This window comes from Vombatus ursinus, unplaced genomic scaffold (assembly GCF_900497805.2).
Source record: "Vombatus ursinus unplaced genomic scaffold, bare-nosed wombat genome assembly UNPS02010219.1, whole genome shotgun sequence".
Lineage (NCBI taxonomy): Eukaryota > Metazoa > Chordata > Mammalia > Diprotodontia > Vombatidae > Vombatus > Vombatus ursinus.
In genome coordinates this window covers 1,361,592-1,433,101 of record NW_020949997.1, presented here as the reverse complement: position 1 = coordinate 1,433,101, position 71,510 = coordinate 1,361,592, and the positions used below count along the sequence as shown (strand labels likewise).

The 71,510-nt window shown below is 37.6% G+C and overlaps 1 protein-coding gene across 1 annotated transcript; it reads left to right on the top strand.

Annotated features, from left to right (window-relative positions):
- The first annotated feature begins 21,250 nt into the window (after positions 1 to 21,250).
- Positions 21,251 to 67,035, top strand: MTMR9 (myotubularin related protein 9). Its single transcript, XM_027853870.1, has 10 exons — positions 21,251 to 21,501; positions 27,018 to 27,126; positions 38,074 to 38,199; positions 40,465 to 40,638; positions 42,061 to 42,278; positions 44,498 to 44,659; positions 52,920 to 53,061; positions 55,611 to 55,831; positions 61,012 to 61,163; positions 62,028 to 67,035. Exons 1-10 carry the CDS (start codon positions 21,320 to 21,322, stop codon positions 62,189 to 62,191), a joined length of 1,650 nt encoding a protein of 549 aa, XP_027709671.1. The 5' UTR covers positions 21,251 to 21,319; the 3' UTR covers positions 62,192 to 67,035.
- The last annotated feature ends 4,475 nt before the right edge of the window (positions 67,036 to 71,510 follow it).

Sequence of the window (71,510 nt, the reverse complement as noted above, 5' to 3'; positions counted from 1 at the left end):
TCTGACTCCAAGACTGGGTCTCTATCCTCCATACTATACCATTTGGCTTGCTTCTTACAAGAAAGGTAGGGAAGATAGGAAAGATACCTGAAGGTCCCTAGACCCTTTGGGCCTCAAATTATAACATGTAGCAAAATCACTACTCAGACAGCTTTGGCTTCTTTCTTCTCTCTCTCACTCTCCCTATCTCTGTATGTGTGTGTGTGTGTGTGTGTGTGTGTGTGTGTACATACACATACATATATATTAGTAATTTTTATATAATATGCATATATAGTATATATTCATATATATATACTATAATATATATTAGTGTATATACATATATAGTATATATTAATAATTTATTTACAAAGGTTTCTCAAAACACCTAATAACTGTGTGACCCTGGACAAATTACTTAACTTCTTTTGCTTCAGTGTAATCATCTGTAAAATGGAGGTCATAATAGCTCCTACCTCTCAGGGTTGCTGTGAGGATAAAATTAGACATTTATAAAGCACTTTGCAAACCTTAAAATGATATATAAATGCTAGCTATTTTTATTCTTATTACCTCCTTCCTTCCTTATCCCTCTCCATATTTGTCCATTCATTCAACAAATACCTAGTGCATCCTATATGTATATATGCTTATATCTGTATATATGTGTGTGTTGTTATTATTCAGTTGTTTCAGTCACATCCAACTCTTCATGACCCCATTTGGGGTTTTCTTGGCAAAGATACTGGAGTGGCTTGCTATTTCCTTCTCTAGCTCATTTTACAGATGAGTAAACTGAGGCAAACAGGGTTAAGTGACTTGCCCAGAGTCATACAGCTAGCAGGTGTCTGAGGCCAGATTTGAACTCAGAAAGATGAGTCCTCCTGACTTCAGACCAACCACTCTATCCACTGTACCACCTAGCTGCCCTATATGTGTGTATATTATGGTATATTATGTGTGTATATTTAGTACTACACTTTGCATTTGCTGCTCTGCCTGGTTTCAACTCCTTGGAAAAAAATGCTTCTTCCAGGATAAGCTCATCACTTCTAATCTCATTGCCATGCTGCTAAGCATTCATTGTCACCACCTCCCTCAGCATTCTCTCTCCTCTGAGTGGAGGTCTGGAGGACAGAGTACCAAACTTCTCCCAAAGTCTTCCTTTACAGATGGCAGAAACTATACTCTTAGAATGTTCTATTTTGCATCTACTGTTCTTCCTGGTTCCAACTCCTGGGAACAAGATGTCCCCATTCCACCCCACTTTCCTGCCTTCTTTTTTGTGTTGTCTCCTACCATTAGTAAGTTCCTTGAGGGCAGGGACTAGCTCTCATTTTTATTAATCAAATGTCCAGCCCTTAGCACAGCACCTGGCACACAGTGGGCACTCTATCTGCCTATCTATCAATCTATCTATTTATCTATCCTCAATAAATGTTTATTGGATTAGATTGGATATATATATATATAATAAATGTTATGTTTATAAATTTTATCTTATAAACACTTACTGTTTATAAGATAAAATTTATAAACAACAGTTATTATATATATATATATAATATATAGAGAGGGGGGAGAGAGAGAGAGGTATTAGGCAATTTTGTAGGGTTTACAAAGATACATAAAGCATGCTTCTCCTTCCCTTCTCCTCCCTACCTTATGACCTAGTAGGAGAGATGACATACATCACACACAAACTTACTTAATACACCTCTTTTCTCTTTACTATCTTAGTTATACCTACTACCTTTCTCTAGCCCTTCCTCTGTCCTTTGCTTTTTTTTTCTTCTTGTTTTTGGCAACCTCCACTTAATAGTATGTACTAAAAATGATGGAAATATAAACACAAAAAAAATGTCATAATGGGGGCAATTTTGTAACCTTTTAAATCTGATAAGAGATCAAATTTTATATATCTTTATCAGTTAAGTTTGTCACAGGCTATTTGTCTTCAGTTCCTCCAGTGTCCAAATGAACATTAAATATACTATATCTGGATTTCAGTAAGTCATTTGGCAAAATCTCTCCTTATATCTTTGTGGAAAAGATGGAGAGATTGTGGATGGATTATAGTACAAGTTTATGGTTTCATAGTTAGTTGAACAACTAACTGATCAGTGTCAACCTAGAAGGAGATCTTTAATGGCATGAGGAGATGATTTAGTTTAATCCAAAATCCCTTTTGGCTTAATGTTTTTATCTGTGACTTAAATGGCATCGATGGCATATTTAGCAAATTTGGATCTACATCTGTAACCTAAAACTTGAAGGGATGGCTAACATAAAATTAGGAGGGATAGCTTCCACTGTACTACAGAGAGTAGGTCAAACTATACAAAAAGAAATATGATAAACATAAATGTTCATGTTGAACATAAAAGTTCAACATCTGGGTTGAAGTTATTAGCTGTGCTAGTCAAGGTAAAGCTAAACAACAGCTCAAGTGAAAAAGACCTGACGGTTCTAGTAAGCTTCGCATTCAATGAGTAAATGTGATAAGTCAAAAATACTAATCAGATACTAAGCACTATTAATAGAAGCAGATTAGTGTAGTGGATAAAGGGCCAACCTTGGAGTCAGGATGACCTAAGTTCACATTCTAGGTCTGGCACATAAAGGGTAAGTCACTTAATGTCTCAGGACCCCAAGCAATTCTCTAATATCATAAGTTGCAGAACAACTGCCAATCAATCAGCAAGCATTTATGAAGCACCTACTGTGTACTAGATGCTGGGGATACAAACACAAAGGATAAAACAATTCCTTTTTGAAGGAGCTCACATTCTAAAAGGGGAGAATATAAGTAACTATATACATATATACACAGTAAAAGAAAATAAATACAAAGTAGTTAAAATGCAATGTAGTTGGAGGAGCATTAACAGTTGGGTGGGGGTTGGGGGAAGAGACCAGAAAAAGTTTTCTAAAGAAAGTGATATTTCAGCTGCATTTTAATAAAGAGAGGGATACTATGAGACATGGGTTAGGAGGGAGTGCATTGGACACATAGGGAGGGACAATGAGTACAAAGGCATGGACACTGGAGATAGAATGTCCAATATGAAGAAGAAAGAAAAAGCCAGTTTGGTAGGATCATAGAATGTGGAAGGAAAAGTAATGAATTCGGAAAAAATGGGTTAGAGTCAAGTGGTGAAGGGTTTTAAATGCTAAACAAAGGAGTTTATAATTTATCCTAGGGGCTGAGTTGATTGAATAAGAGAGTGACATGGCATGATTATGATCTAAGAAAAATGACTTTCATAGCATTGCAGAAGATGAACCTTGAGAAAACTGTTGCAATAATCTAGGCAAGAGGTGTTGAAATCCTGAACTAAAGTGATAGGTATCTGGGTGAGAAGAGAGAAGGGGTCAGATGCAAAAGATACTGTGAAGGTCGAAATGGTAAGTGTTGACAATTGATTGGATCTATGGGATGAGGAAGAGTGAGGCATTAAAGAGAATGTTGAGATTTTGAACCAGGGACAAGGGAAGAATGGTACTATCTTTGGCATAAATAGGGATGTTTAGAAGGAAGAGAGCTGGTCAACTTTGCAGCAGATAAGCTCAAAAAGGATAAGGATAGAGCAAAGACCAATCTTTGGAGAAGGGAGCTATCTCATCTGTGAGTTCCTTAAACCAATGAAATTGTAAGTCTGAATAACAATATTAAATGTCCAATGTGGATATTTGAAGAAGGTAGATGGTACAGTGAATGGAGTGCTGAATCTAACATCAGAAAGACTTGAGTTCAAATCTTGCCTCTGATACTTATTAGCTCTGTATCATTGGGCAAGTCACTTAACCTCTCTCTCAGTTTCTTCAATCTGTAAAGTAGGGATAATGATAGTATCTACCTATCAAGGCTGTTGTGTGGATTAAATGAGATAATATTATAAAATACTTTGCAAATCTTAAAGAGCTATATAAATACTAGCTATTATAATTATATAGATGTATATAATTATTATTATCATTATTATTAGAATGAGGGAGGTCTGAGTCCTTAATATTGCATTGACTTGTCGGTGCCACATTGTAGGAGAAAAAGTCAGAAAATGTAACTTAACCAGGATGGTGAAAGGAACAAGACCATAGACTACAAGGATCAACTCAATTTAATTCAATAAAAAAAAAATTAAATGTCTACTATGTGCAAGATATACTGTGCTAAATTAGGAGAGCAAGGAATAGTTTACCTGTCAGATCTATGGAGAAGGGAAGAATTTATGGCCAAACAGGAGATAGAAAACATTATGAAATGCAATATGGACAATTTTGATGATGTTAAATTAAAAAGGTTTTGCACAAACAAAGCCAATGCAACCAAGATTAGAAGGGAAGCAGAAAGCTGGGAAACAATCTTTACAGCAAGTATCTCTGATAAAGGCCTCATTTCTAAGATATATAAAGAACTAAGTCAAATTTATAAGAATATAAGTCATTGCCCAATTGACAAATGGTAAAAGGATATGAACAGGCAGTTTTCAGATGAAGAAACTAAAGCCATCTATGTTCATATGAAAAAATGCTCTAAATCACTATTGATTAGACAAATGCAAATTAAAACAACTCTGAGGTACCACCTCACACTTATCAGCTTGGCTAATATGACAAAAAAAGATAAATGTTGGACGTGGGAAAATTAGAACACTAATGCATTGTTGGTGGAGTTGTGAACTGATCCAATTATTCTGGAGAGCAATTTGGAACTATACCCAAAGGGCTATACAACTGTGCATACCGTTTGATCCAGCAAAATCACTACTAGGTCTGTTTCCCAAAGACATCACAAAAAAAGGGGGAAAAGAAACACATGTACAAAAATATTTATAGCAGTTCTTTTTGTGGTAGCAAAGAATTGGAAATTGAGGGGATGCCCATCCATTGGGGAATGGCTGAACAAGTTGTAGCACATGAATATAATGAAATACTATTATCTTATAAGAAATGTTGAGCAGGCGAATTTCAGAAAAACCTAGAAAGACTTAACATGAACTGATGCTGAGTGAAGTGAGCAGAACCAGGAGAACATTGTACACAGCAAGAGCAACATGTGCGATGACCAACTGATAGACTTAGCTCTTCTCAGCAATACAATGATCCAAGACAATTCCAAAAGACTCAAGATGAAATATGCTATCCATATCCAGAGAAAGAACTATGGAGTCTGAATGTAAATCGAAGCACACTATTTTCTCTTTTTTTTTCTTTCTTATGATTTTTCCCTTTTGTTCTGATTCTTTTTTCACAACATGACTAATATGGAAATATGTTTAATATGATTGTACATGTATAGCCTATATCAGATTGCACACCATCTTGGGGAGGGGGAAGGAGAGGGAGGAATAAAAAATCTTATAAAAGTGAATGTTGAAAACTATCTTTACATGTAGTTGGAAAAAATAAAATACTAATAAGGGAAAAAAGACATACTGTGCTGGATCCTGTGGATACAAAGACAAAAATGAAGCAATTCTTGCTCTCAAAGATCTCATATTCTACTTAGTGGATACACTCATAAATTATGCAAGATAATTTTATAAGTTTAACTAACAACTGAAGGGACCAAGTTGGGCCATTGCCAGTCATCCTGACTTTTGTCTTGCTGCTGGACTTCAATGATCTGGAGAAGAGAGTGAGGCTGAACTCTTTGTGCAACTCTGCCTCACTTAAATCCAGGGGCAAGTTAAGACATCATACTCGTGATGTCATTGGTTCTCTTCCAAAACGAAGGAAGAACCACAAACAACAAAGGAGGGGCCAAGGAAACTTTCATGGAAGAGGAAAAACTTCAGCAAAGGGTAGAAGCAAACTAAGGATCCTGACAGATCGGGAGGGAGAGGGTGGGTGTTCAAAGAAGGAGACGGGGAAGGGCAGTAGCTTGCACAAATGTACAGAAGCAGCAGATGGAATGTCAACTTAGGAGAAAGGTTAATCCATTTTGACTGGAACATAGAATAAACAAATGGAGAGGCTAGAAAGGAGTAGAATTGCAGATGGCCTTCAATGCCAGGTAGAAGAAAAGTGATAGGGTTTTAAACAGGTAAATGACAATCAGACATCTGTGCCTCAAGAAAATTATTGGAGAGGAGAGACTGGAAGCAAAGAAAGCAATCAGAAGACAATTACAATAGAAGCAATACAAGCAAAAGATGAAGATGGAGTGGATGTGGACAGAAGGGGACAGATTTAAGACGTGGCTTCTGGAGATGAAGCAAAGGGAGGAGTCAAAGATGACTCTGAGGTTATGAACCTGGGTAATTGAGAAGAAGATAGTTTCCTCAAAAGAAATATGGAAGTTAGAGGGAAGAGCAGGTTAAGTGGGGAAAATAACCAATTCTATTTTGATGAGTTGGAGGTGCAAATAGTACCCAGCAGGCAGTTGGTAAAGAGGACTAGAATTCAGGAGAGATATTAGGCCTGGTTGTATACTTGTAAATCAGTGGCATGGAGATGATAATTAAGTCCTTGGGAGCATCTGAATAACTAAGAGAGAGAATATAGAAAGAGAACACAGCCCAAGAGAGGGGTCATCCAAGGTTTAGGGGCCATGCAAGCTTAGAGGGTGAGAGATGGGTTATGACTTAACAAAGGAGTTGTGTAGTTTATTAGGAGGAGAAGGGAAGAGAGAGTGAGAGAAAGTATCTAGGTCCTAAGGGGATTTGTTCTGTAAAGTTTAGACTAGTCAAAGGACTACACTTGAGGACCTAGAGGGCCATATGTGGCCTCAAGGCTGCAGGTTACCCACCCCTGGTAGGAAGTCAAAATGGTGAATAATCACAAAAACTAGAGAAAAATCTAGAAAGATGAGAACTGGAAATGGGCCATCAAATTTAACATATAAAATATTATTGGTAAACCTGGAGAGATCAGTTTCAATTAAGTTGGGGATACAGGTGGAGGTCAAAAGGCCAAGAAAGGAATTAAAAAGTGGCTGGGTGCTGAAAAAGTAGAGAGAGGGGGTATAGATGACAATTTCTAGAAGCTTGGCAGTGAAAGTAAGGAGAGATATCAGATTATTGTTGGCCTAATAGACGAACTATAAATAGTAGAAGGAAGTGGGATGTTTAGCCTGGAGAAGAGAAGACTTCAGGAGACAAAATAATTGTCTTCAAATATTTTACAAGCCTTCAGGTGGAATGGGGAATAGACTTGGTTTGCTTAGCCACAAAGGGCAGAACTTAAAGAGATAGGTGGAGGTTGCAGAGATTTTGACTCTATACAGAATGAAAAGGTTTGCAGCAAGTAGAAAAGTACGAAAGTTGAGTGGGTTCCCTTTAGAGGCTTTGTATTTCCCACCCTTGGAGGACTTCCAGAAAAGGTTAAATGGCAATATGTGGGCAATTTTGAGGGGATTCTTATTCATTTATGGGTTGAACTATGTTAACCTCTGAGGTTTTTTCTAACTGAGAATTTATGATATTGCGATATTCTAGTTCTGCCCTTGGCTACACAATCAACTATGTTATCTTGACAAGCCCTCTCCTTTATTCTCTGGGTTTCAGTTTTCTCATTTGTAAAATAAGAGTATTGGATTCAATAATCTCTAAGATCCCTTCTACTTCTAAATTTCTATGAGAATAAAACAGAATAACAGAAATAAGAGGAGCAAAAAGGGAGCTATGGCGCCAAGTTTTTCCTATATTCAGCTACAGTCAAGCCAGGGACCTTCTCATACCCTTGCAATAGTATGTTTGCCCAGACCCTTAAAGATGAGATAGTAGGAACAAAGAGACAAAGAGGAGAAGAGAAAGATAAAGAGAATAACTCAGGTGAAAGTGAGAGTGAAAGATGGAAAAGAGAGATAATGGAAATAAAAGGAAATAGGGCTCTCAGAAAGAGAAGGTAGGAACAGAAAGTCAACTACTGGAGATAATGCCAAAGGGAGAATATATGCAAGAAAGGATGGATATAAATGGCATTGATTCTATTTGTTAAATTTAAGACGCAGAAAATAAAACCAGGGATTCAGAAGATCATAGAATTGTAGATCTAGATGGAACCTTAAAGAGAATCTGGTCCAAATCCTGGTTTTACAAATAAGAAACCTGAGGTTCAGTAAGTTTTGGTTATGTGCCCAAAGACACATGGCAAAGTAATGGCAAACATGAAAACTGTGTCTGTGTATGTGTGTAGGTGTAAGAGAGAGACAAAGAGTGAAATACATACACTACATATAATGTATATATAGAGAAAGCATGGGTATGTATTTATACATACATATGTGTATATATGTGTGTGTGTATATATATATATACATACACATACATATATGTACATATACTCCCTAGATACTGCTCTCTCTTGGTTCTCCTCCTAATACATCCACAGAACTCTTTTGTTAGATCATGACCCATCTCTCACCCACTAAATTTGGATGACCTCTAAAGCTGTGACCTGGGCTCTGTTCTCATTCTATACCCTCACCTTTAGTTATTCAGATGCTCCCAAGGGCTTAATTATCATCTCCACTCCACATCATAGATATATGTGTGTGTATATATGCACACACATACACATATACAGAGACATATTTAGATACAGTTATTCCTTCCATGTTGTGACTTTCCCCATCACGGTTTTGATATATCATAGGTTATTTGTTATAAGAAATTAAATGGGAATTTTGGGGGAGTTTTGTGGAAGCTGCAGATGACATGCAAACCTCAGCAGAATGACACAAAAAAAGTTTAGAAACTCAGAAATGCATAAAATATATGTATAGCATTGTATAATATCAACATATTTTATCTTTTAATACCATAAATATATTCAAATTTTAGAATAAGGTATTGTAAATACCCTATAAGAGAAAAAAATTCAGACTTCTTCTCTGGTACAAGGGGAGGGCCAAAAAATTTTACGCAGATTTTCCAGACCACTAACCCCTGCAATGTGGAAGGGATAACTGTGTGTGTGTTTATGTGTATATATCTATATATCTATATGCATATATATAAAATACACTCACTATACATGTACATACATGTCTCCATATATGTATATACATATACATACGTATCTACACACACATACATACATACACAATTTTCATGAAACACAAAGTTTCCTATAATATAAGGATGGTAAGAGAAGAAGGGTAAGATCAGGGAGGTATGATAAGAGAGTGAGCAAAATGAATAGCCTACTACATTTCATTGACATCTGACCCTATTTTAGTGCAAGGGGACTTATCCTGCCATGCCCAAATTCCTAACCTGAAGCACCCAGCCTCCCTACCACATGGATGGGAATAGCCTAAAACTGGCCAGATTGAGACAGTTGCTCTCTTTCTTGCCACTCCTAAACTCATAATATTTCATTTGTCCTTCTCGGTTTTCAGTGCTTTTGGTGATCCCCAATAGACTGAGATTTAGAGCCATGGCAACCTTGCAACCAGGATTACAGGCAGGATGCTACAGTCAGTTGGTCTGCCAGAGAAGCCCTGAAAAGCCAGGGGTCTGGTACTCAAGCTCAAAGAAATTTTTAGACTTAGAACTGGTACCATATTCTATAGGAACTGAGTGAAGAGGTTTGCATATTTGTTATTATACTTTCAAAGTAAATATTTCTCTGTAAAAACTAATCTGTTAGTGGTTAAATAAAACTGAAGTGCAGGTGATCTTCCCCAACACTTGAGGGAATAGCATTGGTAGAGGCTGGAGTCATTGGCAGAGATCCTAGACACCCCAAAACTCCCTTAAGGATACTGAAGAATTCTGGGAAAGGGATAAAATGTAACATATGTCACTTATACGTGGGGGCTGGGGGTGGGGTGGGGAAGCAGGATGGTCAGTATTACATTAAATATACTAACCGACGTTGGTTGGTTGTTGTCCTTCATTCTCGAAGAGGACCAAAGTGACATCACTATGTTAGAGTCAAGTTACCGTGCATCCAACCAATATGAGCCTGGAATGCTCTACTACAGGTTGGGCGCAAATAGTCCATATGAACATTTGGAGTGGATTCTCTAAATCTGCGCATCTTGCATTTCTGTTGAACTGTTTCAATTCTACTTTGTTCATAGAGCATACCACCTTCTCTGATGAGGGTATACCATGCGGGGCAGTCCTGTGTCAATGTCTCCTGTGTCACACAATCAATTCTAAAGCTCTTAAGAGAGACCCAGAGAGTGTCCTTGTATTGCTTCTTCTGACCACCATGCAAGCACTTACTCTATCGGAGTTCTCCATAAAATAGTCTTTTTGGCAAGTGTACATTTGGCATTCAAACAACGTGGCCAGCACATCGGAGTTGTGCTCTCTGCAGTAGAGTTTGAGTGCTTGGCAGTTTACTTCAACAAAGGACCTCAATATCTGGTACCTTATCCTGCCAAGTAATCTTCAGAATCTTCCTAAGACAATTCAAAAGGAAGCGATTCAGTTTCCTAGCATGGCACTGATATGCTGTCCAGGTTTCACAGGCATACAACAATGAGGTCAGCACAATGGCTCTGTAGACCCTTTAGTTTGGTAGTTAGCCTAATATCTCTTCTTTTTCACACTTTCCCTCAGAGACTCCCAAACACTGAGCTAGCTCTGGCAATGTGTGCATCAACCTCATTATCAATGAGTACATCCCTGGAAAGTATGCTGCCAAGGTAAGTGAACTTACTACCCACAGTATTCAAAACTTCTCCATTTGCTATAACTGATGGTTCCACATTTGGTGTGGTGCTGGCTGATGGAGAATTTGTGTTTTCTTGGTATTAATTGTTAGGCTAAAATTAGCACAAGCAGCAGAGAATTTATCCATACTCTGTTGCATCTCAGTCTCAGAGGCTGCACTGAGTGCACAATCATCTGCAAACAAAAAATCATGTACCGACACTCCCTCCACTTTAGTCTTGTCTTGTAGCCTTTTCAAGTTGAAGAATTTACTATCAGTGTGGTAGTTGACCTTGATACTGTGTTTGTCCTCGTTAAAGGCATTTGATAATGTGGCTGAAAACATCATGCTAAAAAGCACGGGAGCAAGCACACAGTCTAGTTTCACTCCATTGGTGACTGGGAAAGCACAAGAGCATCATCCATTATTCAGAACCCAGGCAAGCATGCAGTCATGAAATTGACGTACGATCCTGATGAACTTCTCCAGGCAACCAAGTTTTGACATAGTTTTCCATAAGCCCTTGTGACTGATAGAATCAAAGGCCTTGGTCAGATCTACAAACACTGCGTACAGACCTCTGCTCTGCTCCCGGCATTTCTCCTGGAGTTGTCAGGCAGCAAACACCATATCGAGCATTCCTCAGCCCTTTCTGAAGCCACACAGATCAAGGGCAGAGTTGGCAAGAGCATGAGATATAGAGAAGATAAATCTACTCTAAGTTTTCAACAAGTCTTTTTCAACTTCTCTTAAAGCTTTGAGTCACTTCGGTGTTTTTTGCTTTCAGCTCTGAGAGAGAAGATGGAAGAGGCCAACCCTATTTCAGGTTACTGAAGTAATACACTCCGAGATGACATGAGAGGAGCTGGCAGTCTCCATCATGTCCTTGTCCCCAGCTCACTCACTAGTAACTTCCCCTTGGGTGAAATCTAAGTCTTTCTTTCTGTCTCTCTTTCTGTCTCTGTCTCTCTGTCTCACTCTCTCTCTCTGTTCAGCTAAGTTATCTTGCTTCCAAGGGGGGAACTCCTTCACTCTCTGTAGTCTGGTACATTCTCATAGGTGTATTTTCTCTGATTTTTTTCTTGCTTTCAAATTAGATAAAAAGGGTTTCTTTGATAATTCCTATATATGCTCATTGTGGAACTTGTATTTGGTGGGAAGGGAGTCAAGACTTGGATATAAAGCTCTCCTTCCTCTAATAATGAAATCACGATCAGAAGTTAGTTTAAACTTGGAAACCTCATCCCTTAGACTAACAATATTCAAGGGAGAAGATAGATATAATTCTAGCCAGGAACTCTCATTCTTTGAGGAGAGCAGAGTGGTCTCCCATCTCAACCTTCTGCTTCCAGCAAAAATTAAAGTCTTGCTTAGAGAAGGGTAGGAAGAGATGAGGCTAGAGACGTCTATTCTGCCTCCCTTTGAGCACAAAATGAAAGCCCCACATGACAGGCAGGAGACAGCCCCTCACAATACATGAATCCCTCACAACATGTATTACCACTTTTCTAGACTCTGTGAGCTCCATGAGGACAGAGGCCATATTTTAGCATCTCAGTGAAGACACAATATGTTTGTTGACTGAAAGAGGAAAAAATTGGGTTATTCATACTATATCATCTTATTTTTCTCAAAACACTAATATAAAGATTATGATATAATATTGAAAATGCTTTCACATATGTGAAGAGAATGTGATAAATAAATACAAAGTATGATTATTCACTGACATTTTCTATTTGTTGTTGTTTGTCCTTCATTTTCAAAGAGGACCAATGACATCACAGGGTGATGTGTCAACTTGCGCATGAATTGGATTTAAGTGAAGCAGAGTTCATCAGCCTCACTCTTTCTTCCTAAATCATCAAAGTCCAGTGGCAGGACAAAGGTCAAGATGACTGATGATGATGCACTGGAGGCCTGTGGTATCATCAATGTCTGAATCTAAGCGCTCCAAAGCACCTGCTTCAGTTGCCCTCATGACCATTGGAACAAATTGTTCTCATTTCCCTATTCCATTGGGGGAAGACTTCACATGCTTGGGGTAGACACCCCACCCAACTCACCAATGCGTTTGAGGCCTGTAGGTTACCCTCAACCTACTTTAGTCCATCTGCCAAGACAATTTTACCAGGGTATGGCTTCTGTGCATGCTACAGCTTCTTGGAGTCACAGGTGAGAGTTGGGTGGATCAGATGGACACCAAAGGAAGATCAGCTCTGAAAATAGCTTGGCAAGCCTTTACAACAGAGGTGCTAGTCCTTCCTGAACACTCCATTACTACTTTGGACAGTAATTATATGTAAATGCAAAACAATAAGAGAGGAACTGTTCAGTTAATGATCCCTTACATTTTTATGGTGCTTTGTAATTTTACAAAGTGCTAAATGGCATAGCAGGTAAAACACCAGACTTGGAGTCATGAAGATATGAGTTTAAATCCTATCTTAGACACTTACGAAGGGCAGCAGATGGTACAGTGGATAGAGCACTGGCCCTGGAGTCAAGAGGACCTGAGTTCAAATCTGGCCTCAGACACACGATACTCACTAGCTGTGTGACCCTGGGCAAGTCACTTAACCCTAATTGCCTTGCAAAAAAAAAAAACAAAACCAACAAAAAACAAAAAAAAAGACACTTATAAAATATATAACTCTGAATATGTCACTTAACCTTTGAATGCCTCAGTTTCCTTACTTTGAAAGTGAGAGGGATTAGACTCTAGCTTTAAATCTATGATCCCTTGACATCTCAATTAATCATGAACACCTCTGTGAGGTTGGACGGGTAGCTATTATTCACATTTTTGTGGGGAAGAAATTAAGTGTTAGAAAGGTCAAGTGATCTGCCCGTGATCAAACTAAGCGGTGGTGCAATGCCTACATCTTCTGGCTCTATGTCCAGCATTTTTTCCATTAGGCAGGTGATACTGTAGATTGGGCCTGGAGTCAGGAAGACCTGAGTTCAAATCTTATTTCAAATATTTATTAGCTTTGTGACCCTGGGCAAGCCCCTTAACCTTTGACTGCTTCAATTCCCTCAACTGTAAAATGGGGGTAATAATAGCACCTATCTCCCAAGACTGTTGTAAGGACCAAATGGAATAATATTTGTAAAGTGCTTAGTACAATATTGGCACATAGTAGGTACTTAATAAACACTTGGTCCCTTGTTTCCCGCTATACTGTCTTATATCTAACTACTCTGGCTACTTTTGCAATTGTCTTTAAGGGACTGAATCAAGGCATCTGTCATGTAGAATTTAACCCTTAATTATATATCTAGTACTGTCTAATGCTGTGTACTAATTCATATTAGTGATAGAGGGCACTTAAAATGTCATGGTAGGCACTTTAAAATGTAGTCATAGTAGGCACTGAAAAATGTTTGTTGACCAACTGACATGATCTGCAGCTGGAAGGAAAGAGAATACTGAAAGCTGAGGTCATTAATTTTCAAATATCCACAGAGTTATCAACTCTTCCTGACCATAGCCAGACTATGCTGGGTCATGAGTTTCCAGCCTCAACCCTCTCTCACTGAAACTACCTAGACTCTACCTTTGGGTCCCAGGCTCTCAAAGGTAAGCTTTCACCTTATATGGCCAGAATTCCATATCACTTCCTGGCTATTTCCAAACCGCGCTGCCTAGTAGCAGCCTTCTTCTTGATCCACCTCCCTTCTAAGCCATGTGTGGTCTTTCCTGTTACAAGGCAAGCTCTGTGAGGACAGGGGGCCATCTTACTTCTTTTCATTTTCCATCCTCTGTGCTTAACACAATGTCTGGCATATCTGTAAACATTTAATAAATGCTTTATCATTCATTCATTCAGTCGGTCAGTCAGTCATTCCTGTCTCCCCAATAAGACTACAAGACCTTTGAAGACAGATGCCTGCATTATACAGCCCTACAATGTGCTTGGCTTGGTTTCAACTCCATCACCATCTTTATCATGCCCCACCCACAGTAAACTCATCATCAGGAAACTGATCATTGTGGAGATTGCCTCAGCTTTGCTACCCAGACCTCATCAGTGCCCTTGGTTGCTTCTCTCTCTCTAACTAGAGAGCTGGAGGGCAGAACAAAAAACTCTTCTCATAGCTTCCCTTTTAGGGAACTCAAAATGCCAGCAATCTTTCCATTTGCTACTAGCTACACCAGTTTCAACTCCATTATCATCTTCATCATGCCCCTGCTCTGACACTCTACCCACTCCCTTTCAGCTTCCTTTTGAATAATCTTCCTCCATTAGATTGCAAGCTCCTTGAGGGCAGGGACTGTCTTTCTTTTTCTTATTTGTAACTCCAGTGCTTAGCCATAGTGCTTGGCACATGACAGGTGTTTAATAAATGTTTATTATATTCCATCTCTGCACTACACCTCCCCCGTGTCCCCAATGGGGTCTGATCTTCCATTGCACAAATAATGAAATAATGCCTTGACCCACAGACCTTGGATGAGATTTCTCTTCATCATAACCCTCTGAATCACTTTGCCTTGTGCAGTTTGCCAAGTTGCACCTGTGGTTTCAGAGCAAGGATGGCCACCAGAAAGGGAAGACTGCCCGGCTAACCTTTGGACTGAGCTGCCACCTACTGTCCATTTAGTATATGAATGTGAAATTTTATTAATACTTCCCATAGCACTAGACCCCAAGTTTTCATTTGCTTGGCCTCAGTCTATAGTAGATATAATTCTCTAGAATTAAATATTGCAACATCTTGGCAAGCTAGATGGAAAGCATAATCTTATTCATTCTAGGATAACAATGACCAGATTGTAAGCTACATGACAACAGAACAGAATAGCACTCACATTTGTTGCTTAATAAATGTTTGTAGACTTGAATTCAATTCTTCTTTGCATGTTATCATCATCATTGTCATCATCATCATCATCATCATCATCCTGCACTTTGGGTAAGCTTTCAGTTTAAAAAAAATCATGAAATTAAAATGTACTACAGAAAGTGTCTCTGATCTGAATATAATAATGATGATGCTAGCCTATTACGTATGTGTGACACTTTATTGTTATAAAGCACATTGCAGATGTCATCGGATTTAATCCTCAACACCATTAGGTAGGGAAGATATATTGTGACCACTCAGAGAGAGATCAAGTGATTTGTCAAATGTAGCATAGCTAAGCCAGGTCTTCTTACTCCTTTCAAGTTGAATGTTCTTCCCATTATACTATGGTGCTTCCTTCTCAGAATAGGGCATCTATCTACCTATTGTATTTACTCATCTATTTTCCTTTCTCAAAGTCCCTTCTCCCAAATACCCCTTATTTTGAAAACAAGTAAAAAATTATCCATTGTTTCATCCCTCCCTTTCTGTTTTCTTCTTCTTTGAAACAGCAAGCTAGGGGGGGCAGCTAGGTGGTACAGTGGATAGAGTACTGACCCTGAAGTCAGGAGGACCTGAGTTCAAATCCGGCCTCAGACCAAACACTTGACACTAACTGTGTGACCCTGGGTAATTCACTTAACCCTAATTGCCCAAAAACAAAAAAAAAAGAAAAAAGAAACAGCAAGCTAGGGTGCTGATTATTTGAGGCCTCTAAGAATCAATTCACAGATAGAGATAAAATGCTCTATAAAAATAAAACCTAAAAAGTGATTTTAAAATTAATTACTTAATCTACCTGTTTATTTTTACATAATGAATGTGCCTTGCCCTGAACATAGCACTAACTTGGGTTAGAGAATAGGAGAAAAAGTAGGAGTTTAGCACTGCTTAGCATGAAGCAAACTATAGCAATTGTACTTATGTAGGCAGTAGGAGGTCCTTTGAGCACATTCTATAATCCTTCAGGGAAATCTGGAGCAGTATCCTGGGGCCACTTGGAGCATAAAATTTGAAATCAACAACAAACCAAGGATTTATTAAGAACTTTCCACAAGTCAGGCACTGTAATAAGTGATGAGACAAAAATAGTTCCTGCCCTCAAGAAGCTTACATTCTAACAGAAGAGACACTCTGCAAACAACTGTGTACATTCAGGATATATACAGGTTAAATTGGAGGTGAAGGCACTAGCAGTGAGGGGGAACAGAAGAGAAAAAGTGTCTTGTACAAGGTCAGAGATGAGCTGAGATTTGGTGGAAGCCATGGGAGCCAGAAGGAAGAGATGGGGAGGGAGAGCACTAATTACAAAATTATAACACTTTGTTCTTTAGATTCAGGTACTTAAGAGCATACATACGAATAAAGCCCGTAATTATAGAATATAAGATTTCTTCTCATAAGTAATATATTACAGACCTTAACACATGGTATAATCTTTAATAAGCAATGTCCCATAACGTATAATTATTGGTTCAGCTATTCAACAAAATGATAAAATCTATTAGCCAACCCCAGTCTTGCTAAGTCTCTCTGTGACACCTCTAAGAGCAATGCAATCATTCTGAAGTTTGAATCCTTTGAAGATCAGATATCTCGCCTCTCCAGGTGATATGCTCCTGAATTTAGAGCTGAAAGGGTCCTTAGAAAAGATCTTTTCCAACCCCTTCAACTTTACCACTGAGGAAAATAAAACTCAAAAGGGTTAACTAATTCACCCAAGGTCTCCCAGAAGGTATCAGAGCTAGAATTCAGTCCTAGCTCTCCTGATTCTAAGTTCAAAGCTCTGTCTATGAAACATGGTAACAAAGTCACTTTTAACATGAGGACCATTTTAGGTGAGACCAAATGGATATTTCTTCTCCAGACAGAAACCAGCAAAAATGTTTCTACTTGATTAAATCTGGCCAGAAGGGAAGAAGCAGTAAAGAGGCAAAAAAAATGTATATGTGTTTGTGATGGGGATTATCAACCAGATTTGAGGCTGCCAGGAACTAGCAGATGGCTGCCTGAACTGAGGAAGACTGCCTAGCTCCCATAGATCTTTTCTAGTAAAAACCTGAAATTTGCACCAGCCTGAAAAATGATGAGGAAATCTAACGAGAAACTACAATAAGTGACTTATTCTCTCAAAACTACACAAATAGCCAACCAGAAATTTATAGGTAATAGGAAAGGGAGATACCAGCAAAACCAATACCAGCAGAGGCAAACAGGCCAGTGCCCTTCTGGCGTTGTCAGTGATACATTTAGCCTTTAAGTCTGTGTGCAGAGCCGGCAAAAAAAAGAGGAAGCCCCCAAGAAAGCCTTGGGGTGGTCAGAAAGCCCAAGAGGGGTCAGAAAACAGCGGGAACTTAGAAAGTCATTAGATACGGCAGAGATGGGTGTGACACATAGGCACTCAAACCTGGATAGGTCCCTAACACTCTGTCCTGCTATTCCAAATTGGGTCCTGAAGATTCAGTACTCAGTAGATCTCTGAAACATAAAGATCCAGGGGAGGCCTAAGCCCAGATGGTAGAGGACAGCACAGGATCCAGGGGACCTAAGATAACAACAAGTAGGGCCCACCACCCCACCCAAAAGCACAGAAGGGAAGAGAGTCTGGCTCTTGCAGAAAGCTCTAATTCAAAACATTAAAGTTGGAAAGATGAAAAAACAAAAAAAAAAAAAAAAAAAAGAAAGAGAGAGAGAGACCAAAGATGACAGAGACAGAATATCAAAAATTATTGTAGGTCTAGGGATGCCCTGAAATCCAGATTGTAAGGAGAAAGTCACTACATAAAGTATGTAAATAAAGACTCTAAGAGAAAAATGAATTTTCCAAAATGACAATGCAAATATCTAAAAGAAATTAAGTAAGACATAAAAGTAAAATAAAAAGCTCTGGAGGAAAAAACTGAAAGGAAAATAAATAACTTAGAAAAGAAAATGGTAAACCTTCCCCAAGAAATGGACTCCCTGAAAACTAGAATAGACCAGTAGACCAAACAGAAATCAATGACTCCAGAAAACAGCAAAAAATATTAGAGCAAAATCAAAAAGTTGGAAAAAAAAAAAAGAAGAAAATGTTAGCTTATATTTTTTAAGTGATTTGAAAAACGACTGACTTGGGAAACAAGTCAAGAGAAAGAATTTAAGAATTATTGAACTCTTTGAAAACAATTTCTTTTTTAAAAGCTAGACTCTATAGTTAAAGAAATCATAAATGAAAACTACCCAGAGCTCTAGGAACCAGAGGGCAAAATGAAATTAGAAAGAATCCTGAAAGTTATCCCAAAAAAGAAAAGTTCCAGGACTTTGGCAATGTTATTGCCAAAATCCAAAGTTAAAAAAAAAATACTGCAAGCATCCAGAAAGAAATTCATGTACCAAGGAAATGTGGGCAGAATTACATAAGACCTGGCAACAAGAAGAAATACTGGAATACAATATTCTAAAAGACAAAAGAGATAGGCTTACAATGAAGAATAATTTATACTGCAAAACCGAACATAATCCTATGGGGGGGGGATGGAGCTTCCCCAGAATACATTTTCAATCTTTTTTGATGGAAAAAAAAAAACCAACAACAAAACTAAGCAGGAATTGTGAAATACAAACACAAGAATCCAGAGTAACCTAGAAAGGCAATTTAATTTGAGCAACTGGAAGAGGCTACATGATGATGTTAACATTCTAAAGGGGGAGAAGAAACAAATGTCTATTCTGGACCTTAATGTCTTCAAAGGGCATTAAGAAAATTAAATTAAAAAAAAAAGCTCTTGGGGTAGACAGGTTCTGTTCTAAGAATCTGAAGAGGGAAAAGGGAAGGGCAAAAGAAATAAAGTGCTTTAGAAAGTTGGGGAAAAAAAGCATTGAACTTCCCAGTCCTCATAATTCAGATGTATGAGAAGAGTATATAAATATGGAGGAAGGGGTCTCTCTTATCTGAAACAAAAAAGGGGATAAACACACTTATACATAGACACAGTGTGATGTAGAAACACTTCAAACTCAACAGAGACTTAAACAAGGATGAAGAAGAATTAAGAGTAAGGATAATAGTGAAGAGGGATTAGTAGCAAACAAAACAAATTTCCTAATCCTGAGGGAGATTGAAAAGGGAAAAAGAAAAGGACTAGAAAGTAAGAGGAGATTTGTTAATCTAATAAGGCAAGGGTTCTTAATTTTTTTTTTTTTTTTTGCACAAACCTCTTGGAGTCAGTGAAGAGATTTCAGGGAATTGTGAATGTAGAAGGAAAAAAAATACATTTTTATTTTCACTGACTTCTAACTGAAATTCACTATTTCCTTCAATTAAGAATTTAAAGGGGGAAAAACCTTATTCTGAGAGGAGATACATAAACGTAATAGAATATTATTGCTCCATAAGAAAGTATGAAAGGGATGAATTCAGACAGTCCAAGGTAGTACGAACTAACATACAGTGGAGTGAGCAGAACCAGGAGAACAATTTATACAAAGATGACATTTTAAATAAAAAGTAACTTTGAAATATTTGAGAACTTTGATCAATGCAATGACCAACCACGTCTCCAAAGGACCTATGAATCCTGCTGCTCGACTGTGCTTATGTGTCACAAGGTTTTTGTTTTTTTTTCCCTCCCTTCTGGGTTCTTAATTGGGAGGATGAGGATGGAGAGAAAATAGTAATAGCAATGTCCAAAATATTGAAATATTTTTAAAATGTACAGGAGACCAGAAGGAAATATAAATAAAGCTGGACAATTTTGAAATTAATATGTGTAATTTGTTGTATATTTTTAAAATCAAGAATATAAATACAAAGCAAGCAGTATGAGATTTACAGTCTCATTTGCAACCTCTTTCAATCAAAGGTGAGAGGCGGGGGAGGGAGGGGAAGAAGCATGTATTAAACACCTGCTGCTTTAAAAAACATTTCATCATTTGAGCCTCACTACAACCTTGCGAGGTGGTCGCTGTTATTATCCTCATTTTACAGCTGAGGAAACTGAGGTTAAGTTCTTTGCCCCGGGTCACACTGCTAGGTTTTGAACTCGGGTCTCACTGAACTCAGTTCTGGCCACTAGCCACTAAGTGGCTACTGCACCACCTAGCTGATACTAAATTGCAGCCAACTGTCAGCTCCTGACTCCCCCTACAATAGGTAGCTCTCTTTTCACTGTTTTACATCAGTCCTCTCTGGGCCTCAGTTGGACTAGACATTTAAACCCTCCCAGCTCTAAACCCGGGGTACGCAGCCCCAACTTCTCGCACGTTTCAATCACGCAGGATGTGACCGTCGGCGTCACTGCCCGAGCTTCGCACGGTTGGTGGGCTCAGGTTTACGGCCCCTTTATTCCGGGGCTGCTGAGGCTCAGGGGAGCAAGGGTGGCAGGGACAAGACTTCCCACTTACTTCCTCCCATATGAGGAAGAAACGGGAGCGAGATGAGTAGGAACTTAAATCTGAGGGCACCGTTTCCGGTCACGAGACCCATAGACCTAGTCTCACCGTCGGTCTCCACTACTTCCGCCCTGAGTCGAGCGAAGGTGCGAGGCGTCAGTTACTTCCGCCCGGAGTCGCCCGCGGATGCTGGGCGTCAGCTGCTTCCGCCCGGAGTGGACAGCCTCCTGGAGATGTGCGGGGCCTGAGATCCCGTGTCCTTACCTGCTCTGCGGAAGAGGACCCCCTCCCCCTTGGGTTCCCTCAGACGGGGTTGCCGGGGGAAGCAAGCTCGTGGCCGTTTGAGACTCCGGCTTGGGGCTGGTGTGGGAGGCAGAGCCTTCCGGACCAGGCCCGCGGGGCCGGCCGGCGGGAGCTTGTGGGAGGAGGGAGGAGAGGAAGGAGCAGGCCCTTCCGCTAACCCCGGCCCCGCCGCGCCTTCCTCGGGCTTCGGGCCGCCATGGAGTTTGCAGAGCTGATCAAGACTCCGCGAGTGGACAATGTGGTGCTGCACCGGCCCTTCTACCCGGCTGTGGAAGGCACGCTGTGCCTGACCGGCCATCACCTGATTCTGTCCTCCCGGCAGGACAACACCGAGGAGCTGTGGCTGCTCCATTCCAACATCGACTCCATCGAAAAGCGGTGAGTTCAGCTCGAAATTGCCCTAGTGTGAGCTCGGACAGAGGACCTCTTCGGGCCTCAGTTTCCTCATCTGTTAAAAGGGAGTTGGAGTAGGTTGATCTCAAAGGCCATTTCTAGCTCTACCCCCAATTTATTCTGCCTGTATCTTATTTGTACACATTTATTTGCATATTTCCCTCCACTGTTGTAAAGCTTTTGCGTTTAACCTAACTTAGTAGACGTATCAATATCAATATTGTATCTCCAGCGTCTACCCTGGAGGCTGGAGTAAATGCTTAAGAAATTGAGGGAGTAGTTCTTCTCTTGTCTCCAAAGCAGCTTCTGAATTCCTGAAGAAGATGCCTTTTCTGGACTTTCCTTAGGATCAGAATTGTGTGAAACATGGAAAGTAGAAAAAACAGCCTAAGAGGGGAACCTAGTTCTAGGCCATCTGCATATCACAGACTTGCTGCACATCGGTTATTCTTAACCATTCTATTTTAACTTCATTCTGAGGCATAGCATCAAATGGATTCTTTATTAACCTTCATCGGTTTTGATTATACACCAATTTCTTTATCTGTTGTAAAACTGAGATAGTAATGCTTACTTGCATATTGCCTCAGAGGTAATGTAAAATCTATACAATGCTTTTGACAACTTTTGAGTAAGACTGTGGAACTTTCCTTTCTAAGACCTGTCTGAACCATCAGTCTCAGTCTCTTGTTAGATTATCTTGCTCATCTGTCACTTGACTAGCCTGTTATACCCCCAAGTGATGTTTATATTTTTAGCTTATAGCTTTAAATTTCCTCCTGGATAGCTAGTTAATATTAGCTATGCAAGTCATTTCCTTTTTTTGTCTTGGGTCCACTTTTCTTCTATCTTGGTCAACTTATCAACTCCAGTAGGTTCAAGTATCTTTTCTAGCCTGACCACTCTCAGATCTACATCGAGCTGTAGCCTCTTTATTGGACTTCAGCCCCACATCAGCAACTCCCTATTGGACATTTGGGTTGGATAACCTATAGACATCTCAAACTCATCCAAAATATTATCATTATCTTTCCTCCTCCCCCTTCCTCCACTTCTCTAATGAACTTTCATATTTCTGTCAACACCACCACATCTTCGAGTCAGCCCAGTTCAAAATCTGAGTCATTCTTGACCCCTCATTTTGCCTCACTCCATGTATCCAGTTAGGTGCCATCTCTTATTTCTGCCTCCACAACCTCTCACATCTGTTCCCTTCTCTCCATTACTAGTTCAGGCCCTATATCCTTTGGATTCTTGGTAGCCTTCTAATTGGTTTCTCCATTTTTCAGTCTTTCCCCTCTTCACTCCAACCTCTACACCAGTGGTGTCAAACTCAACAGAAATTGATTGACTTAGAAAACCATAAATGAACATTGTCTATTGTATTTTTATTTAGTTAAACATTTCCCAATTACTACCTTTTAATGTGGTTCACTCATTTGACACCTCTGCTCTACACAGCCGCTGAAATAATATTCCTAAAGCACTTTGTCACATCCCTTTCATAAATTCCAGTGGCTCTTTTTTATCTGTAGGATCAATAATAAACTCCTTTGGCCTTTAAAACCCTTTGTAACCTGGCTGCCTTTCTAGACCTGTTGTACCTAACTATTCTGCACACACTATCTACGGTTATTCCAAATTGGCTTTCTTGTTCTTCACACAGGGCATTCCATCTCCTATCTTCTAGCCTTTGCTCAGGTTGTTTGTATCACTGTATTATTAGGTGAGATAATACAATTTTTATAATCGACTACTTCTGCTTTCACTGATAGAAAAAGGTCTTCCTTAACAGGTTCTGTCCTAGGCAGAATTGTGAAACAGAGACCATTTAGTTCCTAGTCACCTCTCACTTCTGCAATCTTAAGACTATCTTTAAAATTAAAATTCCTGTTACCTCTCAGAAATTAGACTTGTAGAATGTTGGAGGTGAAAGGGATTTTAGACATCATCTAGTCCAGCCCCTTCATTTTGTAGATGAGGAAACTGAGGCTCAGAAAAAGGAAGTGATTTGCACAAGTAATTTTAGTATTAGTTAGTCCTAGCTGTCCAGGAGGAAATTTAAAGTTATAGACTGAACATTTATGTTTCACAACATCTTGATGTGTTTTGCATACAGGGAACACTTAGATTTTAACAAGGATGTTTAGAAAAGCAGTGCCTTAGGTGAATATCTAATGGTGAAATTTCTGGTGGGAGAGATTATTGGTGAATTTAGGAAGGCCACTTTTCCTCCAAATCATACAATGTAGTAAAATGGCTACTCAGGAGACCTTGTTTCCCAGTATAAATAGTTGTAACTCTTGTCCCTGGCCTTTTTTGCTTCTTTACTTCAAATATTTATCGTTTGCCCCAAAATTGAGTGCCTGTGTATCTGTGTGTTAGTGCTAGGCACTGTAGAGTTTCCAAAGAAGAGGTATAAAGACTTTCTACTTTCTCTGCACCCACACAAGCTCTTCAGCTTATACTCCAGTAGAGGAGACAAGATACACAACTAATAAAGCCTTATTTCAGTCCTCCCTTTCTCATTATCATCATAACTATTCTTGTTACATTGCCTCTTTCAATGCCTTTGGTTTTTCTTCCGCCAGCCTTCCATTCAAGGAGAAATAAAAAGGATCATAAACTCCAAACTAATGGAGATATTTTTCCCCATGTTGCTTGTTATTTTTTACATTTAATAAGAGGTCTAACTTCGTGTTTATGTCAGTTTCTTTTGTCATGGTTGTATTTGAAATTCCATTAATTTGGTGCCTAAGTGACATTGTCATTTTCTTTCTTTCTTTCTTTCTTTTTTTTTTTTTTTTTTGGTCTGAATCTCTGATTTTATCTGTGTGGAAACACCTTCCACTGATGAAGATCTTCCAAAAGTACACTTTGAATTCTTCAAAGCCCTGGGAAAGAGTATTGAGATCCTTGTGTGGAAGGTTCTAAAAATAGTCAAGGATCTACATCTCTTTTAAAACCATTTCTTCTGAACTGACTTGATGACAGTACCCACAAGTTTTCTTAGTTGCTAATAGTCAAGAATTATAAGAATAATAATAATAATAATTAATAGCTAATGCTTACATAGCACTTACTATGTGCTAGGTCCCATGCAAAGAGCTTTACAAATGTTATTCATTTGAGAATCAGAACAACTCTGGGAAGTAGATGTTATTATTATCCCTATTTTACAGTTGAGGAGACTGAGGCAGATGGCAGTTAAGTGACTTGCCAGGGTCACACAGCTAGTAAATATGAGGACAGATTTAAAGTCAGGTCTTCTTGATTTCAGGCTCAGCACTCTGTATACCATGATACCACCAGCTGCCTAACTGATAGTAATGCATTTGCAGTGGGAATTTTGTAGGGGTAAAACCTGATCTTTATGGTGGTATACATAAAAACATTTTACCTAGAAGCGGTTGCTTTCTCTTCTGGAGTCCTCTGTACTGATGGAAACTGAATAATGGCATAGACTGTAGGAGCTTGATGGCCTGGGGACTGGGAATTCTCTCCTGTTCCTTGAGAGCAGTGTAGTAAAAATTGTATAGTAATAGTTTCAGGTTAACAAACATCCTTATTATATGGCAATTTTTTTTTAAACTATTAGAAGTTTGGAGTTTTCAAATTCTCTTCCTCAACTTTATATGCCTCTATAGAAATCTATTGGTTAACCTGTAAAGATATTATGTATTAATTTGGCTTAATTAATATTATACAATACCAGAAATGGAATTTTTTAAATTAGGCTATTATTTATAGTCTGAGGCATTTTGGATTTCAAGAAGGCTGACCAGTTTTAAATTTGCTTTTTACATAAGAGAATAAACTTAGTAGCTGGGAGAATATGGGACTTACATGGAGGGGCTAAAGAATAAGGAAGCTGGTTAATTGTTGGAGGGAAGGGGACAAATAGGAGAGAGTGAGCATTTATATGGCATCTACTCTGTGCTGGGCACTGTGCTGAGCACTTTTTTTTTTTTTAAAATAAATGTTATCTCATTTGATCCTCAATATAGGAAGCTTCTTTCTTTATCTTTACAAATTACATTTTGTAGGGGAAATGAGAGGATTAGTTAAGAAGTAACCAAAGAAAGAAATAAGATAATTTTTGAATTTCTTATTCTTTGAGTTTTCCTGGTCTTAAAAGAACATCAAATACCTAACACTGAACCATTACAACAGCAAAGGCTAGTTTCTTATCTACTAACAGTTTATTCTCTCTATTAGATTTTAAGCCACTTAGAAGGAGTCTTATTTATCCTTGTATCTCTCCTAGTGCTTAGTAGACATTTAATAAATGCATGAACAAATGCATGAAAATATCCAAGTGCTTTTATGTCCAAAGCCTCTATCATTAATGTTAACTCTGTTCCTCGATGGATAACCCACAAGAATAGTACATTGTAGATCTAATTAAAGTATATTATTTATATAAAGTAATCCAACAATTTTTTCCTTGGCCCTGTCTGTATAGTCATTTTAATACTGAAACTACCTGATTAATCACTGGGGTTGTTTCTTCTTTCTCCCATATATTCAGTGTTACTAAATACTGTTAATTATTGTTTTGAAATATCTTTTATATCTGCCCATTCTCTATCCTCATTGCTATCACCCTAGTTCATGACCTGATGACTTTATACTTAGACTACTCTAACAGCTCCTTAACTGGTCTTCTTTCCTTTAGTGTCTTCTACCTCCAATCTGATGTATATTATTATTTGATTAATTTTACTAACTCCTGAACCCAAATATCCACATTTTTCATGAACTTTCTGGTCCCTTTCCTTCTATCATTACCATACCCATTCCTAACTATAAACCTTTGCTTATATTAATTAGTGTCCTAGATTAAAATATTATTTTCTTCTTCCCAGTCATAGCCATCCTTCAGGGCTTAGCTCAAATTCTGTCACTTTCATGACAAAGATAGCATCAAAAATTGTTCATGGGAAAGAGTTGGGATTGAATATTGGCAAAGGAAAAGTCCTGAGATGTCAGCAAGAAAATCTCTTAATACAATAAAACTTAATTAATTTAGACTTCACTAATTTAGATTTTTATAACTAACATGGGGCCTTTCTGAAGTTTTTTCTTGTTTTATTAAACAGTTTTTTCCAGAGTACAAAGAGGTATAAATAAGTTTGTGGAGGAATTATACTGAATTTTGGAAGTATCTTTCAGGAGTAAACGGTTATGATAAGTCGTTCTTACCTATTTTTAAAATCAAGTCTCCTATGTGAATTAGCCTAATTTGAATTACTTTGTGTATATTTTAAAGTAACATCATATTCATTTGAAAATACTTTTTAGTTCACACATTTTATGGATGCCCTTCTCCCAATTAGTCTGTTTAGATTTTATTGTATGGCACATCTTTTCAGAAAGAATACTTTATTAGAAGTTATTAGAAGTGTTGAATAGTTAGATGAGTACTTTCTCACAGATTGGCGTTTTCTTCTTAAAACGATGTTTCTATTTGTCCTTGAGCATGGCGTACTATATTTCAGGTTCGTGGGATCATTGGGTACCATAATTATAAAATGCAAAGATCTGCGGATTATTCAGTTGGACATTCCTGGAATGGAAGAATGTTTGAATATTGCAAGTTCCATTGAGGTAAGAGCTCTGTCAAAGAAGCTTTGGTTGAGGAAATAAGAAAAAAGAATCTTTCTTAAATCCAGGACAACTGCAAATAATCGGGGTCCTACTATCTGACTTAGATAGCTAACGCATCTCTTAGTGTAATGTGTTCTTCTTTGTAAGGTTCAACATTTATCTTAAGTTCCTAACCCTGATTCAGTGTTATAATCATATTCCAAGAAATTATTGGCTTCTAGGAAGTTTTAATTGTGTTCATCTGAAGTGAAAATTCCCCATAAATTCTTTTTGGAGTCTCAGTTCTGGCACTGACTCTTTCATTTTGGAAGTTGCTTGCCCTTTTTGACTGTCAGTTTCCAAATCTTTAAAATGGAGCAGTTGGCTTCAAGTTATCAAAAATTATGAAAAGCAAGAAAATACAGTGCTGGTAGGGTTGTGAAAGAAGCAGTATGGCTTTATGACTAGTAGAACTGTGAACTTTTAGAATCTTTTTGGAGAACAATCTAGCAGTACACAGGAAAAGTTATAAAAATAATTATTCTGACTTAGTAATTCTGCTGATGAGACTATACTCTGAAAGTGTTATAAAAACAAATCAAAAAGAAATATCTGTTCAAAGATTTTCATGGCACTATTATATAGAATGGGGGAGGGGAGGCAACAACCTAAATTTCTGACATGGAAATACTTAAATAATAAGCTCAAAATGTATGTCTGACCTAAATGTTTAAAGTCAGACCATAAAAAATTTCAGAACACAGATCAAGTACCTTTCATAGTGATAGTTAGGGAGGAAATTCTTAACCGAAGGAAAAAACTCTATCATAAAAGATAAAATCAGGAATTTCAGTAACATGATACTGAAAAGCTTTTGCAGAAACAAAATCAAGGTAATTCAGGTAAAAAAGGAATCTGTTGATTTGGGAGATTCTTGAGGAGTATAGGTACAAAAGGGAGGAGAGTGTGCAAAGATAAGTGATGGGGACAGATCGATCAAGTGAGGTTTTTTTGAGAATAGGGGAGATACAGGCATGTTTATAGGCAACAGAGAAGTAGCCAATAGACAGGGAGAGACTGAAGATAAGTGAGAGAATGGGGATGTGAGAGGGGGCAATTGGCTAGAGAAGGTAGGATGGAATATTATCACTTTTACATGTGGAGGAGTTTGCAAACCACCTCGTAATGTAAAAAAAGAGTGCAGGAGGGGAGATAGTGGCATAAGGTATATGGGTAATACGAGATGAGGAGAAAAGAGAGAGCTCTTGATAAATGGCTTTTTTTTTCCCAGTTAAATCTGAGACATGGTTCTCAGCTGAGAGGGTGGGGATAGGGAAGTAAAGATCAGTGAAAAGATTTGGAGGATCCTCTGTGGTGAGATAGTGAATTAATAATCCAAGTTATATAGGAAATTAACACAAATGTGTAAGACAAGGGTCAGTACCCAATGGTTTATGCCCAGGGTATGAACACACAGTTCTCAAAAAAACTGCAAACTATTAATTACCATATGAAAGATTTTTCCAAGTCACTAATAATAGGAGAAATGTTAATCAAAATAATTGTGAGATTTTACCTCACAGCTAGGAAATTAAAGTTGACAAAACATAAAAATAGATTGATAGGCTTGTAGAAAGACATACATACTGTGTTGGTGGTTTGAATTGGTTCAACCATTCTAGATACCAATTCAAAATTATGCAAAGAAAATTACTAAAATGCTCATATTCAGAGAGAGTCCATTGCTAGCCATATATTACAAGTTCAGAGATAGAAAGAAAGGTCCCATGTACACTGAAATTTTTATAGCAGCTTTTTTGTGGTAACAAAGTACATGTCCATCAATTGGCGGTTGGCTAAACAAGTTATGGTATGTGAATGTTACAAAATATTCACCAAAAGAAACAAATAACTATGAAGAATTCACAAAAAGCAGTCAGTTAAATGATGATGCAAATTGAAGGAAAACATACATAATGATTATAATCTAAATTTTTTTTAAAAGTGGTAACTAAATGCAGTATAATTACAATGAGCAAGGCTGACTCTGAAGAAAAGAGAAAATGCACTTGTGTCCCTTCTTTGAAGAGGTAGGCAGCTTGATGCAGAACATTGCCTGTAATTTGAGACTTGGTTTATGCATTGATTTGTTTTGAATAACTGCTTTTTTTCTTCTCTTTGTTAAAAGAGATGGCTCTCTAGGTAGAGAAAGAGGAGGAACAAATTTGGAAATGAAGGTGACTTAAATACAAGATAGTAAAGTTTTTCAAAGTTGTCCATTAATACTATGTGATGAAATTAAGACCAAGTATTAGGAATATCAAGAAATCTGGGAGAAACTTTTATGAAATAATGCAAAGTGGAAAAAACAAAACTGGAAGAAACACTCATGACCACTTGAGGAAAAGTGAATGAGAATGAATGGACCAAAAATTCTGATGGGGTTTTAGAAGTTAACGAAATACTATTGACATACATCTTATGTTCAAATTAATTTAAATGCAAATAGTTACAAAACAAGTTGAATTGTATTGCTGGTCACAGCTAAATTTTTAATAGAACATTAAAAAAAAGTAGAGGCATTGGAACTTGGATGATCATTGAAGTCTTCTTTAGTATTCTGTGACATAACAGTTGCTGAGTTCCATTTGTTTTTCTTTTGAGTATGCCATAAGAAACACAATTCGAAATAAGAACTGCTTGTTTACTTTGACTTATTATCTTTTAGGGAAAGACTTTTGGCCTCTTAAATTAATTCCCTACATGTATCTTGGACCTTTATCAGAGATAGGTAGTATATAGATTTTTTTCCCCAGTTAGTTGCCCTCTTATCCTGGCTATGTTTTATTTATGCAAAAGCTTTTCAGATTCACATTTATTTTATCCTTGTGATCTCCTTTCTCCCTTTTTTAGTTAAGGATTCTCTCCTAGTTATATTGTGAATGGTATCTCCATCCATTTTCCTCCTCGGTTTTTTTTTTTCAATGATATAACTTTTTATTTAGGGATCTTTTGCTATAGAGATTTCGTTGTGAGACATGTACTCCCGTAATTTAAAAAAAGAAAAGGTCCTATATGCACCAAAATATTTATAGCATCATGTTTCCTACTGGTATCTGGAAACAAAGTAGATACCCATAAATTGGGGAATAACTAAAGATGTGGAACATGAATGTAATAAGTTATTTGTATGTTGTAAGAAATGATGAACACAGAGAAACATGGATGATAGACTTGAGTGAACTGATGAAAAATGAAGTAAGCAGAACCAAGAAAACAATTTGTACTCTAACTACAGTAATATATGTGGAATGAACAACAAAAACTTATTGCTATGAATTTATAATGACCAAATATGTAATGACTATCACAAGAAGAGATATGAGAATTCAGCTTCCTTCCCTTTTTTTATTTTATTGTTTTTGTTTTTTTACTGGGCAGTGGGGTTAAGTGACTTTCCCAGGGTCACACAGCTAGTAAGTGTCAAGTGTCTGAGGTCAGATTTGAACTCAAGTCCTCCTGACTCCAGGGCTACTTTTCTATCCACTGCACCACCTAGCTGCCCCTTTCCCTCCTTTCTTTATAGAGGATGAAGGAAACGTAAGTATGGAACACTTCATATAATATATACTTGGTTAATATGTTGGTTAGTTTTGAACTATTTCTTGCCTCTATTTTCTTTGTTATGAGAGGTGATTCTCTCAGAAGAGGAAAAAGCAATAGTTAAGAAATAAAAGTGATGTAAAAACTTTTTTTTTTAAACCAATAAAGACATTTAAAAGTACTGGTGTACCTGGCTTTATGCAAGTAGACATGTACCTAGAAGGTTAAATGTAAATCAAATTGAGGTATCTCATAAATGCATTAGGGGAGTTTGCTATTTAAAGGTAACTTACCGTGAATCCTTTTCTAATGCAAACAATCTTTTTTTTGTAAAGTGAATAATCCACCCTTATTTATCTTATCTCTTTTTGTTAACCTGCTGTGTGAGTAATTTAAAATTTATTCTGAGATACCACATACAATATGTTCCATTTAAACCAATTCTTGTGGTCCACTTTTGATTTTTAAATTGTCTTAAAACATTGCAACCAAATTATAGCAATTAACATAATATGCATTATATTTTTCTGAATAATTTTAGAAATACATTGATTATTTTCTCTGATCTTCCATTACTCGTCTAAGTACAGGTTTTGTGTTGAGAATGTTATTGCCCCTTATATTAAAAAGGGACAGGAAGAACAAACTACTATTAAAAATTTTCATGCCTTAAAAAAAATGTTTCCATAACACAATGAATAGAGGAACTGTGATCATGCTGAATGTATTTGGGATGTTATTTCTTTGTTTACACTGGGCAACTCAGTGAAATGTAAATAAGAATTAAAAGGTAAACTGGTGCGTCTTCATTTAGATCCATTGTGTGGTTATCTAGTGAATTTATAGGATCTTAGATCTGGAACCAGAAAAGATCTCAGAGGCCATTTTATAGATGAGGAAACTAAGGCTCAGGAGATTGAATGGCTTGCCCAAGATCCTACAGGTGGGATTAAAAGCAGGGTTTGAATCTTTCCCCTGCACTGTAAGTTGAAATAGTTGGTACCACTTCTAGAATGAGTCCACTTAATAAAGAAGTAAATGTCAAAGTATCAGATTCAATCAATGGAGTTATCTTTATAGAGAAATGTACTGCTATCTTGCTTTCATAAGATATATTTTGTTCCAGTATTGGGATCGGATTTGTATTTATCTATCTATACTATTACCTGGTCTCCCTTATGCATGCATGCATGCATTTGTGAGATCTGTTTGTCTGGATTTGAAGATGTTACCTCTAACCAAGCTTGTTGTAACATTTCCACGTAAGGATTCCATGACTTTGGCTACCTTAAACTCGATATGCTAACCAGTTTGTCAGCCATAGACATTGAATTAAGCCAGCTGGTTATTTTGGCTACATTAATTGCCATGGACCTGGGAAGGAGCTCTGGGGTCATCAAATCCAGCACTTTATACCTAAATCACTTAAGACATAATGAAAAGAATGAGCTGGGCTTGAAGCTCTTTCCTATTTAGATTGGTTCAACATAGATATATTTCAAGTTCTTTTTTAATTATAGACATTTTAGTCTAGTAAATGAAGGAGCCCTTGGGGTACATAATGGGACATAGAGAACTGACCTAGAGTTGGGAAGACTGAGTTCAGATGTGGCCTCAGACACTTAGTACTTGTGTGACCCTGGGCTTGTCCCTTAACGCTTTTTGCCTCAGTTCCTCATTTACAAAATGACCTGGAGAAGGAAATGCCTAGCCAGTCTAGTATCTTTGCCCAAAAGGAATCATGAAGAGTCAGACAAGGGTGAACAACAATAAAAAGTGAAGGAACATGTAGGTTTTAGATAGTTTCAGAAATCTTTAAGTGCATTTGTTCTGTTTGTTGAGAATTTTCTGGACCATTGAATATTAAATATATATTATATATTTTAAATATATATATAATATATAAAATTTATATATTTACATAAGCATGTAAATATGTAAATTTTATATATTTATAAGCTTGTGTAAATTTATATTAAACATACAGAATGGCTTTAGTTCTTTCAATATCAGATTATGGTGAAAAAAAAAACAATGCTGGGATAGAAAATATAGTCATAAAAAGTAGAAGTGTTGGTGTTTTTTGCCTGCCAGGCTGGTGGCCACATTGAACACAGTCTCAAACCAGAAAAGTATAATATGCATTTTTGGCCCAGCTACTATACCTGTAGTCAGTTCTTTCCCTGGTTCTACTGATTCCGCCTTTTTCATCATTGGTAGGAAAGTCTTCCTGCTAGTGCCCTTCCTCTCAAAAATCTTGTATCGAGCTACTTTGTACTTATTCTCCACATACCTATGTATGTCCTTGTTTCCCTGATTAGCATGTAAGATCTTTGTTTGAACGAATTGTTTAGTTTTTTGGTACTTGTATCTCCATTCCCTACAGTACCTGGCACATAGTAAGCACTAAATAAATGCTTGTTGATTAATTAACTGAAGTAATACGTCATCTTCTTCCTCCTCGTCTCATATCACCCAGCATGCCTTCTACTGCTATATTCTCCTTCATTCATATCTCATGTAATAAAGTAGCCCTTATTCTTGCCAAGGCAAGCCCCCCTACATACGCAAGTTATCCCATTTCACCCCACTTCTCTCGCAGATTGCCCCCTCTCACATCCCCATTCTCTCACTTATCTTCAGTCTAGATAGATTTCAATAGATAGGGATCTACTGGCTGCTTCTCTGTTGCCTACAAACATGCCCATGTTTCCCCTGTTCTCAAAAAAACCTCACTTGAACCATCTGTTCCCATTACTTATCTTCCCACAACTCTCCTCCCTTTTGTGGCTAAACTCCTTGAGAAGGGTGTCTACAATAGGTGCCTTCACTTCCTCCCTTCTCACCCTCTTCCTAACCTTTACAGTCTGTCTTCTGACCTCATTCAACCAAAACTGCTCTCTCCAAAGTTACTAATATTCCCTTAATTGCTCAATCTAGTGGTCCTTTCTCAGTCCTCCTCCTTCTTGACTTCTCTGCAGCCCCTGACACTGTCAGTTATACCTTCTTCTCCTTGACACTCTCTTCTGTCTAGATTTTCATGACATTGCTCTCTCCTAGTTCTCCTCCTACCTATCTTGAGTGCTCCTTCCCAGTCCCTTTTGCTACTTCTTCACCAGGGTCACACCTACTCACTGTGATTGTCCTGTCTTGAGCCCTCTTCTTCTATATTATTTCACTAGTTGATCTCATCAGCTCCCATGGATTCAATTACCATCTCTGTGCTAATGATTCTCAAATTGCTTATGCACCCTTAACTTTTCTGGTCACCTTGTCTCAGATCTCCCAACAACCCATTGCACATCATGAACTGGATGTCCATAGATATATTAAATTCGGCATTTCCAAAACTAAACTCATTCTCTTCTCCCCCTACCCCCCAAAAACCCTCCCCTCTTCCTACCTTCCATAATACTGTTGAGGGTGCCACCATTCTCCTTGTCACCCAGGCTTACTATGCAGGGGTCGTCCTTGATGCCTCACTCTCCCTCCCCACTGTATCCAATCTGTTGCCAACACCTGTCAGTTTTTGTCTTAGTAACATCTCTTACATGTGCCCCTTTTTCTTCTCTGACTCCCACCCTACTGCTGACACTTACTACTTCATGCCTGGATTGTTGAAATAGTCTGCTGGTTGGTCTGCCTACCACAAGTATTTTCCCATTTCAATCCATCCTCCACTCAGTTTTCAGAGTGAATCTTCCTAAAGCACAGGTCTGACCAAATCTCTGCTATTCAGTAAACTCCAGTGGCTCTCTATTACCTCCAGAGTCAAAAATAAAATTCTGTATTTGGCATTCAAAGCCCTTCATAATCTGGCTGCACTTGCCTTTTCAGTCTTATATCTTATACCTCCTCCACCCTCTTCCACCTACTCTGATCCAAGACACTGACCTTCTTGCTGTTCCTAGAACAAGACACTCCATCTAATAATGACTAGGCATTTTCACTGTCTTTCCCCCATGCCTGGAATGCTCTCTCTTATCTCTGCCTCTATGCTTCCTAGCTTCCTTTAAGTCCCAGCTAAAATACCAACTTCTACAGGAAGCTTTTCCCTATCCCTTGTAATGTTAGTGCCCTTTTCCTTTTGATTTATCCCATTTTATCCTGTATATAACTTGTTTGTATATAATTGTTTGCTTATCCATCTTTGGCTTTTCTTTGTATCCCCAGTGCTTAGCACAAACTCAACATGTCCAAAACAGAGCTCATAATCTTTTCCCCTAAACTGACCCCTCTTCCAAATTTCCCTCGTGCCTCTTAAAGCTACTTTTTTTTGTTTTTTCTCAATCTCCTATATTCTTAACCCAGGCAATATCCTGGCTTGCTGTTTCATCTTCCATGGTATCTCTCAAATCTGACCCCTTATTCCGACTTATACATTATCATTTTGGGTCAAATTGTACTCAATAACCATGTCACTGTCCTGCTCAGTAAAACTCCAGGGGCTCCCTGTTGCTTCTAAGAGAAAATATAAACTCTGCTTTTTAGCTTTTAAAGCCCTTCATAACTTAGCCCCAACAAAAAACATTATAGATGACTCTTCTTATTGTTGAGATGTAGATGCTACGGGTGCTGGAACCCCAAAATCATGACATGCGAGTCCTGCCTGAATGAATTCTACCCAAGTCTTCTTTCAGCCAAAGGCAAGGTTTTATTAGAGATGAACCATACAGGTCAGACTCTTAAGGAATCTGAACCTTAGTGAAGCCCCTAAGGATGAGTGGGCATGAGGAAATCTCAGCATTTAAATGGGGGCCAGGATGAATCTTATATACAGTCAAGTAATTTGGGGTTTTAGGAGGAGGGGCTGGGAGGAAGATCCTGAAGCTGGGGTGACTGGGGGAGGAGTTTAGGGAGAATCCCAATGGGAGTGTGTGGGAGGCTGAATGGGATCTTCCGTGGAGGGCTAGGCTTTATTAGGGTAACTAAGAACTGGAAGGTAGGGAAGGAAGAGGTTGAATGAGGTCTGGATAAGATCAAAGATGGGAAATATACTAGGCTTCTTTAGGGTATCAAAAGGAGATAGGGCCTAGATGATAAGGCCAGTTAATAGGAAAAAGATTAAGAGATAAAGAAAGACCAGTTGAGTGGATTATAGCCTCAGGCAGTACTTGAGACCAAATTTGTGAGGTCAAAGAAAGTTTAAGGGTTTTCTGGGGCCCTTAGACAAATGGGATCCAAATTCTTTTTGGGATGAGGGGCAAAATTCTTGGCTTGGGCCCATACCCCATCATTACCACTCTTTACAGTCTAGGCAAAGTGGCATTCTCTCTGCTCCTCAAACATAATACTACATCACCCTCAAACACAACACCCATTTCCCTTCACCTTACCTCTGCTCTGGCTGTCCCATAAACCTGGATTGTACTCCCTCCTTACCTCTGCCTCACAGAGTTCCTCTCTTCTAGACTCTATTGAAGTACCACTTTCTCCTACGTGAAGCTTCTTCTGATCCCCATCTGCTAGCGCCTTTCCTCCTTTGTATTTATTTGTGTTTATCCTGTGCTTCATATTTATTTGTAATTATTTTCTTTATATTTTGTCTATCCTTATTTGTCCTCAGTGGAATATAAGCTGCTTGCAAATGAAGATTGTGTCTTTCTTTGCATTTGTATGAGCCTTGCATGACTTGTTGAAGGCACTTAGTAAGTATGCTTACTTACTTACTTACACTGATATGCAGTGCAAACGTTTTTCCCTTCTATTGTTTCTTTCCTAATTCTATCTAAAATTTATTTGTGCAAGAGCTTTTAAATTTTATGTAATCAAAATTGCCTGTTTTGTTATTATGATCTCCTTCATCCTTTGTGTAGTTAGGAATTTTCCTATCCATGGTCACTAAAAGTAACAGATCTCATGTTCTTATAATTTTTTATGTGGTATGACCTTTTTAATTTAGTCTCATATCTGCTTTAGATTCATGTAGCCTGTGGCTGCAGTTTTCTCATGAAAATCAGGGGATGGACTACATGACCTCTAGAGTTTCTTCCAGCTCTGATCTATGGCAATAAAGTACAAGATGTTGGTCTCTTCTGACGAACTGCTTTAATGTTTTTTCAACAGTTCTTGTCAAAAAGAGGACTTCTCCCAGTAACTGATATTCTTAAGTTTATCAAATGCTAGGCTCCTGTTTTTGATTGCTGCTGCTGCTTGTTTATTTAATCTGTTCCACTGCTCTCCTTTGTTTCTTAATCACTATCAGGTAGTTTTGATGACTCTAGTTTTATAATATGATTTAAGATCTGCTAATAGTAAGCTTTCTTCATTCTTAATTTTTTTCATTATCTGTATTAAGATTCTATGCCTCATGTTTTTCCATATGAATTTTGCTGTATTTTGTCTAGTTTTTTTTATTATCCCCCTTGTAATATGTTATTAACAATAAATCTATAAATTGTATTGTGTTGTCATTTTTGTTATATTGGCATGACATACCTATGAGCAATGAGTATCCTGTCATTTTTCTCCCTTTATTTTTGTATGTGCTTCAATAAATTGAATTATCAGGCAGTAGCACCTACTATGTGCCGGTCACTATGCTAAGCACAGAGGATACAAAGAAAGGTAAAAAATAAAAGACAATCTGCTGTGAAGAAGTTCAATCTAATTAGAGAGACAACATGCAAAAACTATGTGCAAACAAGCTATAGAAGGGAAAATTAGAAATAATCAACAAGTAGGGCACTAAAATTAAAGGGGATTGGATGAGGCATTTTGTAGTTATTTTGAATGAAACTTGTTTTTATTGATCTCATAAACTACAAGTCTAGACTAGTGTAGAATAGGGGACAGACTACTGAACTTGGAGTTAGGAAGATCTGACAAACAAGATATATGCCAGATAAATTAGAAGTAATTTCAGAGGGAAGGCATCAAGGTTAAGGAGGACTGGGAGAGTCTCCTGTAGAATGTGCAACGTTAGTTGAGACTTAAAGGAAGCCGGGAGTCAAAAATGAAGAAAAAGAGAGTTCCGCATATGGTGGATAGCCATACCAGTTAGGACATGGTATGTTGTGTGGGAGGAACAAGGGTTACATGATGTCTGTCCTGTTAGAATGTAAGCTCCTTTAGGAGAGGGACTGTTTTGCTTCTACTTGAATCCACAGGGCCTGGCAACATAGCAGGCACTTAATAAATGCTTATTTACCTGACTTGTGATGACCAAATGAGACAATATATAAAGATACCTTTGCAAATCTTTAAGACACTATATAAATATTAGTTATTATCATTATCGTTGTTATTACTTTGGCTTTTCAGATCCATTGTTGAATCAGGTCAAGTATAAGCCATGACATCTTTTTCATAAAAAGTAAAAACTGGCTTCTTCAATTTCTCAGATGTTGCTTTGTTTTCATCCAGGCTTTGTCAACCTTGGACTCCATCACTCTGATGTATCCTTTCTTTTACCGGCCCATGTTTGAAGTGGTAGAAGATGGCTGGCATACATTTCTTCCTGAAAGAGAATTTGAGCTCTTCTCCTCAGTTGTAAGTCACTTTTCAAGAATCATGCCTAATTGAGGTTCAGAGTGCTGCCCTTTGAAATGTACCCCTTATTCATCTTTTTAAAAAAAGAGGGTAAACTGATTTCCTTGAACCCTCAAAAAGACTTTTGTAATAAAAGTATGAATTAACCCTTTGTCATTTAGAAATAAATCTGTTAGTTCCAAATAGAGAAGTTTAACTTATTTTCTTCCAGTGGGGGTTAACTTTACCCTGAATATGTTATGTGCCATTTTATATAATTTTTCAGAGTACCAGTGGAGAATGTGGGCTGTCCAGTAGTTACACTGTTGCTCTTACCCACAAATTTTCTTTCTAGTCATCCTTTTCTTTGATGATAATACTCACCAGTCTTTAGTGGTATTTCCTATAGCTAAGAGCTCTTAGTTTCCATGGAGAGTTTCAGTATTACACTGTTTAACTTACAGTGACTGTCTTTGCAACACAGGAAAATATTTTGCAAGAAATGAGCTCTTGGTTTGGTGGTGTGTGTTTGTTTTTGTTGTTTTTTTTTTTAAGAGCACCTGTATTACATATTATTATTATGAATGAGGAAGACAGTATATGCAGCAGCTGGGTGATGCAGTGGATGGAGCATTCAGCCTGGAGTCAGGAAGACCTCTGAGTTCAAATGTAGCCTGAGATACTTACTGGTTGTGTGATACTGCCTCAATTTCCTCTATGGTAAAATGGGAATAATAATAATAGCACCTACCTCACAGAGTTGTCGTGTGGATTAAATGAGGTAATATTTGTAAAGCACGTAGCACAGGCGTTTAGCCTGGAACATAGTAAGTGCTCTATAAAACGCTTATTCTCATCTCTTTCTTTAATATAGCCATGTCGATGCTTAATTACTGATCTAAGTCTAAAAGACTGGTATTTTTTTGTTTTGTTTTCTTTTAAACTGATAGCTCCTTTTGAGGCATTTCATCAATAGAAAATGTTAATTTTTGATGCAGACTCAAATTTGATTTTGAGGTTTTGTAATTCTAATTTCTTGATCATATTAAAAAAACCACTTAATGCTGATTTGTATGAGCAGATCACAGCAAAACTATCTAACATTTTCTTGCTACTGGATGACGTATAATAGAAGAGTTGCCTTTAATTCCAATAAATCATGAAGGTCAATATTATTTGAAAATTCTTTAGTGTTAGAACAAAGGGAAATACTCAGTAATTATAGTAACCCTAAACCTCTAAGAAATGTACTTCATTTCAATCTTAGTGTGAAACCTGGGGGATGACCTAATCAGCACTAAGATACCTGTTTGATATAATTTTAGCAATTCAGTCCCTGACCTGCTACAAATAATATTAAATTGTCTTTATAGCTAACTTAACAATGAAAGATAAGAAAAAGAGGGCAAAGTGGAGAATATATTAGGTAAAAATTAAAGTTTAAGAGTTTCCACAGTAGAAAAAGTAGAAATGAAATGATATAGTTCCTTAGTGATGATAAAAGAAAAATATGAAGACTTAAATAGGAAAATAAGATTTAAATAAGTTTTTTTCTGTAATTTTATATTACTCAGTGCTTGCCAGATTTTTCTTAATTGTCTTGGTCTAGTGAGGTCACTTATGACCTAAGTGTTGTGAATTGGAGATTAATATTTTTTATGATAAAGAAACTTTGAGGAGGGGAGCCTTTTAAAATCTCTTGCTAATTTATTCTCTTTGATTACGCTCACCTCCAAGTTATATTTCTCAGAGTGTAGATATTTTTCTTACCCAGTGGGTAACCTATAGGCCAGAACTGTCTGATTTGTGAACATATATCATAATCCTTTATGAGCTTATACCTACAAAATGAAATACACTTTTAATTCACGTAATTCATTTGTATTCTTTCTTTCAAATCTAAATGGAGTTCGTAAAATTTTAATTTTTTGAAGACTAGTGGGAGATAAGATAGTTGAAGATCGGCCATACAGAAGGGGAAGCAGATTTGTTTGGTATTTGCATAGAAAGCTTGGTCAGAACGAGTAAGTTGGAGTGACCAGGACAGATTTGGCTCAGCATTCAAGTCAGTACAGCTAGCCGGAGAACAGGTTTTGAGAGGGAGGAGAGAGCTGCTCTCTCCCCAAGGTGTATTGAGGCAGAGATAGGAAAGCATAGAAAGAAGTCCTCCCAAATAGAGTTTTGGATTGGAAATCTGTTGTGTCACTTCTACCTCTTATGATGCTTTTATTCTGTGATATTTAGATTTTGGCTCAGGCATGAAAGGTTCTCATTTGTATTTTACAGACCAATGAATGGAGGCTGAGCTACGTCAATAAAGATTTTACCGTCTGCCCCTCTTACCCTCCGATTGTCACTGTGCCCAGCTGCATTGATGATGAGGCCCTCAGGAAAGTGGCTACATTTCGTCATGGTGGGCGCTTCCCAGTACTTAGTTACTACCATAAAAAAAATGGAATGGTAAGTACAGTTTGGCTTTTTTGTTCCCTGAAGAACCTCATACTTTTCATGACAATTGGCATTGCCCCCTCCTAACCCTTTTACATTTCTATGATTATCTAGGCCGGGGGTGAGCAAACCAGCCTAAGGATCAATCCTGCTGAGCCCATGAACTGAGACTGATTTTTATTTTTATTTTTTTTAATGTTTTATTGTATTTAAAGAGGTAAAAACCAAGGTTCCTACCTCATGAGCAAATCTGGCTCTCTGGCCATAGTTTTCTCACCCTTGCTCTAGATCATTTCTACTCTTAGCTTCCAAATTTGGACTTTAGGGCCAACTGCAGACTGCTGTGGTCAAGGTATACTTTTTGATCCATTCTCCACTTCTCAAGCTCAGAAAATCAGATTTTGTTCACTTTAGGGCACAGCACAAAAAACTACCCTTTAAGAGGCCTGGCCAAGTGAGTAAACTGCATTCGATCTGTTATTAGTTTTAAGAAACTGATGTAATGATTTAAAGCTGTTTTCAAGTATTGTAATTATTAGAGTTATGTAGTGCTGTAGGAAACAGTTATCCTAAATACAACAAATGGATAATTTTCCTTTTCCTAAAGTAGACATTATCCTATGGGTACAAATTCATGTGAAAGGAGTATTTGTGATGGTTGATGTTATCTTTTACTACTTCACAATCTTCATTGAAGACAGTGGGCTGGTAAGAAATGTTCATGTGTATGTGTATGTGTTTTCTAGTCTAGTGTAAAGGATGTTTTCTAATTGAATAATGCTTACCTGTAAGGAGTGCAAAGATACTCTTTCCATTTATCTCACAGATGGTTATATGGTGAAAAATATAAACTGGGCGTGTGTGTGTGTGTGTGTATTTTTTTTCCAGTTTTAACTTCATTTGCCGTAAAAATAAGTCACTATCAAAATCAGAACCAGAACATGTGTCTTTTGACTTCTATTCCAGAACCTGAGAAGCAGCATGGGTATAATGGGTAGAGAGCTGGCTTTGAAGACAGGAGGACCTGGGTTTGAGTTCCTCCTCTGATACATGGGGGCAGTGGTGGCTGTGTGACCCTGGACAAGTCACTTAATATCTCAGTATACTAAGCAAGTCTTTAAGACTATAAGTTTCAGAGAAGGTGCCAATCTGCATTGATAGAAGGAGTTTCCTCTCCTGGGAGTTCCCTACACCAAGGAAATCACAGGTCCAGTCCCATTTCCTGTCCAAAGCTTAGTAAATAATTAGGTGTAATGCTTTCTCAGCTTTTTCTAAACCATACTGTTTGAACTCTGGCTTTCCTCCTCCTCTCGCAAGAACTCAGATTCCTTTGGACATGTTATATTGAATTTTTTTCAGTTCAGCTACTAACTCACCTCTTCATTTGTCAATTCTGCGGTCTCTTCTTGAAATTTTTAACTCTGTCTGTTCTAGGTGATGATCCGGAGTAGTCAGCCACTCACAGGCACCAATGGGAGACGATGCAAAGAAGATGAAAAACTTATAAATGCTACCCTTCGAGCAGGAAAACGAGGCTACGTTATTGACACCCGCTCTCTAAATGTGGCTCAACAAGCTAGAGCTAAAGGGGGTGGTTTTGAGCAGGAGGCTCATTATCCTCAGTGGAGACGCATTCACAAGTCCATTGAGAGGTAAAACCTACTGGAGAAGGTAATATAGAGTCTTTTAAAATAAAAGGTAATTGTGACAGGTGCATTCTTAGCTAGTTAGAAATTGCTTGTTCAAACCCCATTCATACTTATTTTAAAGACCCAAAGTTGTACTGATGACTCTCTCTCTCTCTCAGTCTTTGATGAAATGGGAAGTGATAAGAGAACATCCCAGGTGTTAAGGTTATTTTTATCCTTCCTTTTCTGAATCAGCCTTATGCTCATTACCACAAAATCTGCCCCTGAGCCAGTTGTATTGTGGTCAGTCTTGATGATCTTCAGACATGACTGTTAATGAATTCCAAAGTTGTAAGACATAAATTTTACATATGTGTGTTATTATTGTGTCCCGCTCACCTACTTTTGTATTTAACTAACTTCTTGCCTCTTGTCTGTCTTTGCTAAAATTTCTGAATAAACTTATGAAAGCCACTGACCCAGACATCTGGTACTGATAGGCATTGGAGCCTGGAGAACATCAGGGAAGTCTGAAATAGCTATGGTTGCCTAATGGTTGGGCTGATGGTCCCAGGCCACTGAGGGAGCACTGGACCTTTGCTTAAATCTAAGTTGCAGAAAATTCTTCACAAATGGTTCAGAATGACAGGTTTTATCTAATGCATTTGAGCACTTGTGCAGATTTATTTTGGTATTGGTACTTGGATCCTTATTCTTAGTGGTGGTGATTTATGACAGAACTGATAAGGCTATAATAGATGAAGTTGAAGCTTATGTATGTTAGCCTCCCTCCAGGGGTTTAATAGCTTGTGTGACTATGAGCAGTTGACTAAATCTCTCTGAGCCCCAGTTTCCTTATGTATAATATATGAATAATAATAGTACCTGGGGAGGGAGAAGTAGGAAACAAGCAAACATTTACTAAGTACCTAGTATGTTCCAGGTATTTTACTAAACCGGGGGTGGGGAACCTGCAACCTCAAGGCCACATGTGGCCCTTTAGGTTCTCAAGTGCGACCCTTTGACTGAATCCAAACTTCACAGAACAAATCCCCTTAAAAGGATTTGTTCTGTAAAACTTAGACTCAGTCTAAAGGCGACATCCAAGGACCTAGAAGGCCACAGGTTACCTCAAGGCCACAGGTTCCCCACCCCTATACTAAATTCTTTACAAATATTATCTCATTTGATCCTTAAAACAATACTAGGAGGTGGATGCTGTTATCATCCCCCATTTTACTGATGAAGAAACTGAGGCCGTCAGATTAAATGTTCACACAGTTAGTGTCTGAGACTGGATTGAACTCAGGTTTGGTGCTCTGTCTACTGTGTCACCTCACTGCCCACAGGGTAGTTGTGATTATCGTCAAAGAAAAATATTCATATTGTGCTATGCATTTTAGGCACAATTTTGCCAGAAGCAATTTTATTAACTTAACATTATTCTAAATCCAAGCATTTCTAGCTCCGAGCAAGAAACATCCAAACTAACATAGTCCCCCCATGCATCTCTCTACCACAAGACAATCTGAGATAGCATAGGAATGTTGAACAAGGTAAAGGTCACATTCTGTGTAACATTAACAGTCACTTAATGTTCTCTTAGAATTATTCATTTCTTTCTTTGCCCTCCCCATCTAGTGTTCTCCTGGAGTAATCAGAGGGACCTCCCTGAGTTCAGTACCTTAATCCCTTCAGGAGAGAAAAGAGGGAGCTGCCCTTCCATGGGTCATAATTCTCATCCCTTTAAGGAATAAAGAAGGCAGTCATCTTAACTAAAGAAGGGGTTTTTTTTTGTTCCAAGTCTGGTTGCCATTTTTCCAGAGCCTTAGCTTTTTGATGATTTACACATTTTCCTAAAGAGAAAAGAACTTTAAACTAGAGTGAGTGATCTTTTCATTTTTGGTATCATGGAGCCCTTTCCTAACCTATGGGACCCCTTCTGAACATAATGTTTTTAAATTCATAAAGCAAAATATATAGGATTACAGAGGAAACCAAATATATTGAAATATATAAAAATATTTTGAAAGTTTATAGACCCCCAGTTAAAAATCCCTATTACTAGAGAAATGTTTATTTCTTAATATTTTCAGTTGAACTAAAAAACATTTTTAATGTGCTTCTACATTATCAAATGAGATAATGTATGTAAAATACCTTGTAAACTTTAAAGTGCTTTGTAAAAAATCAACTATTTTTTAATAACAGTCTGAGTTGTTTATTTTTGTTTTCCCTAAAAGGTATCATATTCTTCAGGAGAGCTTGATAAAACTTGTAGAAGCCTGTAATGACCAATCACATAACATGGACCGGTGGCTTAGCAAATTAGAGGCTTCTAATTGGTTGACTCACATCAAAGAGATTCTAACCACCGCTTGCCTGGCTGCTCAGTGTATTGACAGGTAAAGTGCATCTCTGGAATCTTTCATATGACTCTTCTTGTTAACTAGACCAGCGCTTCTAAAACTGTGGATCACAACCCCGTGCGGGGGTCACAAAAAATTTGGCAGTAGTAAAAGGTTTCTGAAAGCTCAATGACTAAAAATTAATTATAAATCAAATGTGTAATGAATCAATGGTGTTTCTGGCAGTGCTTGCCCATGTTGCATTGTGCAACTTCACTGCAGCCTTGATTCTGAACACTCAGTGTGCCTAATTTGCACTGTGCATGCCTTCAAGCCACACAACACCAAGAAATGCTGGGGAAGAAAAGGGGTTGCCAGTAGAAAAAGTTTTAAGAAGCCCTGGACTAGATCTTGATTTATATAAGAATATAGGCAGAAAACATGTTTCTGTTGGCATTCAACTCTGTGTCTGGTTCAAGTCATAGTTTCCCTCTTTATATCATGTGCTACACAAGGCAACATCATCAACAAAAATAATAATGATAATAATAGTGAGCAGTAACATTTTTAAGATTTGTTAAAGCAATTTACAAATAGTATCTCACTTTATCTTCTAACAACCTTTTGAGGTAGGTGCTATGAGGAAACTGAGGAAGACAGAAGTTAAGTGAATTGCCCAGGGTCACAGAACTAATAAGTGTTTGCTGTATCCACGGCACTACCTAGCTGCAAGTAGTTTGTTTCCTTTAGAAATAAATGAGATATTTGTGTATGCAGACCTGCATATACAGGGTGTTCCAGAAAGTCTTAACGCCATTTTAAATTTTAAATAAGTTATTAAGTAATAACTTGTTAAAGCTTAAAACAGCATTAAGACTATTTAAAACATCCTGTATACACTTACTATTTGCAAAACCAGTTTCTTAAATGGGAGAAGAAAAGAGAAGGAATAAGCATCTATATAGTGCCTATTATGTGCCAGACACTGTACTAGGCTCTTTTTATAAATATTATCTCATGGGATCCTCACAATAACCCTGTGAGATAGGTGCTATTATAATTCCTATTTTACAATTGAGGAAACTGAGGCAGACAGCGGTTAAGTGACTTAAAAACCTATTAATGTGCCAGACCCTGTGCTAGGCACCAGGAATACAAGTACAGAAATGAAATAAGGAAGACCAGCAAAGTTGGTGGAGTAGGAAGAATCTGAAGTAGTACAACTCCAGCCTCAGAAACTTAACTAGTTGTTTGATCCTGGGCAAGTCACCTAACCACTGTCTGCTTAAGTTTCCTCATCTGTAAAATTGGCATAATACCTCCCTCACATAGTTGGTGCAAGTTTCGCATGAGATGATATTTGTAAAGCATTTAGCACAGTGCCTGAAACATAGTAAGCACTTAATAAGTGCTTGTTCCCTTCCCAGCTCTCCTCCTTAACTACTCCAACAAAGATCTGGATTGAATACCAGACTGAGTAGGGATTGGAAAATACAAGAAGAAAAAAAAACCACAGTAATTTTTTCAGCTTGGGTCAGGATAGGGGAGTATACTGCTTGTGGGCACTAGGAAAGGGGGCCATTCAGGAAGGTCCTACACAAAGCCTTCTCGCACAGGAACTGCACTGGGACCTGTAGCTGTTTACTATAGCAAGGAATGGTCATGGATACCTCAGACTGGGCCTGATTTTGCAGGGAGAGTGCATAGGAGACGACCAACAGCTATGAGACTTTGACCCTGGAGCTGAATCTCAGATTCAGCCTCAAGCCCAATCTGAGGTGCAGTTGAAACAGCAGGGACCTGAGACGAATGGGGAGTCTGCAACTCTGTTCCACTGAACACACAGAGTGTTCCAGAGCTAGCTAACAAGGCCTGGGACAAGCAGCATTTTGCTGGAATTCCAACCTGGGCAAGTCTGCAATTGTCTCTCAGACCCAATCTGCAATCAGGAACTTGAAAGTTCAGACCAGAAGGACAGTAATAGATGCACTGTTTCCATGTTTATTAACTCTGAAATTCCGTTATCTGATCACTTTTTTGTTATTCCACCTTTACCTGTGCTGTGTAACCCCAGACTTTGCTTTTCATCCAAACCAAGACCTCCAATTCCTCTATTCCATGTTTTTTCCAAACCATCACCCCTGTACTAACTATACTCTCTTCCCTTTCCTAATTTTGACCCCTTGGTAAAACAGTCCAACTCTACATTGACCAATTCTCTCGAGACCCTTTTCCCCCTTATCCTATTGCTGATTTTGCCCTGTTAAGCCCTCAGTCTTCGATTTCACCCACCATCTACTACCTTAACTCCTGTACTAGAATTAACAGCTTAATATAAGAGTTATAAAACTTTACCTGAGTATCAGTTTCCTTGAAAATTAGAATGAACCAAAAATAGGTTAATAACTCCCATGACACAAGAAATATTACAGTCAAAAGACTTTTAAAAAAAAAAAGGAAATATATTTCTTATAAAAACAATTGACATGAAAAATAGATCAAGAAGAGAGAATTTAAGAATCATTAAACTACCTGGAATTGATAATAATTTTTTTAAAAAAGAGCCTGGGTACTATATTTCTAGAAATCATGAAAGAAAACTTTTGAGATCTGTTAGAACCTTGTGAAAATAGAAACCCCCATATTAAAACTTTCAGGAACATATTAACCACATGCCAGAACTTCCAGGTCATAGAATAAATACTGAAAGTATTTGTCAGAAAAAAATTCAATAAACATTTATTAAGTGCCTACTATGTTCCAGGCACTGTACTAAGTGCTGAGGATACTATTAATACAGATAATTCCTGCCCTTAAGGAGCTTACAATCTATTGGGGGGAGACAATACACAAAAAGAGGCAGGAGAACAGGGTGAGGGGGTGGACACCAGGGATACCAGGTACAGTTGCATCATGTTCAGTGGATGCAGAGCTGCAGATGCAAAGTAGAATGAAAAGAGTCCAAATGCAATGGAGCCACACCCAGGATCACACTCGATTTAGCAGCCACTATTATAGAGAGCAGAGAGTTTGAAATACATTATTCCAAAACACAAAACATAAGACTTATAACCAATAGCAATTTACCCCAAAACCCAAATATCCTATGGGGAAAATGGGTCTTTAGTTAAAGAGAGGATGTCCAAGCTTTCCTGATGGAAGGAGGAACTTTGAAATGCAGACAAGGAATCAAGAGAAGCATAAAAAGTGGTTCCTTGGCTAACCTTTGGAATCATGGCCTTCTGTTCTTAGAGAATAGGCTGAGCAGTAGAACATGTATGAGGAGTATGTGCTATTCCAACCAAGAATAGCCATCCTAAGAGTACTTTGTACTTTATAAGACATCCTCTGAGGAGCCTAGAGTAGTTTAGAGATTCAGCTTGTGTTGATTATGTAAGACAGAAAAAGACAATTGTTTTATTCTTTACTTCTGCCTTTGCCCTTATTTTGATGTGTGACCTTGAGAAAGTTTAGTTCTTATTCAGAAAATTGGAGTTGCACCATTTCCCCACACAGAGTTCCTTGCAGCGGAAAAAAAAAACAAAACACCAAAACTTTACCTTGACCTTCTTGCACTTGCCAGACTGTGTGATCATCCTCTACTTTTGACTCTAGGAGCTTGCCAGTAGCACTGAAGTTGATATAATTAACCCCTTTTGCCTAGAAACATCAGAGCATTTAATGTGGCTGCTTACTTATTGCATCTGTTATGTGTATATTAGACATTTTTCCTAAGCATAAAGGGAAATACGACAAAGAGTTAAGGTTGGAGGATGTTCTAGTGGAGGGTTTGTTTGTATCCACATAAAAGCCTTATTAAGAAAAAAAATTAAGTTGGAGCAACTGAAATTATGTATTGGACTTAAGATACCGATAGCTATTAAGTGTCTGGTAATACTTGGAAGAAAAAGGTGTATTATCTGTTGTTCATGGAAAGACAGGTGCCGTGCCTGACAAACACTCATGGACAATTTTATACAAAGTAACTATCTGGTATAGCATATGGTTTGTATCTTTGCTTCATCCAAATACAATCAATTGACTTAAAACATTGATAGGATTTTGCTATGCAGATTAAAACTCCTCACAGATGAAAGTTTTACCTGGAATTTCCACATCATCTGCATTGTATGAGTAATGGCAGTGAGGAAGCATCAGATCTTCCACACTAGCATCAAAAAGCACCAAATTAAATGATCAGATGGATATGTTATCAGTGAAAATGAGCAGGAATATTGGTGAACTGTGCTAAAAATATTGTCTTTAAAATGGCCAAGGGAAATAAAGCCTAAACTTTTTAACAAGAAGAAGAAAAAAAATGATCCCTGCTCTTAAGGAACTTATATTCAAAGGTGGTGCTTGAACTGAATCTGGAAGTAAAAGAGGAGCTGCTGAGGCAAAGGTGAGAATGTTGTAGATTCCAGGTGTGGGGGGTGGCCAGTACCAAGGTAAGGAAAGGGGAGATTCAGTGTCGGGTTTGAGAAACAGACTGACCAGTCTGGCGGAATTACTGAGGGAAGAAGGGAATCATGTCTCATGAAGCTGGAAAGATAAGTTAGGGCCAATTTGTGAAAGATTGTAAAAGCTAAACAGAATAGTTTAGATTTTTATCCTAGAGGCAATAGAAGTCACTGTAATTGACTGAGTTAAGAGAGCAGTTTAGTCAGATCTGAATTTAAAGAAAGTTGATTTGGTGGCAGTGTATGGGATGGACTAGAGGGGTGAGAGACTTGACGCAAGGAGGCCAAAGAGGAAGCTATTGCAGTAATTTTAGATGAACAGTGATAGGGCTTGAACTAAGGTTGTAATTGTGTGAAGAAAAAGAAGGAATCAGATGTAAGAATGTTGTAAGGACACCTGACGCTTACTAGCTGTGTGACCCTGGGCAAGTCACTTGACCCTGATTGCCTCACCAAAAAGCAAAAAAAAAAGTTGTAAGGTAGAAAATGCAAAATTTGGCAACCATTTGAATATGTAGGTTAGAGTAAGGAGTCAGATGATACCATGTCTACAGACCTGGAAGACTGGAAAAATGGTGGTTCCTTTGACATAAACGGAAATTTGAAGAGGCAAATGGTTTAATGGCGAGACAATTGGTTCCATTTTGGATGTTTTGAATTTCAGATGTCTCCAGGATATACAGTTTGAAATGTGCAGTAGGCAGTTGGTTATGTCGGACTGAAGCTTGGGGAGAGACTTAGGCTAGATATATCTATTGATCTGGGAGTTATTTGCCTAGAAAAAATTAATTAGATCCATGAGAGCTGCTGAAGTCTCTGAGAGAGATCATAGAGCGAGAATAGGGTCTAGGATAGAATCTTGGGGAATACAGTTAGAGGAATGATATGAATGATGAACCAATAAAGGGTATTGGGGAGGAGTAGACAAGTAAGTAGGAAGAAAACCAGGAGAGAGTAATGTCATGAGAATCTAGAGAGGAGAGAGAATTCAAGAGGAGAGGGTCATCAGCAGATAGATGGAGAATGATTAGGGCTGAGAAGAGACCATAAGGTTTAGCAGTGAAGAGAACACTGGTAACTTTGAAGAGAGCCATTTCAGTTGAATAAGGAGGTCAAAAACCAAGTTACAAAAAGTCGGGTAGGGGAAGAAGCAGAAACAACTGTTTATGTGAAGTGAAATCACATCTTCCAATTAATGACATACCAACTGAAAATTGAGATAAAAGACTTAGTGGCTGATTAGTAAAAACCATTGTGAAAGTCTGTAATTCTCAAAATGGAAACATCTTCTCAAATAAAAGTAATCATTACCACCATGATGCTGGAATGGCACCTTTCTCTACATTTCTTTGAAAATCTCAAAAGATCCCTTTGATCCAGCAATACCATTTCTAGGTCTGTATCCCGAAGAGATCATAAAAATGGGGAAAAGAACCACGTGTACAAAAATATTTATAGCAGTGCTTTTTGTGGTGGTCAATAATTAGAAATTGAAGGGATGCCCATCAATTGGGGAATGGCTGAACAAATTGTGGTAAATGAATGTAATGGAATACTATCATGCTATAAAAAATGATGAGCAGGTGGACCTCAGAAAAACCTGAAGGACTTATATGAACTGATGCTGAGTGAAGTGAGCAGAACCAGGAGAACATTGTACACAGTAACAGACACATTGTGTGATGACTAACTCTTATAGAATTTTTACAAGGATCTGAGACAACTCCAAAAGATTCATGATGGAAAATACTATACACATCCAGAGAAAGAACTTTGGAGTCAATGCAGATCGAAGCATACTATTTGCTCTTTTTTTTCCCTCTGTTTTGTTTTGTTTCTTCTGATGGTTCTTCCCATTTGTTCTAATTCTTCTTTATAACTTGACTAATGTGAAAATATAAGGTATATGTAGAGCCTATATCAGATTGCATGCCGTCTTGGGGAGGGGGAAGAGGAGAGGGGGGAGAAAATTTAAAACTCAAAAGCTTATGGAAGTGAATGTTGAAAACTAAAAATAACTTAGTTAACTAAAAAAAAGAAAATCTCAAAAGATAATGCTTTTGAAATCACAAAGTGAATACTGTCAAGTTAGGAGGAAATATTCATATTTTAGAGAAAAAATTGTTATACAAATAGTTAATTTCCTTTTTAGGGAAAAATGTACTCAGGAAAATATGAAAATAAAGCTAAGCACTAAAATTCAGTACTAGTAGAGTTGAGACAAAATGATCAGATCATGTGCCTTATGTAGTTAAGGATTTTTCCTTAAATAAGTGAAGTCTTTATGTATATGGAGTCCTTAAAGGCTCCATATACAGCTATTTATTTCTGCTTTTAACTTGCAGGTATAGAATTATTTAATTTGTTGATGGTAGTAATTAGATGGAATTGAATGTTAGCAGTGGAAAATGTGACAATAAATGTGTAAATGAAATGACTGCCTAGAAATTAATAGAGATAATATGAAACAAATTTGTTTTTCATTATATAGTATATTCTTTTTTTTAAAATGTACTTATAATGAGTTAGCAAATGCAGAAATTAGTAAAAAAAGATTACTTTTGTGTTTCATCTTACTGGTTATTTCATACTAAAAATATGAAATTGAAAAACAGTTCATCAATGCCATATTTTGGCTCCCTTGGTGAATTTCATTTATGATATGTAACTAAATTTAGACATATAATTCATTACTAAGGTATAAATACACACTTGACTATAATTGAATTAAATTAGAGATGGCGTATTGGCATTAAGATCTTGGAACATCTTGGATCTGTGGTCTTGGAACATCTTATTTTGATATACCTATGTATATATTTATTTATAAGTGTGCCTCTAAGTTAATGAAATATTTGGTGTTTTCATTGCCATTTCCTTTCTCCCCACTAGATTTACAGTAAACATTTTCCTCCGAACAGCAGTGGTGGTTAAGGGCTAAGGGCACCAGGTTTGATCCCAGAAGAACTGAGTTCAGATCCTAGCTTTGCCACTCACTAGTTTTGTAGTCTTAGGCTCTGAAGTGTAATTTCCTTATCTGTAAAGTGGGAAGCATAATACTTGTACAACTTCCTCACAAGCATTGTGTGAAGAAGGCACTTTGAAAGCCTTAAAAAGCTATAGAAATGTGAATTGTAAAATATTTCCCAAAGTAAATTTTAGAAACATCTAAAGATGCATCATAGTAAATATAGCAGGTATGGAGTTAGAAGGCTCCTAGGATTTTGAACTGGAAGGGACCTTAGAAATCATCTAATCCAATTCCTTCACATTTGAAAGATGAGAAAACTATGACCAGAGAGCAGATATCATATGCCCAAAGTCTCTGATCATGGAACCAAAGGTCCTTTGGCTCCAAATCCATTGTCTTATCTGCTATGCCAAAAGGTGAAATCAGAGTCAAGAACAAAAGGGAAATACAGAAAAAGAACTTGAGGGTATATTTCAGAGGAAGAAAACCAAGGCCTGGTGATGTCCTTTTAAAGAAGGGAAAGGAATGAGAGGACCTACTATAAAATTCAAATACCACTAACTTTATCAAGGAAGAAAAATTCAAGTTTGAAAATTGAAGGGGGGCGGAATCTGTGAAATTTAATCACCAAAGAGGCCATTATTTATGAATTTTTGGAAACTTGTTCTATATTTCCCCCTCCCCCTCACTTCCTTCCCTTCCCTGCTCCATCTCAAGAAAAATCTTAGATGTATTTTATCAATCTTATTAAGACCGAGAACCTGCTGGGCTGTGGAGAAGTATACATTGCCTTACAAGTTATTTGCACTCAATAAATGTTTATTGTTAACAGAGTTCATTGAACATGTCGGGAGTATCCCATTTGTGCTCTGGATTTTCCTATCAGGGAAGGAGCATCGGTATTGATTCATGGAACAGAGGGAACTGATTCTACGCTTCAGGTTACCTCCTTGGCCCAGATCATCTTAGAACCAAGATGTAGGACCATCCGTGGTTTTGAGGCTCTTATAGAGAGAGAGTGGCTACAGGTAAGAAACATTATTTGATTCTAATAGAAATTGCCAGAAGTATCTGTATCATCTATTCAAAAGGAATTATCCTTATGTATTGATTTCTTCTTTTTGTAGTAGCTGTCACAATCACAGTATCTATCCCTGCAACATTTTAGATGAAAAACAAGTTTTCTATTTGGTTCCTTGACAGATAATTCCTTTATCTTAATGCCTATTGAATGAATAAATCCAAACTAACAAATAATAGAATGTTTACATAGAAGGCATTGTGTGGGACAAAGAAATACATGACTGTCCCTGTTTTACTGCAGTTTTGTCTAATAAGGTGAAGTGTACATGAATAGCAGAGTACTATAGAAATTAAGCAGAAAGAATTTACTCACTTTGGACTTAGGGTAGAGATGGAAGGAAGGCTATTGCTTGAGCTGGGTGTCTTAAGATAGGTAGGATTCTCCCTGTCTGACTGCTCTTTCTCAGTTTTCTTTGGAGTTCTTTATTATATCTATGCAGATGATTCCCTGGTCTGTATATCTTGCCCTAATCTCTCCTGAACTCTCATCTCCATATTTCTAAGTGTCTGCTAAGTATCTCTACCTACATGGCAACATATCCAAACTTATCCCTCTAAATTTCTCCATTTTATTTGAACAAGGACCTCTGCATTAATTTGCCTTTGGGTCATAAACCCTAGCTATTAATTCCCCCGAAACCTTTGTATATTTTACAAATTTTATCATTTTAATCAGAAATTGAATATTCTGTTCTGCAAAGATGTTCCAAAAAGAGTGTTATTTCAATTTGTTATTATGCAAAAAAATAAAATCTCATACTACAACATGACAGTAATGACCTTACCTTTAGAGTTAATGCTATGAAAAACTATGAAAAAATGCTATAAAACTAGAATTTCTTTGGAGCAAAATTAATCATTTATAATTATAACTCAACCTTATTACAATGTTCTTAATACTGCTATAAATGCCATTCATGTTCTTGACACTAAACTTTGTTATGTTATTATATTATCTTCCCTGTCCCCCCCATCCCTCCCCCCTCCCTTTTGCAATGCTCCAAAAGCATTGTGTAGCCATCTGTTTACCCTCTGATTCAGGTATGATCTTAATAGTTATGGGAATCCCAAGAATTAATAGAAGTTATTTCTGTTTGCTTTGTGTCAACTAATATGATCTAAAACCCCAAACTTTAATAGTTTGTGATAGGTGTTTGCTTTGATGTGTAAGAGTTTGGCTAGTTGAAAGACTAGTCTGCTTTAGGTTCTGATCATGAGGGTAAAAAGCAGAACTCTATGGGCATTATTGATTCTGTGCAATGACTAGAATGTATCATTCAGTTACTCACTTTGGACAGTAGGTGGCAGATTCTTCTGATTATTTCTCCAGACCACTGTTTTCCAAATAGGCCACACAATACTTGAGTTTGTAAAGGGCTCTTTTGAGTGTTGGTCTTGAGAGTATGGGATACCTTTGGATAAAGAAGGTTTGGAAAAATGTTGGAGCTGAACAGAATAAAATAATTCTGTTTTCATGTTTAAAAAAAAATGTAACACTTGGCAATGTTGCATACATCATTTCATGTTTAGTATTTGAGAGGGGGGGAAAGTGTTATTTTTTTCACAGACTCCTGGGTCACATTAACTATCCAGAACATCATGGTTCCTTGGAAGCAGATATACTGCTTTGGACGAATGGGAAAACAACTCCCACAATTTTGCTATTTGATATATGGTCCCACTCTGAAACCAAACTAAAATAACATGGCCACATCTCTTCATGAACTTGGGTTTATTCCTTAGCCATAGTGACAGGTTTGGTTATCAGAAATGACCTGAAACTTAGAGTGTCTAAGGAAAAGCAGAGCTTATAGCTGGCCTTCCATGGAAGGAAATATAAAAGGGAGATGGCAGTCATTTTTTTTCTTTTACCTATAAGGGTAATAGTCTTTTTCTCTTTTTATCTCTTAAGTTTTATAATTCTTGGAATTTGAGGCGTAATGGTAAACTAAGAACAAGGCCTTCTGCATTCATTTGCCTTGGGTAATAACCCCCTAGCTGGTGTTTTAAACATGTTCTCATAAAAAGTACTTCAGACCTACTCATTTCAGCTTATTGTCATGGGATGTGCTCCTGTTCCATTGAATTTATTGTAGATGACAGCATCTTCCAACACTTCCTTGATTTTGGATGGTTGGGAGGTGTTTGAAGGGCATCCTTTTTGATTTTGGATGGTTGGGAGGAAACATCAGTTTTAAACTAAGAAATTGACAAAATCTGATGCCCCCAACCTTCTGTCAAGAAGAATTGCTTTACCTATACAACAGACAGTTGGGGCCTTTTTATCAGTAGTGTAGTCTCTGCTAAGGAGGCGGACTTTCTCATTGAAAGAACCTTCTGGTTCTTTAAAAAAAACCTTTCTGGAAAGGTTTCCCCTCTGAGTTTGCTCTGTGTGTTATTAACAGGCATCTCATCGCAGCTGTGACAGACGTGACAGTAACAACTGCCCTCTAATGTTCTCACTGTGGGGCTTTGCATTATTCTTTACTTCTAGGCAGGCCACCCCTTCCAGCAGCGCTGTGCTCAGTCGGCCTACTCCAACAGTAAGCAGAAGTGGGAAGCACCTGTATTTTTTCTTTTCTTAGACTGCGTGTGGCAAATCCTGCGCCAGTTCCCTTGCTCCTTTGAATTTAATGAACACTTCCTCATCTTGCTCTTTGAGCACTCTTATGCTTCACAATTTGGGACGTTCTTGGGCAACAATGAAAGTGAAAGGTAAGCACATATCTCTGTTCATGGCAGCAGCCCATCTTACATGCTTTGTAGTCCCCAAGATACAAAGACTAAGCTCTGTCTCCTTTTTGTTTTCAAGTTATCACTGTGAATTCAAGTAATTATCCTATACATAATCGTTTGTTACAAAACATGCTACATCCTAGAACACCAAAATGACATGTCCTGTGGGAGTGTATATTCTCAAGTCCTTTGCTTTAATTGGCAGACACACTTGGGATCCCATGAGTGGGTTTGAATTCTTGAGTTCTCTAACATTGCCATTTTTAAAGATTGGTCTCCCTTAGTCAGACCCTCAGAATTGGAAGGTACCTCATATCTAGTGAGCTTTTCCACTTTTAGATAACTCTGATTATTAAGAAATTTCTCCTTACATCAAGACAAAATCTACTTCCAAACTTCAAACCAGTGCTCTTCTGGCCTCTTGGGCCAAGCAGAACAAGTCTATTAATATATTGGACACCACCATAGCTATCCCATCTCACAAGCCTAACAACTACTAAATCCATAGGTTTGTTTAAAAGATGCACAGTGGAATGATCTTTACAAGTATTATATAGAGAAATTTCTCATGATAATACTAACATTTATGTAGCGTTTTATGGTTTACAAAGTACTTTTCTGATAATAGCACTGTGATATTCCCATTTTGTAGATGAAGAAACTGAAGCCAGGAGAGTTTAACACACTTACCCAAAGTAATACAACTGGTAATTGCCCAAGCCAGGCCTTGAACTCAAGTCTTCTGACTCCAAAGTTTCTGTTTGTTTCCACAGCTCCAAATTAACCTTCTCAGTAAATGTGAACCTCAGGTTGTCTGAGTTTGTCTAAAGGCAAAATGTGATATGTTTTTTGATAGCCATTTCCATTTAATTGTATCAATACAAAACAATTTAGTCTTTTAAAAAAACTTTTTAACAGTTTATCTTTAGCTACAAACAGATGATAATGCATTATTTATTTTTCGAGTATTGTATTGACAGATTCTTTAGTTATGATTTTCCTTTCATAGATCTAGCTCTCTTAATCCAGTTTTAGTGCAAACCTTAGAACCATTTGATGAGTTCTGCAGAAAGGTCTTATGGTCTCTTTAGGTACTTGGCTTAATGAATTGCTACTTAATCTACAAGTTTTTTATATGCTTGATTTAGCAAGAATGTCCCCTTAGTGTTTGAACATGTTCACGTTCCATGTAAGTGGCTGCTACAGGTGTTTTATTCCCAGGTTTCTCTTAATGGTATTGTGGAAGTAGGACGAGACTGGTTGATTTTTAGGCATGTTGAAGAACTAGTTCAAAATTTTATATGGGTGGGGTAGTGGAGCTAACAATGTCCTTTTGCATTAATGACTCAAAACTACTATTTTGTAAAACTTTCCTCAGGTCATAGAAGTGAGGGAAGAGAAAAGCATTTATTAAGTGCCTACTATGTGCCAGACATTGTGCTAAGCACAGTTTTTTTAAATTAATGAAATAGGACTAGTTACCCATTTTCCATTTCAAGTTGATTTTCTAGGAATAGTTGCCTTCATTCGTGGTAGTAAGAGATTACTGTTGGAACTGTTAGTATTGCTAAAGTCATATTTTAATGAATGTCATTATAACACCTAATTCTATATAACAAGACTGTCTACATGTCATACCAGCAGCTTATATTAGAAATATAGAGTTTAGTGACAGGTGTAACCTTAGAGAGCATTTAATCCAGTGCACTTATTTTACAAAGGACACTGAGGCCTGGGGAGGTAAAATAATTTGCTTGGAATCTCACATCTAGGGAATGATGAAGATTCTTAGTCATTCTAGTGCTAACTACATTGCACTGTGGGGCAAGCCCCTGCCTCTCCCTGGGCCCATTTTCTACTCTAAGATGAAGCATTATCTCTATGGTCCCTTCCAACTCTGACATTCCATGTTTTTGTGAGAGAGCCCAGCCACTAATCTATCACTTCTTGAGCCTCAATTTCTTCCTTTAAAGTGAACAGGATAATAAAATGTCAGCCCATTGAGAGCAGAGACCTTTGTTTTTGCCTTTATATTACTAGTGCTTAGCACAATTCCTGGCACACAGGGGGCACTTAATAAATGATTATTGACTAAATGACATCACTATGTTAACATGGCTTTGCTGATATGAATGCAGCAAAGTCTACTGATCAAATAATCTGGTGTAATACCTGCATTCACAAGAAACCTGTATAAAAGTCCATGTTTGAATGTTTTTCTTATGTTTTATCATTTATATACAATAGATGTTGGAGGGCAGGGGTATGAGTCTTTTCCTTCAGCTGTTGAGTTTGTTTTTCTCAGAAGTACAGATGGATGACTGGGATGGAGTAACTGTCCTTAGACTCATGATTTTTAGAGTAGATAGACACCTTTTACCAGAGGACAGTAAGTATAAAATATATGGGCAGGGAGTAGAAGTAGTTAGTGATAGAGGCAGGGTAAGGGATGGCAAAATTGGACACCCAAGCAGATTGAGAAACCTCTGTGGACAAGGAGAACTTAAGGCTCAAGAACAAAAACCCCAGCCGTACAAGGAAGCTGAATTTTTTTTTCTTTTTGGTGAGGCAGTTGGGGGTTAAGTGATTTGCCCAGGGTCACACAGCTAGTAAGTGTCAAGTGTCTGAGGCTGGATTTGAACTCAGATCCTCCTGACTCCAAGGCTGGAGCTCTATCCACTGCACCACCTAGCTGCCCCAAACTTTTTAAATTAGGCTTTTCCTTAACAAGGGGATGGGGCAGCTAGGTGGCATAGTAGATAAAGCAGAACCTGAAGTCAGGAAGACTCATCTAACTGAGTCATATCTGACCTCAGACTCTTACTAGCTGTGTGGCTGTGTGACCCTCGGCAAGTCACTTAACCCTGTTTGCCTCTGTTTCCTCATCTGTAAAATGACCTGGAAAAAGACATGGCAAACCACTCCGGTATCTTTGCCAAGAAAACCCCAAAATAGGGTCACCAAGAGTAGGATGTAACTGAGCAACAGCAAAAGAACAAGGGGCCAGCTCCCCGGGAGTAGATAGACTAGATGGAGAGAAATTATAAAATGAGAAAATCCTGTCAATTGACTCCAAGGAAGCACCTGAAATTCTATTTTGCAGCAAGTAATCCTCCATTCTGGACTTCCATTACAACTGAACATCTTTTTTTTTGTTTGTTCTTATTGTTATTTTAATTTTTTTAAAATACCATTAAATAATGTGATTCAAAAAACATGTCAGTTTAAAAAGCCTTGCTCACTCCAAGAGGCGCAGGGGATAAATTGTTGACAGCAGTGTATTGTCTATCATACTTCATTCCAAGTAGACCTTATGGGCCTTTTCATTTTGCCCTTAGTGACTCTGGCTACTCAGTATTCCTGTTAAAACTCCAGTTTCCCATTCATAATGATATTATATATGAAGCTGAAAACTTACAAGAATGGCAGCATTTACCCTCCCCAGTATTTCACTTGTTTGTTTTTCTCCTAATTTGGAAACTGCCTTCCATATCCCAGGAAACCAAAATCAGATTTTTTTTTTGTCTGTGTAAGCCAAATTTTGGGAGAAAGTGAGGCCTTTTTTCAGACCCATATAAAATAATACTGGTCCACTGCATTAGGAGTAGGAAATTGGTTCTAGCCTGTTCTTGGAATTTCCCTGACCCTGAGTGGCAGAGAATTGGGAGCTGAGCTGGGGACCCTGCATATTCCCTAAAAAAGAAAATATAGTCTGAGCCCCTTTGGAGATGCAGTTAATTGGCTGCCTTGCCCTTGCCCTTGCTCTTGAGGTTGGAGCTCTTTCCTGTGTGGTATTTGACTTACTTTTATTTTCTTTTCCCCCTTCTCAGTTCTTCCTCTCTGCTGCCACTTCTGCCACACCTTAATTAGAAACCATAGAATATTAGATCTGGAAGACCTTAGAGATCATCTAATCAGACTCATTAATTTTACAGAGGAAGAAACTGAAGCCCAGAGAGATTGTATGATTTGCTAGTTAGTGGCAAAGCCAAGACCACTGGTTGTTTAGCTCTCTGTTTTTATTTTCTACTACCCAAACAGCTGTCTACTGCATTTTGATGGAAGAAGACACAAATGGCATTGGTGGTTATAACCTTTGTCCTATGGAATGTAAAAATATAAGGGTACAGACATACCCCTCATAGGTCAAGGGGTCAGTACACAAGTTAGTGTGGCAAATATTTAAAACCAACAATTGAAAATCTGAGAGTGTGAAGGCCTTTCTCTGTATTTCTTAATTAATCATGTTTAAGATCTTGAACTCTGTCTAATTTGTTTTGGTCTTTATTATTAGGTAGGGTACCTTTGTCGTGCCACTCAAATATAGAATGGAGAGACCTAAGCATGTAAGAATTTAAATGGTTAGTGACCACATAGCATTCTCATAACTCAAAATTATGTAATTGTCACCTGTTTAGCTCTAGTATAGAGTTTAGTTATTGTCCACAGTGTTTAAAAACTAACTATACAAGGACTTTAAGGAGAAAAGGCCACTTTATAGTAAAATCTTAGGCTAACCAGGGAATAAAAAGTATTGTGGCAGCTTGTTTTTATGGTTATTTTTAGAATTAACCAGGGGCCTTTCATGTTTGTAAAACCTTCCCAAAATAATAGTAAACTACTTTACCTTCTTCATAAATAGGGAATAGTGAACATAATTGAACTTTTCTTGGGTAATTAAGGATCTTGCAGTATTACAATTACAAAAGTGAAGTTTGACTATTTTCATGTAATGTGCACTGCTTTGTCCTTAAGTTTCAAGATTCTTAGCAACAGGAAATATTGGAAGTTTTTTGTTACTCACCAATTTAAATTTTTTATACTGCCCTAAACCTAGTGAAGAGGTAAAGGGAACAAAATTCTTTGAATGGGTTTAAGTAGAATCCCCAACATGACCTACCTTGAATGTACTTTTAGTCTGCCTACCAAAAGAGATTGCCTATAAACCAGTATCTCTGTGTTAATTCAAATTGAGTTCGTTTAATTTACTAGGTAATAACATTCTACAGGAATTTCTTTGAAAGTTTAGTGGCTTAGTTTATATGTCTTAGCTTGCACAGAGGGGATGTTGTCCCAACATTACATGAAAGGCTCATTAAATAAAATTATTTAAATTGCACACTTTCACTTGGTCAGCAATGATTTTCTTTCTTTATCAGGTGTAAATTGAAACTACAGCAGAAAACCATGTCTCTGTGGTCCTGGGTCAACAGACCCAGTGAACTGAGCAAGTTCATTAATCCTCTTTTTGAAGCCAATAGCCTTGTCATCTGGCCTTCAGTTGCTCCACAGAGTCTTCAGTTATGGGAAGGTAAATTGTTCTTATTTTTCAAATCTATTTTATTCCTATTCAGATATGCTATCTCTCTTTTTTATTATGTGCTATCTTTTGATTTGAGAATGGTGAAGCCACTTATATGCATCCCTCAGCTAACTCTGTGCCTGTAATACCCAGGCTTGTGTCTAGTAGCACAGCTTAGTTAGAGGAATTGTCTGTGGCTATGTAGTAAATCAAAATAAACTGGCCCACATGGAGTTTGAGCCTATAATAGCTTAATTGATAAGTGTCCATTTGACTTGGATATTCTCCACAGGTAGAAAAATAGAGTGGTCAGATGACATTGGTTTCTATTTCTAGCACTAGCCATGTGAGCAAGTCATTCAGTTTCTCCAACTCAAGTTTATTTATATAATGGAGCTAATAATGCTTATTTAATGTGGTTACTGTGGAGATCAAATGAAATATATGCAGAGTACTTTGTAAACTGTAAAATGGTATACAAATGCATAAAAAAGCACAAAAATATTACTGTTTCAGTTAATATCAAAAGTGAAATACTACCTATACTTGAAAATTTTTTTAATGTAGTTTCATGCAATTTGTGCAATTTGCATATGCCACAGCCATTTAACACTAGGCATTTATAGAAGAATGCTTTAGACCAATGATATATCTGAGTGTTTTAATGAATCATAATGAATCCTTGTCAGTCACTGACATATAATATGGGAAATTATAGTGTCACCTTATCTGTAGCTCTTTAATAAACAATTAGATAATCCTCACTTTGGGATTATGGAGGTATAAACCTATGTAGAAGAGAAAGATTAGGTACTATTATTCTATAAATGTAATGTTAATTCATTGTTTCTTTCCCCCTTCTGGTTTCAATAGGTGTATTCCTACGATGGAACAGATCCTCTAAGTATCTGGATGAAGCCTATGAAGAAATGACTAATATCATTGAATATAACAAGGAATTACAGGCAAAAGTAAATACCCTTAGAAGGCAATTGGCAGAGCTGGAAACAGAAGATGGGATGCAAGAAAGCCCCTAAGATATCCCTTGATGGCCATACCATTGGAGCCTTCTCCATCTCTTTCCTTCCCCTTAGTCTCTTTCTCCGGTTTTCCTATGGTTCATCTTTACACTGAAGCTTGGAATATGTTTAAATGGTGGGACTGATCTGATGTAATAGATTTCTCAACACTTCACTGATGAAGTCTACAACCATTATTTACCTTAAATAAGGCCTCTAAGGCTGCTTCACTTTGGGGAAAAGAGGAGGGTGATAGTCATTTTAGTTGGCATTAAAGTGGTGGCATGTTTGATGCCATTCATATTATAGACAACTTACACTTAAGTGTAAACTTAAGCTTATCCATTTTAATTTAAATCGTATATGGATGGCCAGTTGTGGACAATGACAAAAGTCCATCTAATTAAAAGATTTTCTGGCTTTTTTTTTTCCTTGGGTTTTTGGCGTTGATGTCAGACTTCTGTATGCAAAAACATGGGTTCTCAAACCTGAAGTGGCAAATCAAGGCATTTTTTGTTTAATGCGTTTTTTCAAATGGCCTTTGTTTAGTAAAATGGGTTTGTACTTTCTGTTTGGCGTAATTCAGAATGACAAAGCTAAATTTATTCTACATTCAGTTTATCAAGAAAGGAAAGAGATAATAAATACAGTAATGTCATCATTTCATTGTTATAGGACAGTTGCCTTTGAAAGAGAAGCCAGATAATCTGATGGGATTTCTCTTAAGAATTAAATTTGTTGAAGAGTGAACACTAAATCAGAGTTGGAAGAATGTGCAATATTGACATTTTTTGTTTGTTTGTTTTAAGTTTCTTGGCCGTATTTTCTAGAAGTGAACATAACATATGAGGGCCAGAAAGGAAAAATATCATTTGGAAGAGGTCATAATTTACATTGTAAAAAAATGGTTAACTTTAACCAGAGATGCACTGCCCTTGTCTGATGTTCTCATTGCACTGGTTTTTGCCTTTTTTTTTTTTTTTTTTTTAAGAATAAGACTTGACTAATACTGAGGTTACAACTTTTTTGTGATTTTTATCACAGTGCATTTTTGTCTTGACTATGCTAACTTGTCCATGTTCTATGTTAGACAAATGTGATTTAAGGAAGAACAAACTATGTTATCGTGATGTAGTACCACATTTTAAATTTCAGAAACTTAGTAGATTAAACGATTTTCAAATGTTACACAAAAGCATGACTTTTTATTCTGGTTTCAGTTTTTTCTTCTGGTCAGTTCCAGAAAATTTGTTGCCAAGTTTTTTCAAAGTTAATTTTGTTTAGCAAAATTATTGGTACTTACTACTTTTTAAGAGTATACTGTGAAAGATTAGGCTTTAATACCAATTCATTGTAACACCTATACATATAATCATTTTAGTGTAGAGTGCTGAAACATAACCCAATTTAGTGCTACTGTATGTTGTGGAAAAGGATAAACTTTTTGCTCTCCATTCCTGAATGTAAATACGTGACCACAGTGACCCTAGAAACTGGCAAATACATGCTGCTTCTCCCCACCTCCTTCAAAAATGTGATCCTACCACTTTAAAAGTTTCTACTCTTTTTATTCCTTCCCCTGGCTGGTTAGCAGTAATATGAAAAACTATCTTTATTGAGAAGTCCCTTATAGATATTTTAGAATGGCTGACTTCTCTGGCTATAGCTGTGAACCTTGGGGCATAATAGGCCTCATTAAACGACTAAGGCAAGGAAGGGAATTGAGATCTGTACATAAATAGACTAGAGCTAGTTATGTACGGTATATGTGTGTATGTATATAAAATTTGGAAGGCAGAGAAAGGAGGAAAACTTCGAGTCCTGAGAATGAGCTGCTACTTTCCAAATACATCTAAACCTAACTTTTTCTTTCAAAGTAGAAGACTTTTTTCACCTCCAATTCACTTAGGAAGTAGAAGGGAGAGCATCAGAAGATTTCTTAGTGACTCCGTAAAAATGGTTAACACAACATGTGGTCCACAGGAACTACATAGACAGGTATAGGGGCTGTTCATTACTAGGTTAAAGTGATAGGAGCATGGCTTGTCAATCATCCCTGGTGAGCAAGTATAAAGAATGTGTGAGCCAGAGTTCTATGATAGTAAGGAACATAAAATCTGCTCCTTCTTTCTCTTCCTGAAAACAGGTGCTAGCATATGAGGACTGTTATGCTATTGTATGATTTGTGTATTGTTAGTACGCATTTGCAGATAGAAATATCAAAATCTGAGAGCAATTTAGGGCAAGTTAGAACCAATTGAAGTGTCCTCCGGCTATGTGAAAAAATACTATAAAATAATAAATTACCTCTGACTTGACTAAAAGAAAAAGCAAAAGGGTTGAACCTGTTAGAATGTTCTTGTGAGATATTAGTGGGTTTTTTTTTTTAAGACTTTTTAGATAGAAGCCTTAGGCTTAGGGGATTATACTTAACAAGGCTGTCTGTTTCTCATCTAGACTGATAATCACATGAGGTGTTTTCATGTGTAACGGACACCTTCATTAGTCATCTATATTGAAGGTGCTGGTTTATATTTTTAGTTGTGTTTAAAAGCATATGAAAGGAACATAAAAAGCAAATGTGTAATCACTAGCTTCCAGTAGAACACAAAAAGGATCCTTTAACCTGTCCTCCACCTGAATAATTTCTACTTGTAATCACTATTCCCCAGTTCGTAGGTTCTCCAAATCCTGATTTTTTATCAACTTTTCCTTATGATTTTCCAAGAGAGAGAACTTCTCTGTGACATTACTGAGTCCATTATTGTCATTTGTAATTAGCAGATATTTACATAGATTTGGAAAACATAGGGTTGGCTAAACTAGAACTAAAAATTTTTTCATGGCAAAAGCCATCATATATAGTATTTGTGTGTCAAAATGAGCTTTTTGCCTTCGCAGAATCCATTTGAAGCAGTCATGCTAAAACTGTAAACTTTGTTGCCAAATTAAAAATTAGCGATATTAAATAACTTCTAATTTCAGTTCATTCTTAAGTTTTAAAAGTAATTTAGATGAACAATGCTAGTTTTTATATTTGTTCATAAGCTTACGTTGGGGAGATTTCTTTTATAATAAATCTTTGAACTCTGAGGTTTAGATTAATGAGAATATATGAGTCTCAATTGACTTCAGTTTAGGTGATGAAATGTGTTGGAATTTGGAAGTCTGTTGACTTCTTTTGTATAAGGAAAGAGTAACTGTCTCTATTTTGTCACATAAATGCCCATGAAACCATTTGAGGAAAAGTTGAATAAGTCCTTTTAATCGCCTAAAATGAAAACTTTTCAGTTTTACTGAATGGATGCTACAAGGAAGCAAAATGCTTATTCCTTATCTAGCAGACTGGACTCATTCTCGCTGTCTTCTGGACCAAAAGTGAGCTGGTTGTTGTTAAAATAGTTTGTCCCTTGCTCTGGCAACATGAGGCCTGTGACAAGAAGGCCACTCAGCACATCTGAACTGTCTGAGCCCTTTGTGTCGAGATCACTCAGATTTGGGGTTTTTTTCCTCCTTCCTTTGTCCATTTGAAGTACACCTAAAGTGATTTTGTCTACTTTTGCTGATAGCTGGTTTTTCAAGATATTTCCTTGGTCCTGTTTTTGTGTAATTCTCCATCTTACCAAATATCAAATAGTGGGAAGACTGGTTTTGCCCTCAGTATAACTGAACTAATAAAAAATTGGTATTCATAGTCTATCATTTTTTTTCTTCCTTCATAAAAAACTCTTTTCACCTCTGTTCTCATCAGTAAGGCCTTGCAGTCTTCATAAAATACATACCAGCCCACATGACCCAAAAACAGTCCTTTGAAACATTTCAGGTTCTTGAACTCTATACTCATTACTCTAAGTTCCTATTTAGGAAATAGAACCATCCCTCCCTCAAAATGAAACATTTATGAAATATTTAGTTTCTTTTTCTCTGTGTGGAGGAAAATGGTATTCACTACAAATTCTGTACTATCCTGAGAAGTGATTTCTGATGGGCTTTTAGAGTGAACAAAAATCTTATATATGACTCTTTGCAAATCCAAAGAATGGTATATGGAGATTTGAAACAACCCAATTCCTCAGTGTAATAAGGCCTGTGTCTGTCTAGCCATAACAACGTTTGCTTCTGGTTCAAGCTATATGCATCCTGGGAGAATTACTGCTCAACACAAATACATGCTAGACTTCATTACTTAGAATCCTTGTACACCTAATGCCATTTATAATAAAAATGTTGTACTTGCACAATTTACTTTAAATGTATTTCCTCATTAGCCAGGTATTTGGATTGTACTCTTGATATATTTGAATGTGACTCCTGGGTTCAAGTGCACTATTACTATTCATGTCCCATAAAATAAAGTCGCACCATGTAACATAACGGTGTCTGTAATGTATCTTTTGCTGATCCTTAGAGTGCTGTTAATGCACAGGTTCCACTACAGAGCATCTGTCTTTTACTGTTGGGGAAAGATGCTCTACACTTTTGTACATCTGTGTAACACTTTAATATTCTTTGTAATGTTCAAGTCATGGTCATTAAACAATGCAAAATAGATGGCAGATGTATTTCCATCCTAAATCATCTTGAGTCAGCTGTTTTGTCAAGTGTGGTTTTATTGACTTGAAAGAAATTGTGTCATCTCAAGTGTCTGTGTTGTTGTTGGTGCCTTGTTTTGTGTATGGTGTTTTTCTTCCACTACAAAGGAGAGCTACGCCATGTCTAGTGTTAAGTTTCTCTAGATAACTATTAATAAAATTTAAGTCTGATCAGATGCTGGAAAATTAAGCTGCCATCTGACTTTGGTTTTCTCAGAAATCTATAAAGAAGTTGGTAGAAAATATTTGAATTAAAATCTGCCTATGTTTAAATATATGTATTATTTTAATTCCTGCAGTTGAGTTTTCCTTTTCATCTACTTTCAACCTGTTCCATTCTTATTCCTTAAGTTTTGAGATTAAAATTAAACATCTGGGGTGAGGTAGGTGGTGCAGTGGATAGAACACCTGCCCTGGAGTCAAGAGGACCTAAATTCTAATCCGGACTTATTAGCTGTGTGTGACTGGGCAAGTCACTTAACCCTGATTGCTCCCCCCCAAAAAAAACAAACAAACATTAAATGTTTTCAGAAAGCTTACTGCAGCAAGTCTTCAGAATAACTGCCTATAATTCAGAAGTTCTCAAGGGAGGATTGTAGCAAAAGCAGGAGGCCACGTGACCCAGCCCCACTCATGAATTTGAACATTGAACTTGACATAGGGCTACAAACAACTGAAGGAACGGTCAGTAGTTAAGACAGGTGAAGGCAGTATATCTCACCATTCTCCCCTGCTGCCATCAGATTTGCCCAGGAGCCCTACCTTTGGTAAGGTAAGGCCAGAACTCTAAATCATTGGATGACAGTATGAATTGTTTTTGACTGGAGGTACTACACCCCTAAGCAGCAATCCATGAATTGCTACATTTTCTAGAGAAGTTCACATACCTGCACCTTCCACTTCCCTTTCTATTTCCTAATAATAAAATTGTGAATCATTGTCTACAGTACTGTTTGAAATTCCTAACAACTGAATGTCCAAAAGGAAGGGCAAGGGCAATTAAAATGATGAAAGGAGGGATTTCAGTAGGAGAATAAATTAAAAGATGGGAATCAGCTTAGACAAAAGCAAGAGGAGGTCATGAAGCCCTATGAGGGCAAGAAATGAATCTTAATAGTGTCAAAAAATTTAGAACTGGAATGGGACCTTCAGATGTCACCTAATTAAAAAATTTCAGAATTGAGAAGGACTTCAGAGACTGTTTTAAGCCATACCTGAAGGACTTTTCACAAAATACCAAACAAGTAGTCAACTAGCCTTGGAGATGAAGACTTTCAGTGAAGAAGCCACTACCTCCTGAATTAGCCTAAATTCACTCCCCATTCCACCTTCATAATATTATTCTATATCTCCTTCTTTCTAACACTTGTCACCACCCTGCCACAGGCCCTCATCACTTCCCATACTTGGACTACTGCAATGGTTAGTCTCCTTGACTCCATGTCTTTCCGTGTTCCAGTTTATCCTTAGCTGTCAAATTGATCTTCCTAAAGCATAGGTCTGACTGACATCTTCCTAATCTTATTCCCTTCCCAAGTATACTGTGATCCTTGTCTCCTTGCAGTTCCTTGAACAAGATACTTCCTTTCTGGACTCGGCATTTCCCTAGCTTTCTGGGTTTTCTGGCTTTCCCCTCATGTCTGGAATTCCCTCTTATCTCCACCTCCTGCTCTCCCTGGCTTCCTTCAAGTCCCAGCTAAAATACTATCTTCTACAAGTTTTCCTGGTAACCCTTCATGTTAGCATCAGCCCTCTGTTGATTATTTCTGTTTCATTCTGTATATATCATGTTGATATATACTGAGCTTCTTGAGGGCAGGGACTATTTTTTGCCTTTCTTTGTATCCCCAGGGCTTCGCACAGAATTTAGTACGTAATGGGCACTTAATAAATGGTGACTACTTCTGATTCTGCCAACTGGTGCCAAATAAGACAAATCTGATCTTCCATGTGATAGCCCTTAATATACTTGAAGACAATTATCTCATCCATCTTGGGTCTTCTCCAAACTAAACATCCCCAGTTCTTCCCTTCATCAATGTGGCTGCATTCCCCTGGATGCTTTCAAGCTTATTACTATCCTTTCTAAGATATGATATTCTGGAAGTGAACACAGGACTTCAAATGTGGTGTAGCCACATCCAGGATCAAATACTGCAGGGCTATCATCTCCATTTTTCTGGAAGTTATATCTCTCAATGCAGCCCTGTTACTTGCAGTCCACTAAAACTCCCCTGGGATCCTCCTAATTGTGTATACTCACAGTAGCAAACCAATAGCAAGCTCTGGTGGGCTTTACACCACCTTATGTAGAATGTCCATTCCTGTTCGTCACAGAAGCACTTTGACCAGCAGGCGTGGGTCCCCTAGTTTAATGCTATTTCCTATACTGATATTTAACTTCTTGTGAACTTTATAGTCCTTAGTGTAAAAGGGGCTGACCATAGGACAGGGATACAGGGAGAGAAGAGGGCATTCCAGATGGCAGTAGGTGAGAAGGTGGGAATAACTTCACAAATGTCATAGGAACATCAGGAGACCAACCTGACTGAAGACAGAAAGACTAATGTGCTAGCCCAGTGTTGTCAAACATACACCAAACACTAAACGCGGCCCTAACTAGATTAAAATGTAATTGTGAAATGCTTAACCAAATAAATTTAAAATACAATAAAATGTGGTTAATGTTAATATGCAGTTTTGTAAGTCAATATTTTGCTCTGCAGGCATGCTTTTTTATGGTCTAGTGGCCCCATTTTATTTGAGTTTGACAATTCTGCTGGAGAGTTAATGAGGCAACATGGAATCATGAAAAGGCTACACGATTCTGCCAAAGCCAAGTACGTAGCTCTAAAGGTTCATTTCTCTTGTGAATCTTTTTTGGTATAGTTGTTAAGTCATTTCAGTAGTGCCTGACCCTTTGTGACCCCCATTTGGGGTTTTCTTGGCAAAGTTACTGAAGTGATTTGCCATTTCCTTCTCCAGCTCATTTTATAGCTGAGGAAACTGAGGCAAACAGAATTAAGTGACTTGCCCAGGATCACACAGCCATTAAGTTTCTGAGGCTGGATTTGAACTCATGAAGATGAGTCTTCCTGTGCCATTGTGCCACCTAGCTGCCTTTTTCAGTATAGTATCTCTATTAAACCAATCTGAAAGGTAAAGGAGTAGGGGAAAGGAATGGGCCAAATGGAGGAAGCAAACATTGAAATGAGATTTAATCAAAGTAGTTGTGTAGTAGTTGTATTTCTCTACCCTTCTTTCTCCCACCCATACTTGCTCTGTCACAAATCTTGAAATTTGTAATCTGCACATCACCCTTACCTAAGTCAGGTCAATCTCATCATATTCCCTTCCCCTACAACTCTTCTGCCTTTTGAATTTACAAATCTAATTATCCCTGCTTAAATATCTAGGGAATAGTAGTGATGTAAAGAGTCCTTTCACTATTGATAAAAATACTTACCATTTTCTTTGTCTCCAGAGAAGAGCTAAAAAGGGTGAGGGAGTAGGTTGATGAGAGGGACTCCTTCCTGATCAATTGAGTCTCCCAGTCCACTGGATCAAGTTATAAAATGTCTGTCCTGGTTCTCCACCTTTGTTGGACTATTCCTTCTTCGTCTCCTCTGCTGTTTCAGTTTCCTCATCTGTAAAATGAGCTGGGGAAGGAAATGGCAAACCACTCCAGTATCCTTGTTAAGAAAACCCCTTAATAAAAACAAACAAACCAACCAACCCTAATGGGGTCATGAAGGGTCAGACGTGAGTGAATAACAAGAATGGTGCTTAACCTGCTACCTCTAGTCTAGGTAACTATGTAAGGTCAGTTTTCAGCCTTACAGATCCATAAACTCACAAACAGGGTAACTAAACTCACTGAGAGTGCTTAGTAGGAAGAGACTAGCAGCGGCTAATTTATAATAGGTGGTGTAATTGCTTGGAGAATCAAGTCACCCCAACAGCTATGAAAATTAGTCCATTACTCAAAGCAACCTCTTTTTGTTACTGGTGTGCTCCTGTGTCTTGGGAACCATATTAATTATCATTGTTTTGCTGAGCAAGGAATGAAACTGAAGGGGAAACTGATTGCTTTACAAGACAATGTTGGCGTCTCAGAATCATCCTTTTGTCAGCTAAAAGTAATATAATATAAACAATTTGCTGTCTTGTTGTTCTGTCATTTTCAGTTGTTTCTGACTCTTTGTGACCCTTTTGGGGTTTTCTTGGCAATGAGACCGGAGTGGTTTGCCATTTTCTTCTCCAGCTCATTTTCCAGATGAGGAAATTTAGGCTTGCCTAGGGTCATAGGGCTAGTAAGTGTCTGACACTGGATTTGAATTCAGATCTTCCTGACTACAGGTCTGGTTCTCTACACACTGAGTCACCTAGCTGCCCCTGTTGAGGTTAGAGTTGGGAGAGCCAGTTCAGGCATGAAAGAATTCACTTAGATGATTTTCTCTTAACCAATGGGGAGCTTTATTTCATTAAAGCTTCACAGGTCTCCCTAGCCAGAAAGCTAAAAGAGACTCTGATATTTGGGGGAGTTATATGGCATTTTCAAAAGCATGATGTAATTTTAGGAGTTTGTATGGGGGTTAAAGATTAGGGTCAAGGAAGGTTGTTGTGACGTAGGATGTAGGTGTTATAAAAACCCCAGACTCAATTCAGAATTCAGCCCGAGACTGGGCTCAGTGAATTCCATGAACAAGAATTAGGTGGGTCATAAAGAAATAACAGTTGTGGAG

What these genes read in the sequence shown, in the direction of transcription:
- MTMR9 (XM_027853870.1), top strand. Translation starts at nt 21,320, where the DNA reads ATGGAGTTTGCAGAGCTGATCAAGACTCCGCGAGTGGACAATGTGGTG. An exon ending in ATCGACTCCATCGAAAAGCG is followed by an intron (nt 21,502 to 27,017) that starts GTGAGTTCAGCT and finishes ACTATATTTCAG; the next exon opens with GTTCGTGGGATCATTGGGTA. An exon ending in TAGAGAGAGAGTGGCTACAG is followed by an intron (nt 53,062 to 55,610) that starts GTAAGAAACATT and finishes CTTTACTTCTAG; the next exon opens with GCAGGCCACCCCTTCCAGCA.